This window comes from Phaseolus vulgaris, chromosome 5, assembly GCF_000499845.2.
Source record: "Phaseolus vulgaris cultivar G19833 chromosome 5, P. vulgaris v2.0, whole genome shotgun sequence".
NCBI classification, from domain to species: domain Eukaryota; kingdom Viridiplantae; phylum Streptophyta; class Magnoliopsida; order Fabales; family Fabaceae; genus Phaseolus; species Phaseolus vulgaris.
Window position 1 is genome coordinate 37,687,829 of NC_023755.2, and position 72,089 is coordinate 37,759,917.

The window sequence follows — 72,089 nt, forward strand, 5'->3', positions numbered from 1 at the left end:
ATATATATATATATATATATGTAGGTATAGGCATGTGTGACAGAGATATAGGAGCAACTTCCGATGTAGTACACCACAAACCTCGAAAACTGTTACAATTTTAAAGTACATTTATTAAGTATACAAGTTACTTTCAAACGGTTTTAGGAAAAAAAAAATAACATTTATTTGAAGCTAAAATATATAAAGTTTTCATATATCCACGCATACAGCTATAATAATTTTAATTTTAATAAATATTATTTAATTTAAAACTTTGGATATATTAGATTTTAGAAAAATAGGTTTCTCAAAAACCTATTCTACATTGTAAAAAACATTTTTTTTTATTAATATACTAATGATATATTAATATGAATATTTTTTAAGCAATATACGTATAATAGATGATGGGTCTATTTGTTTTTGTGAATGTTAGAGAAAAAAATAAAGAATATCAACTATTTGAATTCAGTAAGAAAAAATAAAATAAAATATATTTTTAAATCGTAAATATCTTTTTTTAATAAAGAAAGGAGAGAATAAGTCACATCATTTCTAAATTTATCATTTATTCTATTGTTATAATATTTCTTATTTTTTATTATTTTAATATTAAAAATTATTATTATTTATTTATATAAGATGTGATTTATTTTTGTTTTTATAATATATGTTTTATATTATAAGATGTGATTTATTTTTATTTTTATAATATATATTTAATATTTTAAGAAATTATTTATTTAATTTATTGTTGTGTTTATATTAATATATTTTTATGTATAATTATTATGTTTATGAGTTATAATTTATTTGATTATATTTTTTATGGAATTCTTTTTTATTTTTAATTAAGATATATTTTTGTTGTTGTACTTTTTATTACTAGAAGTTTTTAATATTAAATAATATTTTCTTATTTATATAAGATCTGATTAATTTTTTAATTTTATAAGACATGTTTAATATTTTAAAAAATTATTTGAAGTTTTGTTTTTATTTAATTTATTTAATATATATATATTTTTTAAATTATACCTATTTATATTTAATATATATTTATTTTTTAATTATAATTTTTAAATTTACTCAGTGAAAGTTATTTATTTCTAAAAAAATAACTCAATTTTACTATTATATTTTTTTAATAGATAAGGGTAATTTTGTAAAATAATATTTTACATCTTTAAGAATATTCAAAATTCTTTGAAAATCATCAAATCACTCACAAATTTTCATAAATTTTACTGACACAACTACTTTAGCATATCTTAATGACTTTTAACATACCTCAATCTAAATATTCTCACTTTTTCATACTTTTTTCTCATATTCTCACATTTTGTCTTTTTTTTTTCAGTGTTGTTACATTTTAAATTAAGTGGTATTATTTAAAAAAAAATACTTTTATACAAATTTATTTTTAGGAATATAAAATAAAATTTTAATTGTTATATATATTTTTATAATCAGTTTCTAAATGTGACTTATTTATTGTAGATTTCTTTTGGTAATTGCTTCTCTAATCTTGATATAATTATTGATGTGTTTAAGAATTAGAAGTAACAAAGAATAATTCTTTAAATATATATGGTGATTTTTTATAGTTATAATTATATTAAATATTTTTTTTTTCTAATAGTCACAATGATATAATTAAATGAGATATATATATATATATATATATATATATATATATATATTATTCTGACTCTTCCAAAATAATTTAGAAACAATTATTTTCTTTAAAGTTTCTATAATTAAATGAGATTTAGTATGTGGGTTTCACACTGGTTCTAGATAACTTTCTATATATGACATAGTTTGGTATAAAAAAGAAGAGATATAGAAAATCCTCCTTAAGGATGCTTCTCATTGTCATCGCCTCTTTAACAATATTTATCTCTCCCTTCAGTTCCACTACGTTGCTTCTTCATCTCCTCCTTCTTCAATGAACTCCAACACCTCCATCTTAAACACCACACTGTTCCAGACCTCCATTTCAGTGGAGAAACCAGATTGATCACTAAAAAGGAGAATCACATCGTTGACTGTGAAAGTAAGAAATTCTAAACATAAAGTGTTGGAAATCTTCATAATTCATCTCTTTGATAAGAATGTTGATTCGAAAGTCTTGGAATTATAATCTTTTAAAAAATTATGAAACTAATGAAGATAATTTATTTTCAAATATCTTTAAAATATGACAGAATAAATATTGTAATATTATTTTTATAGTAAAAACTCTGTCGAAATTGAATCTAGTGAATTTTTACCTTTTTAAGATTTTTTTCACATTAAATTTTTTAATATCATTATTTTTTTTATATTTCTTCTATCGGTTTATTGTTTATATATATTTTTTTATTCATTTATTGTTTATATATTTTCTTTTATCCGTTTATTGTTTATGCCAAAACCTATTTTATATTTATATAAAGGTGGGAATACTGATTCCGATTTTACCAAAACATGTAAAATATGTAAATGTTATACTAATTTTTTTATCCTAGAAATTTATACTGAATTTTTAATCATGCTATTCATATTATTAAAAATGACACAGAAAATACTTTCTTTATTAGTTAAAACTAAAATAATATAAAAAAATATTTTATATGTGGATTCAAATTAGAATCAATATAAAAAACTTTCAAATTTATAATTATGTCGTTGTCTTGAAAGTTAAAAATTGTTGACATTATTAGATGTCTCCTTCTTGCATGGGATAGTGGATTTCTCGTATTCTTTTACGTGAGATGGAAAATTGCAGCATTCTTTCCACTTTCAGAGGATTTTATTATTATCATATTCATGAACTTTATGCTTAAAGGTTTTAGACATCTTTATATAGAATGAGATGTTATTATTACACATGTACTTTAAAAGGGAACTTATTCTCTTATCTCTTATTCAGTCAAAATACGGAAACCCCTTTATTTTTTGGACTTTCCTCTAACTTCTTATTTTGATTATCTCATTTTAAAATATAGTTTTAGCCTATAATTTTTTCTTTATTTTCCATCAGATAAATGTGAAGGAAATATATTAATTTTCTTCTAATTTTTTTTATTCTTTATTATATTTAATTTTATATTTTAATAATTATTAACTTAGATGACGTGGGTTATAAAATACATTGAAAATCATCCTAATTTAATTCTCAATTATTATATTCATAGAATTTTTTTAAAAAAAACTGGGTCTCGCCCCTGGTTATAATTAAATGATAAAATCATATTGCACTTTTAATTGTAACTCAGAAGAGTTAGTTTCATGTATATCCATGTACGTATATTTTTGCATTTTCTACACTCGTAAGGGAGAAAACAATGTTACTTTCGGAAGCAACAATGCTCTGCAAACAACTTTTTTTTCCTTGTTCAAATATTGAGAGTTTTCACTGAAGTCTGTCATTAATTATAGAAAAAAACTAAAAAACGAAAGTTATTCCACTGCAAGAGAAACTCTAGTCCTAAGTTATTATCAATTACGATAATATAAAACTGTACATTGAAGTCTGGTGCACATGTACACTGAAGTAAAATCCTATATAATGACAATTCACAATCAGTTCTGGCAATTCCCTTAGCCTAGTTCACAGTACGATTTCATAGTCCTTCTTGTGTCACGCTGAAGAACCACGCTGCTGCTCTGATAAAGCTAGCCATCTTCTTCTCCATCTAGAAAACTCCAAAACAATTGAACTTCCACTCATCACAACACCAAAGCCAGCAAATGTAGCAAGAAGGATCGACAAAACCGCATGCTTACCAACCTGAAGTTGAGAGAGTAATCCAATGGAATTAGTTTACATGCTTGATATTCTTCATGTAGGATCAAGTTTGAAACATCTTGTCCTACACTTGTCTAAGTGCTAAAAGTTCTTGATTTGACTATTTTCCTTTTGGTAATAAAAAATTCAGGTGAATAGGTGGTTTCATTCTATCATCATGATTCAGGACATGTCACAAGCTTGAGAGCTTACAATCCATCTAAACAGTATTTGAACCAACCCTCAATGGCTGATCCCTTTAACAACTTATTTCTCAAAATAATGTCACCAATTTTGTTGTCCTGTGAAAATTTACCAGAGAATTTAGCTCGATCAAAATCTTACCAGGGGGTAAAATATATGGGCGAATATGACCACCGAAAGAAATTGGACAGATGCATATAACCAGATGAACTTGCTCGTCACTGGGAAAACAAAATTTAAGTTAGGATTTGCATATTAGTGAAACACAACCACGCAGTAGCAAAATTTGCCAAACAAAATGTATCATGTAATATGTAATAAACCAATCAGCAATTGTCATATCATTTTAAACCCTGCAATATTCTGAAAAGAGTGTTGATATGTTGAGAATCCAAAGATAATGTTTACCATTTTCAATTTGTAAACTAAAATAGGTCAATGATGAACCTACCCATGGTTGTTGACGTCACGGAGGAGAGTAGGCCTAGTACACATGAAAATGGAAGAGAGACGAAAATTGCCTTGGTTCCCATTTTTCCAACCTGCAGAGAGTTCAATGACTTAGGCTATAGAAAAATGTATAACTTAGATAGTGCTAAATCATGTGGACTTCTATTCTTACCAACAGCTGCTCAAGGAAACAGAAATAGGCAAGCATGCTGACAATGACAAGCACTGGGAGTTCCTGCCAAACCCTGTCAAATTGAACAGACGAATTAAGAATCGTTCTGTGTAACGGTTTATAGTGAAAGACACAGCAAGAAGAGTCCATTCCATCTGTAACTTGTACGACTCAACACTAGCATTGGCTGCAGAACTCCAAGGAAAACATTGATTGCAAAATAATATTCTAAAAACTTCTTGAGCACGAGAGTTGCTATTTGAACTAGAGATTGCTATGAACGCCTACAACTAAGACACAGCAATTCAGGGATCTGAATCTGATCGCTATTAAAGTATAACTGTAAAATAGATTATTCATTCAACGAAGTTATCATTGGATGTCACGAAAAGTTCTGAGATGGCATCCAAGTTTATTACTTCAACATATTTAGTATGATTCTATAGCAGGTTGGCTATAGCATTCTATGGTATCCATTTAGCTCACAATTGAAACGTTCTTGCATGGCTCAATCATGGTACACTAGTAGTGGTCTTTGCATAAGAAAATAAAAGCACATGCCTGTATTCATCTCCCTGCTCGGACCTTGCTCCAGTATTCTGGGTTTGAACACTTCGGATCCGTAAGAGAGTGACAGGGAGGTTCTGAACTTCCTCCTTGCACACATCACAGGTCTTGTTACCCTTGATACTAAACCATTTAACAGCACATTCTTGGTGAGCCAGAGCCAGTTCACCTTTGCAGCTGCATTCCATCTTTAATGTCTCACCTCCTTCACATAGATCAACCAGACAAATTCTGCACACCGCTTCCTCTTCACCAATATCTTCACCACCACCATTTTCTAAGCCTATAAACACTTTCAAGTTACAAGTGCATGTAGGTTTGGAAACAGTTCGTTCAAGATTTAGAAATGAAAGTAAGATGAATCGAAAAATAATGTGATTCTTTTAAAAAGGAAAACAATTTAAGCTATTTTTAAGTGCCCAGTTGACGAAAGACACCACTCCATAAAAGAAAATTAGTTTAAACAGGAATTTTAAGGAAAGATAGAGATAATTATATGCAATGTAACATGAAATGTAATGTAAATTTTTTTATATCCAAATAATGGATATGCTAACAAGAAGACATAGAATTACAATATAATGTTAATATTTTTCGTAGGTAATAATATTTGACAATGGCATGCCATAACTGTGTCAATCCAGAGAATCTTGTTAGAGTTTTAACATGAAAAAGTTATTATTTGTTATGAATACTTATTGAAGTGCGTATAACAAGATACCAGTATCCTTAGTTGATTCATTCACTTCATGTACTTGAGGAGTGGAAGGAATGATGCGGAAAACTGAATCCATTCTCCTGATGCCTTTTTCTTTGCTATTGACAGGCACTGAACGAGATCGAGCTATCATCCCCTGAGTTTCTCTTCCCTGCAAAAGGACCACACAGAGTAAAGCACATTATAAGCCACAATTTTATATCAGAAACAAGTGACAGTAGAAAAAGGGGATAAATTATTACTCGTACACCATGTCCCAGTCAACATGGTTAAGAATGGAGTTTTATTAATTCTTCATTATATAGTATAAATATTTCTTACATGTTATGCAAAAATTGACCTAGACTATAACGACGATTTCAGCCCGTATAATCATTTATCAGAAAAAGGAAAAATAAAAAGTAGAAGAAGCACCGACCTCATAACAAAAAAAGAGTTTAAAACTTATGTGTTCATCATTCCTATTTTTCTATCTGTACAGTTTAAATCTAAAAAAAAATACCCTGATTATAACAATAATTTTAATTTCAGTGGAAGAAATCTAGCAAATAATGAAATCCTCATGTCAAATTCTGCGATTAAAAAGACATGGTGTCCATTAAATAAATTGTGATTTTAAAACTTAAATGCTATAGGGTTGGAATCTTACGCATGGAGAAGCACCAAGATTTCCACCCAGAGCAGATTCTGCGTTTGCACGCCCAATTTCTTCTACCGGTAACGAAGACGTTCTGTTAATCTTATGAGTGAATATCTTGGTGAGAGACACTGATCTGGAGATTGAGGACTTTTCTTGATGACCTGAAAAAGAAGCTTCTGAAACTGCGGTAACAGCCTTTTCAACATCAAGCGATTGACGATTCTTGAAGCCGAATCTTGGTAAGATGTTCCTCATGGATGATTTGCCTCTGGGAGCCGAAGAAGAAGAAGGTCTAGGAGCATCAACAGAGCGAGAAGTGACAAGAAAATTCACTCTCTTATGACTGGGAGTTGGACTTGGCGTCAGTGGCATCCTTATTCCAACAAAATCCCAACAAGAGTCTTCCGATGTTCTGGTCGGTATTTCGAACTGAATTTTCTCTGGCTTCCACTCATTGTTTACATGCGAGGTTTCATCGGTTGCACCCATCGTATCATCCACCTACAAACACAACAACACGGAATTGAATTGAATGTTGGGTGTTCCTAAAATACAAAGGAACAAGAAGTTAAAGGCAAAACATAGTATGTATGTAGCATGTGAAGTGGAAGAGAAACCGTTCGATTGGACGAAAGCGTGTCATGTTTTTCCGTTTCTTTTTGTTGAGCACTCATTTCGTGGTGACAAAGCAAAGCAACAAGTTGGAACTAATCACAATATATACTACTATTAGTAGTAGTATCACTTTGTTATTGCTTAGTGCGCGTGTTCCTGAATTGAGAATGGAAAAAACAGAAGAAATTGAAACATTTATGAACAAAGTAGGAGTATGTCCTGCTCTCACTCCCACACACACTTCTTTTTTCTCCACTATGCTCTCACCATATGCATCAACGCCTACAAATCATCCATGCCCGGAGAATATCGTGTTTTCATTGCTCTTTCCATATTTAAAACTAATTCATATATATAACCTTTAAATCGTGTTCAAATTTTACACTTTCAAAATCTTCCTTCATGTTTCAAAATCTCAAATTTATCAAAGCATAAGAACAATTTATGCATACAAATAGAAGAAGCTCACAAAAATACAAAGAAAACATATATAATATTATACTACATACTCCTGCAAGAATATATTAAGAAACTTTTATAAAACGACAAAGAAGTTGTAATTAAAGCTAAGAATCAATTTTATATTTCTCAAAAATTCTATGAACATATTATTTATTACATTTATTACCATTTACAATCTGTGTGACGGTTTTCAATAAATTTTAACTCAAAATATAAGAACATCTTATAAGTGTATTTCTAAAACTTCTATCTGTCTATGTATATACGCAATAACCATAAATGCATATAGTTACCGATTTAAATATGAATTAGGTAAAAATTGTTATGAAATGAAAATTAGGTGGTGAGAATTAACATCAAATTATTTTCTTTAATTTAGTTGGAGAAGTAAAGTTGTTTCTTTTCAGATGAATTAAGCAAAGTTCATTTTATCAAACTCACTTAATTTTTTTTAATTAAAGTTTATTAAATTTATTACGTCACTCACTATCACTTAAAATCTTTATAATTAAAGTTTATTAAATTTATTATCTCACTCGTTATCAGACTAATAAATATACAATAAAAGTTGTGATCCTGTGTTGGAAGGAAAAGAAGAAAATGGAGAAAGGAGGAAAGAAGAAAAGAATGAAGGGTGGTTGTCCACTTGAAACGTGGGATGACGAGGAATGGCGGTGTAGAAGGTAGCTGAGTTATGCACTTTCCCATAGTTTGAGCTTGTTTTGGGGATCATTAACCACTTCCTTTCTATTCACGCATTTCCTATGAATTTTCTCACACCAAACTCTGGCCACTCTTTGTTCTTTTCTCAGAGAGCAAGGCTTCTTTTCATCTTTTTACTCAAAACGACTAAGGAACACATCATTAAACCCAATCTTCATCAACTCCTCCTACATGCTTATACATCATCCTAGTATGCTTATATCTCATTGTTTGTTTGCTTCTATGGATTTACTGTTCACAAAAAAAGAAAGTGAGATGATATCAATGGTTTGAATCCAGGGTTTTGCAGAAAAGAAGAAGAGAGTATATACTTGTGAACCGTAAATATCTTCTCCCCTCAAAATGAAGAGATGTAACATACGTGTAGATGATGATTTTGAAAAAGATGTAGAAGAAAAATCACATGTGTAGGTGGCGATTTGAAAAAAAAAATGAGTAATTTTTTCCGAAATCTCAATTGAGATTAGAAGTCATGATTCAAATATCAAATTTTAAATTTTTCTTTATAAATTGTACTAAAGTCGAAATTGTGCTTGGAATGATTTTTAATTTTTTTTACACAGAGGCTGTGTTTGATTTTATTTAATTTTATTATATTTTTTATGTATTTAGTTATTTGGTATTTCTTTTAATTTTTCTTTAAATTATATATTTAATTATTTGTAAGGGAATGTAATTCAGATAATTTACTATTATAATTTAAATTAATTAAGTTGATTATATTGGATATTTTTTAATTATAAAAAATTACTTATAATGAAATTAACTGGATAAAATTTCAATCAATGTGACTAATTTTTAATTTTTAAAAAATATCTAATCTTAAAAATTGTGCATGAAATCACTTTTTTTTTTAAAGTAAACATCTAAACAGTTGGTTGCATAACCTTTAACGTCATAAAAACAACTTTAAATTTAACTTAAAACTTAATTTATAACATGGGTTTTCATTAACTTATAAAATGTTTTAATCTTTAATAAATGTAAGATCTTCAGTATATTAATCTTAATCAATATTATTGATCTTATTTACACCACATAAAATCAAAATGGAGTACTTAAAAAATAATCAAGTTCCAAAGTTTTATATTCAATTGCAATTTATTGGTTCTTATATTTGGAAGGGATGATATTCTTAAGTATTTTGAATATTATCTATATATGTGATGATGATTAATTTACGTGGTGGTAATTAAAATGGCAACTCTGGAGAACAGGACAAAAGTACTTGTATTTAATGACTCTAGAGCTTTCTTCTGGCATCAATATGGTAGGACTGGAAGATGAGCTTTAACACCACTTATTTTGGTACTCTTTCCCTACCAATTCCGTTTCAAGAGAAAAAACTTTAATCTCAAATATTCCTAAAGAAAACCCTCAAATACATTTGCATCTGTCCTACATGGTTACATCAATGAGATACACCAACACTTCTTTGATTTAATTATGCCATTTTTTATTTTTATTATTTTAAAGTTTTTTTTCTATTTTAATTTATATAGGTTTTGAAAATTCAATTTTGTATTTCTTTATAAATTTTTAAACGAATAGTCAATAATCGAAGGTACACTAATTTATAATTAATTTATTTTTTCTTATTTGATAAATATAATTTATTTTAATAAGAGAAAAAATATGAGAAAAAATATATATGTATATTTTTGTTGTATTTTTACTTGTAAGAATCTAAAAAATAATTTTAATGTAAAAGTGATATACTTTGAATAATATATGAATATTTTATTATTAAAGTGAAAATAATATATATATAAAAAAATCATCTATTTATGTTTCATTTTAAAAGAATTATCGATTTTTTTTTTAAAAAAAAAATTGTTTTTTTTTATTTTCTTAACATCTTTGTCATCAAAATGATGATAAGAATTTGTCATTGAGTTTCTGATAGTGAGTACTACAAGATTGTTCGATCATAGTTTTGGATAAAGTAAGTTCTTTTTTCTTTCTTCTTCTTTTAATCAATTTTGAATTAGTTAGATTTTTATTAGTATAGGCTTTGCATGTGATGTTTAGAGTTTCATAATTAGTTCATGTTAGTTCATAAACCTGGTTATATGTTTGGATCATTGATTACAACTCTATGATGCAGGTTAATCTACCTTTGAGTTGTGTAGGATTAGAGCTCTTTGTGAGCACAATTGCTCAAAGTCAAGTAAGAAAAACTAGTTTTATTTTCAATAGAACCCTAATTAGAAGATCTAGATGTGAGGGTGATGTGGTCATAGTCACCAATCTCAAATCTTCTTGTAGGGATGTTTGATTTTGAATAAAGTGGTATTTTGATTAAAATTAAACTTTGACTAGTTGATTATGCGTATTTAGAATTTGTATAGGTTGATTTTGTTGTGAATGAGTGCTTGAATATGTTTTGTTTGAGATTATAAAACTTAGTATGGTTGTATGAATGATTTGAGGTGTATTATAATCCATTTGAAATGTAAAAATTGTTCTCGGGACATTTTTAAATTAGGTTTTATGCAAAATTCGTTCTATATCTTGCTTAAATAAGTCCTCTTCAGTTAAGGTAGTTTGAGAGATAAAGTTTCATACTTATTTTTGTAAGAGAATTATTTATAGCTAAAACCTTGGTAGCTAATTAAATATTAATTTAAAAATTATTTATTAATAATAGAAATTAATTTACATACTAATAATTTTGTTAGTTTTTAAAATGTTATCTAATTTAATTAATATAACAAATAATTATTTATTATGTCTAAACTTAATTTCTATTTGATGAATTTATTGTAGTAAAAATAGCATCCTAACAAATCAACTAAAACTAATAAAATTTATACTAAACTTAATGATCAACATAAATCCAATAAAATCATTAATTAAATACACTTGTATACAATTCCATCCCATCATTAAAAAATATTACTGATAATACACTTCTCATTTCGCCACCAAAATCTAATAATTCAAATACCACAATAATATAATTAAATTCACAAGTGTTTATATTAGGGTTTGAGCTCTTCAAAGTTTCATCCTTATCATTTTCAATACTTTCTAAATAAGTTTGATTCCCTTCTTTTTAAGGAATGGATAAAAAGTTAAAAAAAGTTTTAACTTACTCCTTAGAAATTTGATTCACAAATACAGATATATAGCCTAACAAAGATTCTTCTATTTGGTTCAAATTTCACGTGTGATAAGAAAACTCTCACATGCAAACAAATTGAAATCTAAAGAAAAAAAAAATGTACTAAAAAAAGGATTTGATGGAGCTAAAAATTAGAAACAGCTTCATAAATATAAAAAAAAGATGTTTTATATTTTAGAGATACAATATATTGGATAAATAAACAATACATCAATAATTTTATATAAATTTTATAAATAGTAAAATATTTATTTTCTATTTAGGTTAAGTTTTCTTTATCACTGGTTTAATGTATTTTACTTCATAAATTTAAATAACATTTATGTTGATCTTATTGAAGAAAATGTTGTGTGTGGCAGAGGGTGCGTTTGTCTATGAACACACACAATTTGATTAAAATTAGAAAGCATTTTCAGAAATTTATATGAAAACACCTTTTACATTAACATTCACATTAAAAAAATCAGTAAGTAATAACTAAATTTTAAAATTAAAAATAATTAATTATTTTATTGACTAAATTAGATACTAACTTAGAGGTTAAAAATTATTGATATAAATATGATTTTTATTATTAATAAAATATTATAAAATAATTTCTAAATTGGTATCTAAATTAGTTACTAAAAATTTAACTACTAATATTTTGTATTCTAAATTAGTTTCTAAAAGATTAATAAAAATTAATTTAGAATATAAATAGTTAGTAACTAAAAAGTTGGTAGTTAATAGTTAAACACTATTTAAAAAAATATTTTTATCAATTTTTATTAATATAATAAATTATTATAGATATCAACATTTTTTTTAATTTACTAATTTAATTAATACAATAATTAATTAGATTGGTTTCTAAAATTAATTTTTATTTAATAATTTTTTTTATAATATGACAACGAGTATACGAAAAAGTTTAAATAATATAAAACTAATAATAAAGCGTTTTAATAACTTCTTTTATCATTTGTATTAAATTGATTCTATACAATTCTTTTATAGTATAAATGATTTAGAAAATTTTAAATAATTTTTTATAAACAATTTAAGAATTTCAAGCAAGAAAGAATATTTTTTTAAAGATTTTCTCGGAGAAAAGAATACGAAGAAGGAATACGTGCGTCGTGCGCCTCGTCGTGTCGCTGCAGCCACCAGCGAGTGGTTCGTCCTTTTGCGGCTGTCCCGTCGCGTGTCGCAGCTGGTCCACCCATCGTGCGCCGCGCTGGTTCTCTCCACCAAGAATGTGAAAAAGTGGTGCCCTAATTCCTCAAATCGGAACCTCACCGATCAACACCTTCGCAGTCCAGCACAAAGGTGATTGGTTGAAACGAGACTTCAATTGCCGGAGCTCCAAGCACCGCCAGCAAAACCTTAATTTGAAGATTTGGGGGTTTTAGGGTTTTGCGGAAGTTTTTGGCGGCAACTTGTTAGCCTTTTAAAATGGTGGAGGGCTCTGCGGGTTTCCTCATTCCATGGACTTGTTTGATCGATCGAAAAGTTTGTCCTGATAATAAAGTATATTCCATGTCCGGTCAAAGGAAGACTTTTGCTCAGGCTTTGGGAAATACATGTGATATTCCTTTGTCCCAACTACCTATCCCTTGTATTAAGGGTGACTTGATTGTTGTCCAGATTAATGAGGCAGATTATTTGGCTGGTCTTGAGGATTGCAAAACCCATCTCCATGGTCGGGTTATTCTATCTAAGGGGGATAAACCTCTCACACACCTGGATTTAACTAAAAAGTTGCAACTGGTGTGGAAAGCTCTTGGACCATGGAAAGCAATTCCTCTTGGAAAGGGTTTATATGAGTTTGAGTTCGCTTCTATAGAAGACATGAGATGGGCCCTCGAAATGGGTTCCCTCAAGTTATCTCCTGGTTTATTGAGATTGTTTGCCTGGACAAAAGACTTTGTCCCAGCTACCATGAAGAATACGAAAACTCAGACATGGGTTAGAATCTACCATTTGCCTTTGGAGTATTGGAAACCAAATACAATATATTCCATCGTTAGAGGCCTTGGTACTCCTTTGTCTTTGGATGAGCATACTATGAGAAAGAATAGGGGTATGTTTGCTAGAGTGTTGGTGGATATTGATCTTCTGTCCCCTCTCTCCGATCAACTTTTGGTTGAACGTCCAGACTTTGCTTTTGTAGCTGGTGTGGAATATGAATGGCTCCCTCCTTTTTGCTCTCATTGTAAGATGATTGGGCACGAGCTTGCTCAGTGTCGGGCGATCCATGACCAGGGTCGTGTTCTTGGGCCTCAACATAAACCTTCTCAGAAGGCATCTTCTGATGAACGGGACCAAGGGAGGACCGTGATTCCTAAACAACGTAAAGAATATAGGAAAAAAGATCCGGAGACAAAACTCGTGGAAGGCCTCATTGATAAGTTGAAAGTTGATGAAACAGGTGGAGGGGAGGATGTTTTTGCAGTTATGCCTCCTCTTGAGGATGCTTCAGATCATGATAGGTCCTCACCCAAGCAGGGGTTGTCCACTCCCACTTTGGACTCACTTGCTGTTATGCAAGCTAAGGACTCAGAGTCAAAATCAACAACTTTTATTGATGATCATCATGTGGAGGTATCTGTTCCTGTGATTGTACCATCTCCGTTGCGTACTACCTCTCCTCAAAGGGTTAAATCACATGCGGATACTAATGCTCCAGTTCCTAATGTGGAGGTCTCTGCTATTGTGACTGTACCATCTCAGTCGCCTCATCCCTCCCCTCGGAAAGGCTAAATATCTTGGGGATGTTAAAGCAATATCGTTGGTCCTTCAAAATCACTTTTCTTCTCTTGATGGTTTGGAAACTACAGATGTGGGAGTTGATTCTCATATTGGAGCGTCAACTATTTCGCCTACCATTGTTGGAATTAATTCTGATCATATTGAAAATCAGGTTGTTTCAAAATTTTGGACTGACTCTAATGACATGGAGGAGGATGACAGTGATAATGGGGAGGAAACAGTTCGCACTAAAAGAAAACCAGGGAGACCACCTAAGGGATTGGTAAATCCAGGAAAACTGCTAAGGCAGTTCTCTCTACAACGTCGTAATGAAGGTCTCTTCATTTTTTTGGAAAGTCAGAGGATTGGGGAACCACAAAACTGTGGAGATGTTGCTTAGTTTACTTAAACTACATAAACCTCTCCTGGTTTTTCTTGCTGAACCCATGATGTCGTACACTAATGCTTTCGACGTCCTTTTCAAATCTGTTAATATGCATTTGGTGGCTACGTCTCCTATTGTTAATAAAGTTGCTAAGCTTTGGTGTTTGTCGGTTCCTAATCTTGTCCAAAATTTCTTGGTTAATGATCAATTTATCTCTGTAACTTGTCGTCTGGAGGATAAGAGTTTTAGCTTTGCAGGTGTTTATGGTGCTACCACATACTTGTCTAGACGATTTTTATGGAGGGATCTTAGTTTCTTCACAGGGCCTTGGTGTATTCTGGGAGATTTTAATGTTGTGCTCTCGGCGGATGACTGTAAAGGGGGGGTGGCTCCTAATCAGGTTTCTTGTAATGAATTTCTGAACTGGATTAATACTAATGATCTTTCTTGTATGCCTTTTACTGGATCTTGTTATACTTGGTGTAACGGAAGGAGAGGGTTGCATAGAATTCACAGAAGACTGGATAGGGCTTTATGTAATGGAGTGTGTCTGGATGAATGGGAATCTTGTTCTTATCAGGTTCTTGTTAAAAATTGTTCTAATCATTCCCCTATTATTGCTAGTCTTGCTAGTAATTCTTTGCGGAAGGTTAACAATTTTCGTTTCTTTTCGATGTGGCTTCAGGACACTTCGTGTCTAAAGCTTATTCATGATTCTTGGGCTAATCAGGTTGTTGGTTGTCCTATGTTTATCTTGCAACTTAAGTTAAAAATGTTGAAACTTGAGCTCCGAGACTGGAATAAAAATTCTTTTGGTAATGTTCATAATGGAGTTCTTCTTAAGCAGGACATCCTTCTTGGTATTCAAAAAAGCTTAGAGACTGCTAGTTTGTCTGATAGTGACAGACTTTTCTGTCAAGAAAAGATTGCTAAGGAGGAGCTTGATCATGCTCTTCACTGTCAATATTTGTTTTGGAAAGAAAGGGCTAGGATGTTATGGTTCAAGGATGGAGATCGAAATACTGCTTTTTTCCATGCGGTGGTCAAAAGGAGATATAATTCTAGTGGGATTCATCGTCTACGGATTGATAATGAGGTTACGGAGGATCCTAAAATCATTGAGGATCATATTTTGGACTTTTATAAAAATCTTTATGCTGAGTCTATTTCTAATGTTCTGGATACTGATAATATGGAAGATTTTATTGGTACTTATATTCCTGCGATGGTTTCCTCTGAGGAGAATATGATGTTGATTAAGTGTCCAGATTTCTCTGAAATTAAAAATGTTGTTTTAATCTTAACAGTAATAGTGCTCCTGGTCCTGATGGTTTTGGTGGTGTTTTCTATCATTCTTGCTGGGAAATTATTGGGACAGATGTTTGCAATGCTGTTCAACAGATTTTTAAACAAAACTGGGTTCTCCCTGGAATGAATAGTAATGTGGTATCTCTTATTCCAAAGGTTCAGGGTGCTGATTCCATTAAAGATTACAAGCCAATTGTTGTTGCTAATTTCAAGTTTAAGATTATTTCCAAGATACTGGCGGATAGGCTTGCACTTGTGGCTGCTAGAATCATTTCTCCTAATCAATATGGATTTGTGCAGGGTAGACAAATTCAGGATTGCTTTGGTATTGCTTTTGAAGCTATTAACCTGCTTTCTAAAAAGGTTAGAGGAGGTAATGTGGCTTACAAAGTTGATATTCATAAAGCTTTTGACACTCTAAGTTGGAAGTTCTTATTATTAGTTTTAAAACGCTTTGGTTTTCACCCCTCATTTGTCGGTTGGATTAGTACAATTCTCCGTTCAGCTATGCTTTCTATAAGAATAAGTGGTAGTTTGGTGGGTTTTTTTCCTTGCAGTCGAGGGGTAAGACAAGGTGATCCATTGTCTCCTTTACTTTTCTGTCTTGCAGAGGAAGTTCTTAGTAGAGGTCTCTCTAAGCTTGTGAATGATAAGAAGATTTTAAATATGGCCAGTCCGCACGGTTATCTCACTCCCTCTCATATTTTGTATGCTGATGACATATTTATTTTTTGTAGGGGGGATATTAAGTCTCTTAGAAATTTGAGTTCTTTTCTTAAAACATATGGTGTTTTTTCTGGTCAATATATTAATAACTCTAAAAGTAGTTTCTTCACCATGGATAATTCTCCAAGATTTGTCACCAAAATTCAAAATATTCTTTCCTGTAGTCATGGTTGTTTGCCTTTCCATTATTTAGGAGTGCCTATCTTTGTTGGTGCTCCAAAGTGTCGGTTTCTTCAACCTTTGGCTTATAAAGTTAAATTGAAGCTAGCATCTTGGAAAGGTAAATCTCTTAGCATGATGAGTCGAATTCAGCTGGTCAATACAGTGATTACTGGATCTCTAGCTTATAGTTTTAATATGTATAAGTGGCCTGTTTCACTTATTAAGCAAGTTGAGCAGTGGTGTCGGAATTTTATTTGGACTGGTGATATTCTGAAAAAAGGTATTGCTACCGTTAATTGGGGGAAAATTTGTTCACCTCTTGAGGATGGAGGCTTGAATATCATTAATCTTCATCATGAAAATAATGCATATCTTCTTAAGTTTGCTTGGAACTTTGCTTATAGCGACAAACCTTGGTCTTTACTCTTGAAAGCTAGGGTTCTTAAATCAAAATATGAATTTCGAACGGTTTATAGATCTTCCTCTCTCTGGCCTGGAATTAAACAATTTTATTCTACCATACTTGACTATACTTATTGGACTGTTGGTACAGGTTCTTTTATTAATTTCTGGAATGATAAATGGTGCTCTACTACTTCTTTAGCAAATATTGCAGGGTTATCTGGTGGTGTTAGCATTCCGGATACAGTCTCTCAATTTTGGACAGGTTGTGATTGGAATATTCCCTTCTCTTTACAGCAGATGCCTCTTTTTTTTAATCATATCATGATTAGAGAGGAACAGGATATTCCTAATTGGATTCTAAATGAGTCTGGTCGTTTCACTCTTTAATCGGCTAGGACTTTTTTCTTGGAACCAGGAGTTCCAGGTGGTTGGGGTAAATTCATTTGGTCTTCATCTATTCCGCCTTCCAAAACTCTAGTACTCTGGAAAAATTTTCATGGGCGATTTCCTACAGATCAACATATTCAGAATAAGGGTTTGCATATATGTTCTATGTGTTCGCTTTGTGAAAAAGCAAGAGGAATCTATTCAACATCTATTTTTTGAATGTTCTAACGCATTGCATATTTTGAGTTGGGTACGACAAATTTTTCTTACTTCTCATTTCTCTAATAAGGATGATCTACTTTCTTTTATTAAGAGTGATGGTAGTCCTTTGGTTAAATTGATTAAGCTTGCGGTGATAACCTTTTCTATATGGATGATATGGCGTATGAGGAATTATGCTAGATTTCAGGATAAGATTGGGGTTTCTAAGGCTATTTCGATAATTAAAGATTTAACTTGTCTAGTGGGAAATTCGTCTAAAGCTTCAATGAAGAATGATATGTTGGACTTCAACGTGATTAAGTTTTTCGGTATTAAGACTCATAGTGGTAAAGTTCTTCGTCCTCTTCCTATTAGATGGGAATTTCCTTCACCAGGCTGGGTCAAAATTAATACTGATGGGGCTGCGAGGGGGTATCCTGGTCTTGCTACTTGTGGAGGTGTTTTTCGTGGGAGTATGGGAGAATTTATTGGTGCTTTTTCAGCGTTTCTTGAAGTTCAAACTGCTTTGGTTGCTGAGTTTTATGGAGTTATACATGCTATGGAGGAAGCTCAAAAAATGGGACTTACTAATGTCTGGCTTGAATGTGATTCTGCCTTGGTTTGTGCTGCGTTTACTGCTAGGACTAATGTTCCGTGGATGCTTCAGAATCGATGGAATACTTGTCTTAATTTTTGTGGGACAATCAGGTTTAGGGTAACTCATATTTTTCGTGAAGGGAATGCGTGTGCTGATAAGTTGGCTAATTTAGGATTTATTCATAGAGAATCTTTTCATTGGTATAATAGACTCCCAGCTAGTCTGTTCTTAGAATTCTTTATGAATAGGTATAATCTACCTATGTATCGTTTGTGTTAACATATGGGTTTTGGTCTAGTCCCCCCATATTTTTGTATTTTATTTCTTTTTTCTTTTTTTAATAATATTTTTTTTCATGTGATGGCAGATGATTGTTGTTACTTGAAGTGTCAGCTTAGCTGAGATGTCAAGTTGCATAGTGATGCCTAACACGAAAATTTTATAAAAAAAAAAAAATTTAGAAATGTTACATTAACTCCCTAAATAATTCTGATTTATTTATTGTTTATTGCTAATAAAAAACAAATTTAAAGTAAACATAAACAAACGTCTATATCAAATAATATAAAATTATTTTACATTATTATTACACACCCTATTCTGAGTCAAAGGAAAGGTTTAATGGTGAAGCCATTATGGATTAGGATTTATTCTTGGATTGTTTGCATGTATTGAATTAAAAGTAACTTATAAAACAGGGAAGTGGACATAAGCATTGTTGAGTTGTTGTTTTCCCAAGAATACTTGTGGTTTTGAAGCAACCATAATAAAACAATTCAAGACTATACCCTTAACTTTCTTCCACTTCCAATGTCACCTTAGTTATTATACCCACCAACTACTACTTTCCATAATGCTCACATTAGATCATATATTTAATCATATAATTTAAATTTATGATTTAAAAAAAAATTATTAGATATGGATGTTAAGCTGTTGATAAAAGATGATGTTGTACCCATTTATATATCACGAAATATTTTAATTTTTAATTAATGTAAAATTTTCAATATCCTCATGTCAAAATCTGTCAATTCGTGTGTGAACATTTATGACAACTCGTGTGTGAACATTTATGAATAATCCAATAACAATATGACCACATAATAAAATTTATTAAAATAAATTTTAAACATTTTCATCAAATACACCCAACCATTAAATAAGTAAAAATGAAACATTATTGTTGTCTTAAAAAAATTCTTTTAAGAAATTTCTTTTACTAGAATGGAAGTTTTTTATATTAAAGTAAACATTATAATAAAATCTTAAAAGTGATATGAGATTAAGAAAAAAATTTAAAATTTTGTGTTGTAAGAGCATAACCTTGAATTTATAATTTGTTTAATATTTTTGTTGTGATGTGATTTTAAATTAAATTGAGGGTGGAGAAAGAAAATGCAGGAAAGGAAAGGCCACAATCACCGACTTAATTCATTTACAGTAGATGACAGGGAAGGAACAGGATATAATAACTCCACATCTCATGCCACATTTATTGCTTCTCTTTTTAATTTCGTAAAACAACTTTTTAATTACTATTCTTCATTCCCAATTTTAATTGGATCACCTATTTTACTTCTTCATTCGTCAAACCTCGTAAATTACCATCATTAATGGAAAATTTAAATCAAATTGTGCTGCTTCTCGAATATTACACAAATTATCATCGGTTAGAGGACATAGAAGATTAGGAGGGTTTTCAATTCAAGTTTATTCAGATAATATTGTTAATAAAAAATGTTTTGAAAGAAAAATTATATTTCAACAACTCTTAAATGATGTAAGAGTATTGAAAATAAAAGGTTTTTAGATGTTTATGTTAGAACATATCTATTTTTAGTTCAAGTGTTATTGAAATACTTGCCGGTTTTATTTAATCAAGACGGATTAGGATTTTTTAAACTAAATATATAGTTACTTTATAAAAGATTTATCAAAATTTAATTATAGCACTAGTTTGTTAATTAATAATTATGATTATGCATTCACAACTTTCATTTTTTAAAAGAAAAAAAAAAAATTCCTATGACAGGTGTTGGCAACAACTACCACCTAACTTACACCATTAATAGAGTCGCTGATAGAAGCAAAATATTAATCACGTGAGCAAAAAGAAAGAGAATTAAGAAAAGAAAACACCTTTTACATAGAAACTAATTTGTTTTTTAATTAATAAAAAATAAATTAAATATCAATCACTTTAAGAATGGTCTAACTTTTATACAAAATTTATCAAACCTCACAAACTAATTCTAGAATTACTTGGCAAAATAATTCATCACGTAATTAACCTCGTATAGACCAAAGGATCAAGACACCGGTTATAATAAGAGAAAAAACAAACAATGACTTAAAAGTAACCCAAGACCAAAACTTTAATTGAATCATAACAAACAATTCTAAATCGTCAACCACACCCCCTTTGAAAATGACATTATTATTGTGCTTCCAAATCTCACTAACTACTGCAATCCAAACCGCTCTCCAAACATCATTAACTAAATCAGAAGCTTACACAACCTAAATTGAAAAAAGTTTAAGAGTGGTTCATTATGACACATTGACTTCACACCAAGCCAAGCAAAACATTGACACCATACTGACCAAGCTATTATGCACTCAAAAACCAAGTGGCGACAATTCTCTTCCTCCATCCCACAAAGACTACAAAAAAGGCTTTTGACTGTGATCTCACGCCTTTCTAAATTGACCATAGTAACAATCTTATTTTCTAGCACCCTCCAAGTAGAGACAAGTGCAGAGGGCACAACTTTACTCCTCCAAAACTTTTTATACGCAGAAACATTCTCCCCTTCTCGTGCCCTCCTTAAACAATTATAAGCACTTTTTATCGTATAAATTCTCATCTTTCCAAATCCAACTATCCACCTCTTCCAAGTCAAAGCTCAACCCTTGAAACTCCGAGAAAAAAAGGCTCACCAAAGGCTTTTCCCATTAAAAAAAAAACTCCTCCTCCATGCCAGTTGTCACTCCCAAACACCATTAGTCCATATCCCAAGCTCGACCACCTTAGTAGCTTTGCAAGAGGTCAGGGAGAACAACCTCGGGTAGATATTCTTTAAAGCCCTACTACCCGCCCAACAATCCTCCCAAAAGGAAATTTCCTCTCCATTGCCAATCTTCCACTTGAAAGCATTTTCAAAATTCCTTTCCCATCCCTCCAAACTCCAAACCTCCTTCTAATCTTTCCACCAGAGAGACCCTACTATTTTTCACGCCCTCTCTCAGGCTTCTTCAGCCTCCATATTTGGGTTCAAGAACCTCCTTCCACAAACCGTCCTTATCCGTCCTCAACCGCCAAATCCATTTCCCTAATAAAGTCGTGTTAAATACCCTTAAGTCTAGTATACCGAGACCACCAACCTTGCGTGACTCACAAACCTTACTCCAAGAAGCCCAGACGACCTTTCTTTTGTCAGCACCCCACCCCCATAAGAAATTCCTTTGAATCCTCATTATCTCATTTGCCACCATGAAGGGCATTTTGATTAAAGACAGATAAAATAATGGAATAGAGGAAAGTACATACTTAATCAGACAAATCCTCTCGACCAAAGACAAAAATATGCATTTCCATCTACACAGTCTAGCCTTCAATCTTTCTATCACTCCACTCCAAAACGCACATCTCTTATGACACCCCCTACCAACATACCCAAGTAAACAAAAGGGATTACCATCACGTCGCAATTAAAAATCGCTGCAAAATGCTGGAGCGATAATTGGTCAATCCCCAGCTCGTCAATCCTGCTCTTCAAAAAATTCACCTTAAGCCCATAACAGAGTTCAAAAGAGTTCAGATCCACCTTGATATTAAAAACGCTTTTAGTGTTAGTTTCGCAAAAGAATAAGGTATCATCAGCGTATTGTAACATGTTTACTTTCACTTTCTTCCTTCTAATGTCCAAGCTATCAATCAAGTTTTTCTCAACTACCATCCTTGACACAACTGTCAAGCCCTCTACCGCAATAAGAAACAAAAAAAGAGCTAACGGATCACCTTGGTGGCCTTCTTAGGAAGAAACTCCTTAGTTGGACTACCATTCACAATCACTGACATTGAAGCTGATTCTAAGCAACACTTAATCCAATGAATCCATTTGTCACAAAAACCAACTCTTTTTCAACATATATAATATAAACCTCTAATTGAAAGAGTCATATGCCTTCTCATAATCAACCTTAAAGAAAACGCAACTTCTCTTCTTTCTCTTCATTTCATCCAAAACTTTATTAGCCCCTAGTACATTATCCAACAAATTGCTCCCTATACTAGATAGAAGTATTAAATATAAACTAATTTAAAAATTATTTATTAATAATATAAGTTACTTTAAATATCAATTATTATTTTAATTTTTAAAATAATATGAATAATTACTTTTTTTTCTAAAATTAATTTATATTTAATAGTTTTTATTCTTGTGAATCGATAGAGATTCAGTTTTATTCGTAAGGTTTTCTTTATAAAACTATTAACCTAACTCATGAAAACAAAAATCCAAAAAAAAGGGTTATAGATTTGAGAGTAGAAGAAAAAATTACTTTTCATAAATTTTCCAATTAAATAAAGATGTTACACTCTCAACTACCCTCGATTAGACAATGTTGGTTTAGAAAAGGATTAGATTGGTTTCAAAAATAAAAGAAAATACAGATAAAAAATAATTATAGAAATATGCTAATTTTATGAAAATAATAATTAAATTTATAATTAACTTAAAATGAAATTAAATCATTATTATTTTAACCATCTCACATAAAATTAGTAAAATCACATTCTTACAAAATAAGTTATTTTTTTCCATAAATATTCATAAGCTTACTAATTTAAAAATTAAACTCCTCAACATAATGTGATTATAGTTCACATTAGTTTTTAGATATTGGCAAGAAATTAAGTAGTTTAGTTGGTGAAAAAAGAGAGAGAGTATTATTAGCTCAAATCCCTCCTCAATCACTTTTATAATTTCTCAAACCATAACTTTGGTGGGAATCACAGTGTATACTTTTTAGAGAAAAACTAAAATAGATTGGAAATCAGGATTAAAAGTACATTATTTAACTATTAAATGTCATGTTAATGCTAAGTTGTGGTAAACTTAACAATTTTAACTATGAACGAAAAAACATTTGACTAAAAGTACAGATTTTACGAAATTGTGAAATTAAATTTAGGGAATAAAAAAATCATATATTGAAAACTATAAAAGAACTAAAAGCTTAATTTAGCACTTATATATAACTATTAAATAATCTTTATTTTAAAATGAAAAAAATATAAAATAATTAATGCACATTAAAAATTATTTCATTAAAATAATTAATAATATCAAAATTTTAAAATATACTGGTTTTCAACTTTATACTATATTTTACGGACTCCATCTGATTAAATTATTTTGTAGGACTAAAACTATATGAGTGTTTATTTCTTCAACCTTATATATTTTGAAATATTCAAATTATTTTTATAGTTTTGGATAATTTAGAAATGTGAATGTTATGTAAATCGGAATAGAAAATCTGAAAGAAAAAAAATTAATCCAAAATATCTTAAATATATATTTTTTTATTTTTAAAATGATAAATTCGAAATTTATTAAATATTTCTGTCGGAGATCCTACATCGACTAGAGATTAGAGTCTTTCATTGTATATAAGTGGGTGCAAACCTCAACCTCATGAGCCGGTTTTATGGGGTTGAGTTAGGCTTAAAATCCACTTCGTAATAATTTCCAAAAAATATATTTAGAAAAAATAATTAAAAAATCATTTAAAAAAAAGATAAAATAGTTTTTTTCAAAAATAATGGGGTGTAGGAGAAAATTGTTGGGTTCACTAAATCAAATTCAACCATAATAAGTCATTTTGGTAATCAAAGATTAATTAAAAGGAAATAATATTGAAGAGTTATACCAAATATAATAACAATTATAGCATGCATTTCTATGTTGAAGTGAGTCCATTTAGAAACAGTCATACCACAAGGTGGCTTACATGGCAGGTACACAATCATACTGATAGAACTTGTATCAGAACAGTGAAAAAGAACTGGTTCTTATTGAATGAAACTTTTGAGAAAGCCCATAGGAACCAATACATTTCAATTTTCTTTTGTTTCTGACATAAACCCTTGTATTTCTTGGACTAAACCAACCTAACTAACTAATGGGAATCTATCACATACTGTACCAACTGAAACATCAATCAATTAATCACCAAACTATAAAAAGCAGAACAAGAAGGTGGAAGATAAAAGGATGGTTGAAGATTCCACATCCACAATTTTATTATATATAAGTGGGTGCAAATTTCATATCATTCGTATTGTGGTATCAGAGTCATTTAAAACCTATTTTATAGAGTGTTTGTTGGGTCTATCGTGTTACCCGTAAACAAAATAATCACACAAGAAAGAACAGCAAAGAACCGTTTACTGGTCAAGCAAAGGATTAGATAAGAAAACTTTCAAATCAATTTTACAAAATGTGTATTTTTTTTTTTAACACTGAAATCTATTTAAAGGATTATTACAAAATAGAACGAAGAAGAACAAAATGGAACATAGATTAACAAAAGAGTAAACTGAAGACAAAAGATATGAGAATAAATATTTCTTCTTTCTTATTATTCAAATCAAAACAAATGGTCTCAATATATACAAGTAGTACACTCATTCTAAGGTTTCATTAAACAAGGAAAGAATCAATAATTAAATACTAGAATCATAAGATATAAAGATAAAATAAAGGTTATTCCTTTTATAAAGAGAAGCAATTGATAATTAGAAAAGAGAATGAGTTATGAAAAGACCATATCTAAAGGATATGAGTCATAAATATCATATAAAACTTCATGCTAGCACCCTTTAACTCAACCTTCAAGACACTGTTTGTGGGTTTTGTTTTTCCTTACAACCTTCTCATTTATTAATACTTTGAACTCATGCTTGCATGAAACTTTTGATGACAAAACTATACATGAATCATAGATACACACAACATGGAGACGATTAAACTAGAACCGAATTCTTTAACCAAAATAAATCAATTTGGATGCAATCATCCAATGCCATGTTAGAACTTAATTTTTAAAAGGATGTTTTTTTACTGTTCATGGTGTTAATAAAACTTTTATCTTTTTAAAAACTAACGAACAATGCATGAGACTTCAGATTGATTAAGTGGCGTGTTTTGAAAGAAAAATTGAAAATCCAAGATTTTACAGGAACATTTAAATTAAATTCATAATTTGTATGAATCCAAGGTGAGAAGTATTATAAAGTGAACTTTAAGCCTAACCCAACCCCATAAAACCGGCTCATAGGGTTGAGGTTTGCACCCACTTATATACAATGAAAGGCTCTAATCTCTAGTCGATGTGAGATCTCTAACACACCCCTCACGCCGAGAGTGATAGATAGAAGCTCGTGGAACTATATATTATGGGTGGTCCGATAGCGGCCCGATAGCGGGTGGCCTGATAAGCCCAACAAATACTCGCTAGGATAGGCTCGAAATGGCTCTGATACCATACTACAGTAAATGAAGATGATGAATATTCCTTTCCTGATGTGATGCTTTAATGTAGTGTAACTAATTGTACGTAATCGTAATGAAAAAAAAGGTTTTGATAAACCCTACTTGTAAAGAAAACTAAATATAAAATAAACTTTTATTCACTTGTATATTAAAGAGTAAAATACATGGTGTATATATAAGAGAAAGATTAAGACCTAACTAAAATAGAAAAGGAAAGTTGGGCCAAAGAAACAAAGCCCAATAATTTACAATAGAAAATTAAATAGGTTAACAAGAAGGGAAAAAAAAGAAATAAATTTATAATTAAATGATATAAAAAATATTAAAATTATAGTATTGAGAGTTGTAACGTAAATATATAAAAATTGGGATTCTCAATGTATATTATCTTAAATTAAATTTACTTTAACTCAATAAAATAATATTTTAATTATATTTATTTTATTTTGTAATTTAAATTATTTATAATGAGTTGTAAAATAAATATTTTTACTTTTTCATTTCAGATGTTCAAAAGTATTTTTTTTCTATAAAATAACCTTGTTCGTAGTTACTCACTTATTATACACATTTTTATTCTCTTGTCTTGTAACTTTGGAAATTCCTATGAATTACCGAATAAATAGTTACTGTTGAAAGTTGACTTGTCCTTTATTCACACTCAAAAAGAAAACCACGTACATTTGACAATCAATTTAATAATATAATAATATTTTAAATTTTTAAAAAATAATAATTAAAATAATAATTTATGGGATTTTAAATGTATGTATTTTACTGTGTTAAAAAGTATAACCACATATATTTTACAATCCATTATAATAATATAATAATATTTTAAATTAAAAAATAAAATAAATATAGTTAAAATAATAATTTATGGGGTTGTTAAATGTATATTTTACTGTTTAAGTGTTAAAGTATATCCTTAGTATTTACCAGGGATGGTGGAGTAATATTAGCTAATTCTTCATCTTAATTTTTATTCTATTGTCTTGGTCCAAAGAATTGGGCTTCTTACTTTTGGGCCAACCCTAGTTCTTACAAAAGGCAATTGCTTCCTGCATCATATCATTGCACTCAATCACAGGAGAAATACCGAAAATACCCTTAAGAAAATGGAGTACATATAAATTTACATTCTGGACCTCCTTTTCCAGAACACAATAATCTCTTCCGGATAATTTTTTTCGGAATGTATTATTTTCAGTTCTGGATTTTTTTATCCGAAATGAAATTTTGATTTTTTTTTTCTGGATTTTTATATCCGAAACACAAAAACCTCTTCTGGATTTTTTTTTCTGGAATGCATTATTTTCAATTCTGGATTTTTATTTCCGGAATAAAGGGTATTTTTGAAAATTTTGAAATTATCGTGGGTGCAGGTTCAAAAGTGTTGGGTGCAGGGAGCATTTGCCCTTACAAAATAGTCCGTTAGCAAAAGGAACACAGTGAAGGAAGTAATACAACAAAAAGACTGTTTCTTCCTACACCTCCATATCTTCTTCTCTCACATCCATAAATTTTCGAATTTCCAAAAATATCTCTATAATATTTCGGATTACGTAATCCAGAAGTCATTTTTCAATTTTTTTTCAAATGCATGATTATTTTATGGATTACACAATCCAAAAGTCTTATTTAGCTTCCAGATTATGTAATCCGAAAATCTTTTTTCAAATGAGTTTCTGGATTACATAATCCGGAAACTACTCTATGGGGATGACACAAAAAGGATAAAAATGTATTTTCATGTTGGATATGGAGGTGACAGAAGAAGATATGGAAGTGCATGAATAAACAGTAAAAAAAAACAGAAAAAGAAAGAGTTAGTAATCGATAAACAGTAAAACAGCCTTTCATAATGTTCTTAAGAATTAAAGAGTGACTCTCTTAATTCGTTAAGACAGTTATATAAAACCAACAGCTTAAGGATTTAAAAACAAAACAGTAATTTTTTTTTTATCAGCAACAAAAAGTAATGTTATAGAAGAAAAAACATTAACAGTGTTTTGATAAATGTTTTCGATCCATATTTTCTAACAAAGTCACATTCAATAACTTCAAATCATGCACAAGTATTAGTTGGTTCAAGTGAATCCACATCTGACACATGAAACATCGATCCAAACATGCACTAAGTTTTCATTCTTACATGATTGATAAAGTGTGTTTGAAAACAAGTTCAACCTATCAAATAATAAAACCATACCAAATACAAAAAAATTGTTTCAAGGTGATAATTTGTTGTTTTGATGAACGCATAACTAAACAAATGGATTTAAGTGATTGGATTAATCTATATTCATTGTAACAAAATCCGTTGAGTAAATTGTCACAATCTGGATTTGTAATGAATTCTATCATTCATTCATAACTTTATCAAATAGAGTTATTGCATGATCAGCTGATGTGATTGTTTCTCTAGCAAGATTGTATGACGAAAAGTATACTAACAAAAGCTCCTCCTTGCATCTTAGCTCATTTTTTTTTTTAACTTTGTCTATTGGATTTGCTAGTTTATCTAAAGCTTAGTATACAAAAGTTCTTGATTCATCGGAATCCTAACTTTACTTTTTTTATAACCTAAAATAGAATCAAATAAAGAAAATAATAGTTAAATCTAACAAAAATAAAACAGATAATCTCTTTTACTTTAATACTTGTCCCTTGAAAATAAAAGGAATTGGATTATGATATATGGAGTAAGTTGCATCGTGATTTTATAGAACAAGATTCCAAATCACTTACTGGGAACAGTTAGCAATTTATTCACAAACGCAGAGTTGTCCAATAGAAAACTGGCTACACGAATAGGCCTTGTTGAAAAAGTTTGGGTGGAGGGAAATTTTAGTTCTTACAGTAAAAGTGAGCAGATTCCATTCTGAAACAATAATAATAATTAAAATGAATCCCATTCTCTAACTCACTGCTGTCTTACAGTGTGAATGAAAATAAAATAATGAGTTAAGAACATGTCATTGGAGTAAAAGAAAAGTATAGCATAACTAAAAATGTTACTGAATGAGTTAAAATAAGCCTGCAATATGCATGTGCAACTATGATTAATCAATAAATAAAGTGGGCATTGCAGTGAGGGTTGCTTCATGATTCACACAATCACGTAGTTGATTGGCGGGGAAAGAGGTCAAACCATGTATTCATCTCAACATCAAATTGATGATGAAGTGTACACGATGTACTAAGGAGTGTGAAGCATTAAATGATGGGTTACAAACGCAGAGGACAAAGGAATCAAACAGAGTAATGAAGCATGGTCCCAATTAATCTTCCAAGGCTTTAAGAAGAGAAATCATTTTAAGGTCACATTGTTGATTAAGTGTATGCCACATAAATAGGAAGAAGAAAACTAGACCTTAATTCAGGAAGTACAGCTGGACGGATAAACAAGGAGCACGAACACATTATAGACCTGAGGGGACCTCGTTTTCATGTTACACATAAAGGTAGCACCAAGAAAATGATTTCAAAATAGTTGGTAACTGTTTTCACCTATGCTTCAAATGTAATGTAACATTAAAATTTTGAGCCAAATGTGGTGATAGATTGGTGAGCAAAGCATTAGCAGCGGTCTCTCTCATTTGACCTTTTCTGAGCACCTTGGCTACAGCCCACAGTCCCAGAGAAACTAAACTCTTAAAACTCTAGTCAGACAAAACAATTTGACAACCCCTTCCCCTACAACATACTAGATTTCTCTAATCATGAACAACGGGCATAGATTGTGACAAACATACTATATCTATACAACATGATTGAAGCAGCAAGCAATGAACATTAAACAATGAAAATCTTTCATTTATTGGTTTACATATTTGGCTAAAAAAGATAACAGAACATATCTATGTAAGCCTACTCAGTAATCTGAAAAGCAATTTAGAATTATGGACCAGGAATGTGAGAAATACATCCAAAGAAACCATGTTAAAAGAAAGAAACCAAATTCGGAAAGCTATCCCTGCAACAATTAACTCAGTAAATGAGATGATTGAACATGGAGGCACCCTTCGAGGCTAAGTCAGATTGTGGATAACAGCATCCTCTGTTGAGTCAATCTAAAATTACCTCAACAACCCATAACAGCACAATTATACACGAACACCCCGACGTTTTCCTTCACACCAAGTACCTGCCAATCTATGGTGCCATTCCTGACCCCGGACTTAGGACACCACGAACTCAACACAATTGCTTCACCTTCCGGACCCCTTTGTCCACCCACAACCAAAAGTTGCTCTCCACAAGCCTTGAAAGCTAACCCCCAACCATTAGATGAATCTGCCCGGACAGGAAGCCTCCCCAACTCATTCCAGGTGTTCTTTTCCTTGTCATATTTCTTCACCATGTTAGTTACATGCTCAACTGCATATAGCTGATTATCCACAACTGCCACAAGGGGCGGTGCCTGAACACCCTCGTTAACATATGGATACATACCCTCTATTTTCCGCCAATTCCTTGTCTTAAGATCATATTCCTCTCCACAAGTTAATGAAACGGTTATACTTGACATTCCACCAATCACGTAGAATTTGTCATCCATAAAAAAACCCGAACACAATCTACGTGGAGTGTGCATGCTCGGTAGAAGTTCCCACATACCTGATGAAGAGTCATACAACTCAGCTGATTTTAGAACATTCCCATACTTATCACTTCCTCCGGCAATAATAGCAATTGAACCAAGACTACTAGATCCAAACAAACAGCGAGGTTGGTTCATCCCCTGGCACTTCACCCAGCCACGGCAAACCATGCTATACTTCCAAATGGCAAACTCCATCATTTCCCGACCAAAGACTAACAGTTCGCAGCCCACGGCCAAGGATTCCTTGTCTGCATGGTTAAAGCACTCATCACAAGGTATCTTAGGTAATGACATCCACTTGTTTACTTTGGGGTCAAATGCCACCCATCCTCTTGGATCACAAACCATATACACGAAATGTTCCACAGCCCCCAATTGTTTCCTCAACCCATATAGATACCCACTATTGATCAATTTATTGAACCTTTTATTAATACAAGATAATGAGGTGTAATCGGATCCACTAACCCAAGCAAGACAATTCAACGCAACATCATCAATTAGACCAGGGAGAAGCGAATCATTTGGTCCAGGTCCAGAAAAACCATCATTCACTCCTTCCCCCCTAACCATTTCCAAAAAGTTATTCACTTTCTGCCCATCCTCTTCCGCCTGCAAACAACAACCCAAACGTAATTTCTTTGTCATGACAAGGAATCCTCAGCACACCCCAATACAACCATAGCAGATGGAAAATCAACCATGAAAGGCAGAAGAAGCAAAGACCATCATTATGATTATTACTAACCCAACAATCCCTTCAATTCATATACCGCCTTTACCCATAAAAACAAAAATTCATCACACAATCAACATGCACCAATCTTCAATCAATTCACCCACTCCGTAATTGCCTTACAGTAAAAAAACAAACCACCCCTGTAGAAACGAAACAACCACAACCCTGGAGAAAATAGAGAGAGAAAAACGTGAGGGCAATACCGAATGAATCACGTGAGGATTCGAAATTGAAACTCCCCCAGCAAAATCTCCTGCCTGATTCCAAGCTAAGGAGAGAGAACCATCTGCAAAATTCACGAGAATAGTAAATGAAACAAGCCCGACTGAAACGGTAAAGGCGTGATGGAAAAAAAATTGAAATTTGAGGAAAAGGGTGTGGTCTGATCCAATTGAAGGAGCGGCGACCAGATTCGGATCGAAATAAAAAAATAATTTTGAAAAGGAAAATGATTGATTTTGAGAAGGTGGGAAGAGAGGAAATAGAAATGTGGAAGAAGGGTACCTGAGGATGAGAAGGTTTGGATCTCAGAAATGGAGGAATTGGTGTGTGGGGCGTGAAGGCATGGTGTTGCCGGAAAGAGAAGAGAAGAGAAAAGGAGCGAAAGAGAGTTAAACAGAAAGTGGGCTTTGGTTTGGCTTAGATAACTTGCAACTTTGGACACGGAATGGAATGAGTGAGGTACTATGTGTGAGTTACCAGCTATAACTTATAAATAAATAAATATAATAACTCTAACACTACACATTTCTTCTTCTTTCCTCTTCTAACCCCACTTTTTCCTCTATTTCCATTTTCTCCCTCTTTTTTTCCTTATTCCTTTTCTTCTTCTTCTTCCTTTTTCTTTTGCTCTAATAACAATAAATATTACAATTCAATATAATATATCATCAATACAATATTTATATAAATATTTATTATTAAAATATATTTATTTAATATAATATGTCACTAATATTATACCTTCACTATTATGCATTTAAAAGACACATACTAATAGTATTTGCTATGTATATATAATATTGATTATATATTGTATTTAATGTGTCCATTTACTATATAATATATATTATACACTACATTTAGTTAGTAAATTAATGTTATTAATATAGTATTTAGACAGAAAAACTAAATAATTTTGTTTATTGTATTTATTAAAGATAATATAATAATTTCATCTATAATGATGGCATTTTAAGATTTTTCACATAGAATGAACAAATTTTCATACAGATTTTTTATGGATGTATTATTTATTGAATTTTTTTATTAAAATAATGTAGTCTCTTGATAAATATATTGTTTGTATGTTACAAACAAATAAGGAACTAGTTTATTTAAGGGTAAATTTAAAATAAAATTATTAATTTACATTGAACATTAAAAGCATAATTTAGTTTAATCTTTTAAAAAAACTACTAAAACTACCGTTACTTTTTTATGGAGATACTCCCTCCCTTTCAAAGTTATACTACCTCCACTTTTATTTATCAGAAAAAATAAACATTTTCTTGTTCTACAAATTTTAATTATTTTATTTATTTTATTTACTTGATGATGTTTTTCCTTAAAATATCTTAACTTTAATTAATGTACATTTTTATTTTTGACTGCCATAATATGTATTTTTTTTTCACTATAAGAGTACTAATATGTACAATATGTTGCTTGAACAATATCTAGGTGTAAAATCTTAAGAAACAAATACCAAAAACTCTTAAAATCCTCAAATCTTCATAGCTTTGAGTTATTAGTCATAGCTTAAGCGAGTAGTTTTCACACAAGAGAGGATGACCATTATTTCTCACTTGCTCAAGGAAGCTTATTGTAAAGTTTATGATAATCTTAAAACATGTAAGTGTTTAGGTGTATATGTTTTTCTTCTACATGTAACATCATGTGTTCTCGTACTAAGTACGATTATAACAAATTACACCTATACAATAATAAATTAAATTAAATTAATCATCATACAACATGATATAAATAACACATACATATATCAATCACATCACATTCTGACACTAAAGTATACAAAACAAATTACAACTAAATAACTTTCAATTAAGAATACAGGACTTCTCAAGTGCATCTCAATAAAATAGTCTAATTTGTTAAACTTAAAACATTTTGGAAGACTTGTATTAAGTATGTTCTAATAGATACTAACATTTGACCCATCGAAATATCATTGATAAAAATCAATCTTAATTTTTTATGTCAAGGTGATTCTTTGTATTTGTTAACAGAACCTTCTTCAGTGTAATGAGTTTTGTGCTTGATATTATGACCATTGAAGTCATAATACCATCCCCAATATCCTCACCAAAAACAACCATAAAGAGCAACACACCTACAAGGGATAACACACTCATTAGGGTCACATCCATGAAGAACAACATATAATGTATATATTACATACAATTTGCAACATAATGTATGTCATACACATGTGTGCATCTCATTAATAATCATACCATACATGCATATCAATATATCAATCACATATATATCATCACCATCACATAAGTATCATTTAAGCAAAATCATTTTACTTGAGTGACAGTGCTTCTTCAAATTGAGAAAGACCTTCTTGTTTGAGTGATTTCATCACTTCAAGTCATCTCTTGAACTATAATTTCTAATTTCTATCGATTAAGCATTCGTGTTGAAGCTTGAATGATAAAGTGGTGCAAACATTATCATTTAAGCAGTAGTCCACTACTTTAAACGATATAAACCCAAAGAACATATTTCACAAGTAAAACATACAAAATATTAACTACATCAATTACAAAACATCCATTTTCGCTTACCATCACCTCTACCATCATCCATGAATTTCACATAAACACATTTTATTTCTCAATCATCCTACACATAATATACAATCTATTTTCCATACCAATACCACAAACATTCGCACATCTAAAAGTAATCAAAGTATCAAACGATATACTACCAACATAATAATAAAATATATTAAATCCTTAGCATGAAATAAACTACTTATCCAAATTAAAAATCTAATCAATTAAATTTGATACTCACATTAGTACCTCCCAAAATCATAATCAGTAGAGTACACTATCTAACCTTTAATCTTAAAAAGAGTTAATATATAATAGAATTTGAAAATAAAAAAATTCTAAGAAAATAAATAAAGAATGTATATAAATTATTTATAAACTTTCTATTATTTATCTATTTAAAATTTATCTCTAATAAAATCCAACTTTATCTCAATAATGTACAAGTTTTGTACAACATTGCACAAAATAAACTATATTTTATGGTAGAAATTTTATTAGTTTTTAGACATACATTATTTAGGTTTCAGTATTAAGAACACTAGTTAAAAAAACAAGTTTTATGACACGTACATATATAATATAAGACTTGAATTTAAAAGTATTGACTAAATTAGAAGATTATTATGTAGTTCGTTTAGGATATGTAGGTGTTTTTAAGTCAAATACTGTTATCGGTATGAAATAAGTGATTATGCTAACCAATTTGCTAACCAATTTGCACCATTGGTAGTTTTAACTATATTTTTTTAAAATTGAGTGATTTTGGTAGATACATGATGAATGATACCTTAAACTAACTTGATTGATTAAAATTGAAGCGAGCAAATTGGGTTGACGTATTTGGGTATTTTTGACCTCATAACTTTTTCAAGTGCCCAAAACTTGACGAGGTCAACAGTTGAAAACAGTTGAAGTTGTTGAATGAAATTAATGGGTTGGGTTCAATTTTCAAAGCTTCTGTCGTTCATCAATAACATCAAATTCTTCCATTTCTATTAACATTTCTCCTTTCACCAACGTTACATCTTTGCTACTTCCAACATCCTACCACGCCATTATAAAATTAAATGTGTTATTTAATACAATTTCCAAACACTATACACTCCACGTGTTGTTTATTTTTATCTTCCATCATGATTTTAACCGGTTATCTTTAATTATATTTTTTTATTTATTATGCTAAAAAGTTGGTATGTCACCTAATGTACTGTTGGAATTATAATCTTAAAGATTTAAAAAATAAAATACATGTTAAATTTATTTTCTTTAATACTAATAAAAAGTTAATATTTGAATTTAATCTGGATTAAGTTGTTAATTATATTCTACATCCTCAAATTAGATTTCTCTACTCAAATTAACTTTATAAAAAAATAATATATATTTTTTCATTTTCCTTTGATTCCCTAGGTGGAACGAATCAAGTTTTTTAATATCTTTTTCATCGGTAAGCTGGTTGTGCAGACCCAAAAAAAAACTTGTTGACTATTTTGCCATTTCAATGTTAAGCAGGGATTCTTATGTTTTATCTCTTATCAATAAAATTCAAAGTTGGACTATCTTAAACCTTATCATTATACACAAAAAAAAACCTCTTCAAATACATCTATATATTTTAAAAAAAATAAAATTACTCTAATTTGATTCGAGATTAATTCTATTAATTAGATAGTTTATATAGACATTAATTTAGAAATAAATTTTGTAAGATTAAATTAAATTTAAATTTTATTTTTTAAAATATTATCATAATTATTTAGAGTTTATAATAAAAATTTATTAGAATTATCGGTCAGACTATAAAAATATTTAATTTTATTTAATAATAATGTTAATATGAGACATATTAATAAAAAATAATTTATAATATATAAATAAATACAAATTTTAATTTATAAATATTTGCAGTTAAACTCTACTTTTTAAAAAAAAAAATTAATATTGAATAAATTTATCATGAAAGACAAATTTTGATCATTGAAACAATCTATGAGGCGTATTAAAGGGCATTGTAGTAGTAGAGGTTCAGAAGATAATAACGTAAATGAATTGAATTTTTGAGATAAAAGAAAGAAGGTTTGGTTTGGCACGGTAGTTTGGGAGAAGAAAACAATGAAAAGTATGGCGAAATAGTGTAACACATGGGATTGGTGTTAAAAAAACACTTATTTTATAATTATTATAAAATTGGAATGAGACAACATGCGGAAAAAAAAATTAAGATTGAGAGATTGGAAATTGGCACCAAAGTTTTGACTAGTCGTCTCAGAGATTGAGTTTCCATTGCTTTGGAAAACCAAAGTCTATACTAAAAAAATCATTTCCCAAATCTCATTTTCTTTTCGATAAATTGGAAAACAACATACGTCTGGCTGCGTGAAATGATTCCCAACTTGTCACATTTTCATATCTATATATATATATTTTGACATGCTTATTTAACACTTTCATTAAAAAATAATTAAATAATAAAAAATTATTATTATTATTATTATTTTAACTAAATTATATCATTTTAAAAATAAAAAAGTAATTTTTATTATTAATTAAAAATTATAAAATAGTCTCTAGTATCTAAATTAACTACTAAAATTTTATCTATTAATATTTTAGATTCTAAATTAATCTCTAAAAGTTACTAATTTAAAATATAAAACAGTAAGTAATTAAAACTGGATAACTAGTAGTTAGATATCAATTTTAAAATTATTTTATAATATATTAAAGTAAAATTATTTCAAAATAATATAATTTTTATATTTTAAAGTAAAATTATTTCAAAATAATATGATTTTTAATTTAAACAGATGATATTGAATTTTTCTCACTTATTTTTTTTCACAATGAAATAGCATCAGATTGTTACAGACCTTTTTATATTTATAATTTTCTAAAAATAAATCGTTTTTAGTAACAATGAGTAAAAATTGTCCATTTCATAAAATTTCCATTTTAAACACTAATTAAATGCAGATGTACTTGATAAATAATTTAAAATGCAATTAGTTAACTGTCCAACTTCTTTTTAATATTTGTATTATACTAAAATAAATGCGTTGAACTTAATGATTCTTTGTATAATAGTTTTATAGTTCCTAAGAAATGTTATTTTATTTTATTTTATTTTTCTGGTAATCTCATGTTAGAAGAAAAGGCAAATCTAGCAACATATCGAACAAATATTTTTAAATATCTATTACGTTAGACAATTTTTTTCCCGAATGACATGAAATATTATTCAACATATTGCATGGGAGACTTTTAGGAATAAAATATATTTTAGAATCTATTTCAATTGTGATGTATAGAACCAAATATTAAGAAAACATATAATAAAAAATATTTAAATCATTTTAGAGCCATGAGAACAAAAGTATTATTAAATTTTTTATAAACTTATCCCATTAAATAAGAGCAGGCGTGATATTTTAGATTGTGTTGGGAATGTCATGCCTTCAATTATTATTATTATTATTTTTGAAAATTTAAATTTGACTTCAAATATTAGGGAAAAAGAGAAAATAATCGTGCAAAAAAAATAATCTGAAAATTTGTAGGGAAAAAGGTAGTTTTTTCTTTGTAATTTATGGAATATATATAAACTGAAGAAACCATTTTTCTTTTTAATTTTTTCAAGTAGGTCTGTCAAATGTTGTTCTATTTAATAACTTTTATTTATTTATTTATGCATATAATATTTTAAAATGTAAGTAAATATTCAAAACAAGTAATATAACTATATAAACTTATATATACATAGTTGATTATATGTACATGATTAATTTTTATCGTGGAACAAAGTTTATAAAAAATTGAACTTGATGTTAACTGATAATTTAATATAATTTATAAATAAATCAAGATAAGTATGAAGTTGATATGTTAAAAACGGCAAGGTTTATGAATAGCAACTCTGATTATAAGTTCATTTATAAGTTTTTAATGAGAAGGATCTACGAAGTATTAAATTAAATATAATCTATTATTATTATTTTTTGTCAAGATATTGACATTTCTTTTCTGCATTTTTTACATACTTGAACATTAAATGCAAATAGAAAACAAAACAAAAAATATAATAAAAAATTTATTTAAATTGAACGGTACAAGAAAATTATTAAATAATAACTAAATTTAAATATAAAAATAATTAGTTACTATATTGACTAAATTAAATATTAATTTAGAAATTAAAAAATTAAATATTAATTTAGAAATTAAAAAATTATTGGTATCTAATATAATTTCTATTATTAATAAAAATTTATAAAGTAGTTTCTAAATTAATATCTAACTATTAGCTACAAAATTTTATTTACTAACTATCTATGTTCTAAATAATTTTCATTAAGATTTAGAACTCATCTCCAATAAACTAGGATTAATGAATTTTTTGTGTGAATGTTGGATTTATGCGATAGATATATTGGTTAGAAAATGTCCATTGAGTTAAGTTCATGAAATCCAACTCTAATGAATTTTTGACATGATCAAATAATATAATTTTAAGTTGGTAACTTTAATATTTTAAATTTATAATTAGCTTAGGTCTTAATATATGCTTTTAAACCTTTAGTTAAAATTAATAAGAATTCATATTGACTAAACTCATGTAAATTTCTTGAAAAATGATATTTGAATTTTTTTTATTTAATTACTGGTATGATTTAGTACACTTATTGAGAAGTTAATAAATAATATCTACTAACATGTAACATCCTTAAAAATGAGATATTATAAACATAAATACCTCAAAAAAAAACTTAAAGTTATTACAAACTTATTATATATATATAACTTTATAATATCTTTATTATTTATTATCACTTTTAAATATGTTTATTCTGATATCAATGTGATGGTAGTGAAATCAAAATATTAACTCAGAAAAACTTTATTAATTAATATAATGACTAATTATATATTTTTAAAATTAATTTTTATTTAATAATTTCTATTCTACTTAACTTTTCTCTAACTCTAAACATCTCAATTAAATACATGAATTGAAAGTTTCATTCTCTTAGTGATAGGATTTTCACTTCACTGAACATCTTTCTAAAAAGAAAATTGCGTGACAAAAAGTGCCAAATCACAATTTAAAATATAATTCCTGTAAAAGTAAAAAAATAGCAAAATGAAAATATTTAGAAATGACAAATTTTGCAAACTAATAATTCTAATTAGGTCTCACGATCTCATATAATATTATCAAATATTAATTAAGCAATATTAAAACTCGCTTAATTTTTATTTACCGTTATATTTTATTTTATTATATTCCAACTTAAACATAAAAAAGATGCAACTAATTATTTAATGTATAAAGATCAAATATATCCTTAATTTTTTTCATAATTGTGTATAGTTTCCCCCCCTTCTACTTTCTATAGTACCAATTTTTATTTATTTTTAACTTTTTCTCATTTCATTTTCTTTAACAAAATAAAATAAAAACCTTCAACCTTCTATTTATTCTCTTCCATTCCTTTTTTTTTTTTTTATAAAGTTGTCGTGTTAGGCATCACTATGCAACTTGACATCTCAGCAAAGCTGACACCTCAAGTAACAACAATCATCTGCCATCACATGAAAAAATATTATTAAAAAAAGAAAAAAGAAAGAAAATACAAAAATATGGGGAGACATTCCTTCTTTTTCTTTTATTATCTTTCTTAAAAACTAAATAAAAGTGTACCATCACTAAAAAAAAAAAAATCATGAAATAAAAACCAATTTTAGAGATAAAAAATAATTAGTTGTTACAATGACTAAATTAGAGACCATTTTAGAGAATACAAACTTTTTTGTTTTCTACAATAATTTCTATTATTTTTAAATGGTTATCTATTTAGCAAACCAAAATTTTTCTATCAAATTTAAAATCTAAATAATTGATAGTTAAAACTTTGGTAGCTAATTAGATATTAATTTAGAAACTATTTAACAATAATAGTTAATCTTTAAAATATCTCTAATTTAATCATTATACCTACTAATTAATTTTGGTATCTAAATTTAGTTTTTATTTCATTTCATGATTTTATTGTGTATTTTCGCATAGCAGAGAATGTATTTACATGATTAGATAGAAAATAGTTTGGTAAAAAGCATGGGAAAATAGGAAGGGAGGAATCAGTAAAAGCAAGAGGAACAGGAGAAGCTGGAAGAGAATCTAATACGTTTTCTTTATTCGAGAATGTGAAAGAAAAATGAAAAATGAAAAATGAAAAAAAGAAAATAGAGTAATAAAGAAGGAGGCATGATTGTGCCATTTGTCGACCTCGAAAAGCCTTGTTGCTTTTTGGCAATTCATTCTGAAAACGCAAAAGAAAAGTGAAAAATGGAAAAAAAGTTAGAAAGTATTTATATTTTGAAGGAGAACTTAACATTTTATTGATTAATAGAATACATAGCAACAGAGTTGAGCCAAGAAAGCGATACAACAACTGACATAATTATTTTTAGGAAAAGATGTTCACTCATTCAACATTGTCTTCTGTCTCTGCTCCTGTCGGACCTCTAATTTTCTTCAAATTATATCTAATCAATTTAATCTTAACACTTTTTATTTTTTATTTTTACTCTCTAATTAACTTTCTCACTTTCAAAACTATGTATCAATTTTTTGTAAAAGAATTTATATGGGCTCGTAATTTGTTGGATTAGTTCTTCAGAGTTTATTTTAACAATCTTCTTATGAAACTTATTAAATAATTTGTTTAACTCATTAGGGTAAACTTTGTGGGTAGATCTATAACATTGTTTTTTTATGCAACTCTTAAATGAAATATCTCACTACAAAATAATTAAATAAAAATTCATTTTAAAAATAATAAATAATTAGTTATATTGATTAATTTAGATATTGTTGATATTTAAAATAGTTTATGTTATTAATAAAATTTAAAAATTATTTTTAAATTGATATAATTAATACCAATGTTTTAGGAGTAACTTTAAAATCTAAAATATTGGTAACTATCAATTTAAAAACTAGTTTATAATTTTTATTAATAATAAAAATTATTTTAGATATTAATAATTTTATTATATTTAATTTAATCAATATAGTAATCAATTATTATTTGTCTCTAGAATTAATTTTTATTTAATAATTTTTTTAGTGTTTTTTTTAATATTTTATCTTTAACAGATAATATTATGAATAAATTTTAATTCATTTGCAATATGCGAAGTAAGCTGTAAACAATATTTAAACTAAGTGTAAATGCTGTTAATATTTTATAAATAATGAATAGAAAATCTAATTTTTCATATAGTCACTACTTGTAATTTGTTTTGATAGTTTGTTCAGTACCTTCATTTGTTAAAATAAATCATCAAATAACCAATATAAAATACTGATTAAAAAATTTATTTTAAAATTGATCTACTACTTTTTAATTCATCTTATTATTGGTTTTGAAAGTCTTTAATTTTTGAAATGGAATACAAATTCAAAACGCTAAAAAGGTAGAAGGGAGATATAATTAAATGTTATAAAATAATAAAATACTAATTTGGATATAGATAAAAATAGTCATTATTATTGGAGTAAACTTGGATATTTCAAGGTGCTTTTGGTATAGTTATACTTTTAGATAAAAATTTAAATAACACTAAAAACACTTAAAAAACATATAGTTTTTTCTCCATTTTTATATCGATGGCTTATTATATTTTAAAAAAAGTCTGTTCCTAACAAATAAATATTTTAGATGCATTAAGTGATTGAAAAGTCTCAAGGGATTGCGTAATTAACATAAATACCAAACAATGTGGGTAAGTACCTTGTATGAGAAATAAACTATTTTGTTTAGGAAAAGAAGTTAAAAGAGAGAAAGTGAAATGAATTAAATGAAAGAAAAAAGTTAAATTGTTTTATTTAATTATATGAAAAGTAAAAGAAAAAAATTAGTACATAAAATGGCATAAACATTTTTAATAAAAATATGTAAAAATAATGATAATTTACTCCTTTACTGTATAAAGCAATTCTCTTTCTCTCTCTCTTTCTTTTTCAGATTTTGAACAGATTGCAAACAAATGTGAGTCTCACCTTTTTTTTTCTTTTTTAATCATTCCTGCTTCCTTGCAGAGGATTCAAACAGCAGAAAAACTATTAATATTACCACTTTCCATCTTGTGTAGTTTCTTCCTCATTCACTCATTCTAAACAAACCCTAAAGGCAAAAATAAGCTTGAATATAATTTATTTTATTAACTCTCAGTTATAATAAAAAAGATCATTTATTTATTTACTTTGTATGTAAAAAATATGATAAAACTCATATGTTGTGTGAGAAAATTGAAAAAAAGTGATGCATGTGTGATATCTGGCAGTTGGATAGAAGAAGGTTTAGTTTGAGAATTGTAGAAAACTAAATGAAAGCATATTATAGTGACAGACATGCATGGTTGTAGAAAAATGATCCATAAAGTTAGATGGTAGTAGCGTGCGTGAAATACTTAGTTGCTAATATGATCTTAAAAACAAAAAACCTTATCACTTGTTGTGCTAATCTAATCAGAACATCATAGGCCACATGTTTGATATCCCCTTCATTTTGTTCAACTTTCGTTTTCATGTCAACATCATTCCACCATCCAACAACTTTATTCTTTCCAATTAACAAATTCGAAAACTCACTATTCTTCCTTCCTTCCTCTGCACCAATCTCTACTCATTATCTTATGTCATCACTCATACTAGAATACAACTCTAACTGTAACTGCTGTAACTGTAACTGTAACTCATTCTACTTCTACCTCCCTTTTTGCTAACCATTTTTTACCAGTAACAAAATATTGTATTGTTCATATACCTTTTCTGCCATCCAAATAAATCATAATATCAAGCTGGAATATACTTTTCATGTTTCACGTTAAATGCACGTTCAGCGTGTTTCAACGTTGATTTAAGAGGGTCTTGGTCAATGATGGCTTTTATCTATATGCACATAGATCACTGCTCTTTATAAACTTGCAATTTTTTGTCACAATTATTTAACATTTTCTCTTCTGAAATTCTTTTACGTGGGTGATTGTAAGGATTGGTTATGGTAAAAAAGAACGTTGTTGATGATTTTTGAATTTGTTAGTAGATTTATAATTTGTTTAGGTTTACTAAAATTGAAATAAAAATTAGGATGCATTTGTATGTAGAGAATGTTGATTCGGCTGACAGAGGTCTCATCAATCAGTCTCAGATTGACGTGGTTCGTTCTTTATTTTATTCATCTACTTTCACCTTATCTCAACAACATCATCATATACGTTTATTTATTTAGTTATTCTCAACGGCTCTTATTTAATCCATCCCTTCAATTCTTTTATTCGTTACACCTCTTTTTCTAAAACAAAAAGGAATAAGTACACATAAATTAATGGATTCTAAATAGCTATTTTGAAGTGAAGTTCATATGCAACTTGTATATATACTGTTGGTGCCGTATGAAAGTATATGATTCTGTTGAAAGGATACCAGTTTGCTCCTCCATGCACTGGCTGAGGTTAGAATGAGAGTCGTAGAGAATGGGAGTTGCAGTTATCGTTGAAGATCTTTAAAATGCAAGTCAAATGGTAAAAATCCTAAATATAAAAACAAAGGCTAAGGAGGGTGGTGACGACAATAGAGCCAAAGATTGGCTCTACTTTTGTTTGTTTGCGTGGATGAAGACTTTTGTTGAAGAGTACCACGCGTTTACGACAACCAGAACCGAACTTATGCAACGAATAACAACTTTATCCCATTACAATAATACTTGCAATACCTTTTAAGTTGGAACTTCTCACTTCTCATCTAAAAGCAGATTAAAAGTAAATACAATACAATACAATGTGAGTTGCTACTCCGGGAGGGTTTGGCAAGAATCCACTGTCTGTCAGACAAAGACCTTATGATAGGAGTGGAGTTTCATAAATTTGACAATCAAAGCCTAAATTCAAGCTTAGCGTGGATCGTTGAATAATCAAATTCTTTGAATCTTAAACCAAACCATGTATGTAAGCAAACACTCCAAGGAATGTAATATATAATATATAGAATATGAAGTGAACACAATTGGGCACGTGTTTGAGAAAAAAACTCATTGTATGCGAAAGAGCCGTATACAAGACCTCTATGTCCGCATGCACCAAATGCTTCTTTATAACAAAAAAATAAACATGATTTAGTTGGCTACTTATCGTCGACAACATGAGCTGTATTTGCTTAAATTCCAAGGATCCTTTGGAGACTCCCTTTAATCATAACATCCCTCCGTGGGGTCCAAGTAATGGGCCTTTTCACACTGTACATAACAAATCTAACTTAAAAACCAGTATGGATCAAGCAAGTGTATTGCTCCCATCAAAATCTTCAGCAACCAGGCTCTTGCGTTTGCACCAACATAAGTACCCAGGAATTGGCCCATCATTTCCAATAACCCACACATGCTCGGCAACATCGCCCAATGTCATCCTTTGGTCTGGGTCTGCATAACACAGGTCAGTTGGGAACCATAAAATGATCCCAAAATAAAAATTAGGATGATGATAAAATTATGTCAGCAAATTGAGATGGAATATATACAGTTACGTCTGTGAAAACTTGAATGCCACGTACCTTTGCACAGTAATCCTTCTATCAAGTTCTTCAACTGGGGGTTAATGTCATCTGGCAGAAGTAAAGGATCATTGACTATCTGGACAGGGAAGAAAACAACAAGCTCAGAGTTTGGTGAAAGGTTAAAAACATGAACTCTACGTAATAATATCAGAGGTTAAGTTAATATATGTCATACTTTGTCATATGTATCTTGAAGTGTATCTCCAAGAAATGGGTATTCACCCAATATCATACAGTACAAAGTAACTCCTACGGCCCACGTGTCAGAAGCTTTACCCCGATAAGTAAGACCTAAATAGTATCAACAAATAACTCCAGTGAGAACATGTACTTTTCATATAGTCCACGGAGAAGTGTCTAGCATGCTTGAAAGCAAACCTCTAACCTAAACAACATTCTGGTGCAGTGAAAACAGGAGTGCCAGGTGATCGACGAAGTTCATCCTGGCCATCCTGCAAAATGAAATCAAGGTATTGATTCCTTATTAGTTGAGGTTATATCTACACATGTAATGTCATCAATATATTACAGGAATGTGCTACGAGATGTCAAACATATTAATTAGAAAACAAAAATCTCTCCCTGATTAATAACCATTTTCAACTTCCTAGCTCCTGCCCCATCCTAAGATTAGATCAATTCTTATAGGTATCGCCAAGAAAGAAAATTAAGTGCCAAAAAAACAACTGCTTTGGACCTATTACCGTGATAATTGCAAGAGTGGAGTCAGAATCCTATAGATTTGCAGAGACGTGTGCTATCCGCACAATGAAGTAAAAAAAATCAACTTATATTATGTAATTGACATGTTAATGATTTTCATCTTTCAAGGACAAATTAGCAAGGTACATTCACCAGCTTTCCTTCAACCAATCAAATTTCGAACTCACTCATAAAACAATGTCTTTTCAAATATCAAATTTCGAAAACACAAGAAAATAATATCAGAAACCTGGAGTAAATAATCCGCTTTCACATTTTTTCAAGAATTTTTTAGTTCAGTAATTACATCACCTCAAAAGCCTGGCTGACACTGAAATCCCCAATCTTTACTGTGCCATGACGAGTAATCAACAGATTATCAGGTTTTATATCCCCATGCACTATATTCTGCATTAGAACAAATACTGAATGACCATAGTAACATAGTCAAACTATTTTGAAGCATATAACATCAATGAGCCTGAGCATGTTAGTTATGAAGTTTTTAAGCAGGCATATCTAATATACGCATTTCCAGTGATATGCAAAAATATACTTCAACCAACTATAGACAAATAAATATTTACAGCTTCAAGTAGACAGACAAAACTGACTTTTAAGTGTAAGAAGGATTGCATAAATTAGAATACATATTGCCCAAACAAAAAATAGAAGCAGTAGTGTCTATTTGTAATTCAATTCTCATAAATGTTTTTTTTCTACAAAAAAAAAATCATAGAAATGTGAAAAACATAAAATAAAACAACTATAAAAACTTCAGGCATATAATTGAAGGTCAAAGTGTGCATTTGTGATAGAGGGGGGCGTTAGTCATCATCAACCACAATAAGATTTGGTTGAGAGATAATACATGAGCATGGAGATATGTTAATCCTGAGACTATATCACGCATGTATTTCCTAGCAGTCTCTTCGCCTAATGCAGAGGAACGACCTGTACCCTCACACACCCATTTGCTTTCCACATATTCAAGTACTGTAAAAGTAAAAAAACAGCAGTTAAACAAAGTAGTTATTAGTAATTCTTATTAAAACTTCAGGTTCAAATACATAAGGACAATTTACAGGAACAGTCTTCTCTAAATTAAGAAACCAAGACACTAGTATTGAGTACCCATGTAGAAGTCGTCTGATTCCGAGTCATCAATTACTTCAATGAGATTGACTATATTAGGATGTTCCACCATTTTCATAATCAGTACCTGAAATAACGCACATGTCTATTAAAATACTGCAGGGGAAGTAAAGAACATCCCAAAAATTGAGTTAAAAACATTATTATAAATCATAAAATGAACAAAATAGGAAGCAAAATATAAAAGTGAAATCTTGGCAAAAGATTAAAAATATTGAAATTTATTGGAAAAACCAATTTGCACATGACTAGAGAGAGTGCTTGAGAAGTAAACATAAGCAGGGTACTCTAAACTCCTGTGCTAGCTTTTGAGGTTGAATTAGGTTAAGATTCAAATTTTAAGAACATATAAGAGCCTGCCCTAAATCCGACATCATTTACCATATTATCCACACCAAGCCCAATAAATAGTAGGCGTGAGATGGAGTATTAGGAAAAACTCAAGTCACACATTAACTAGAAATAAGTGTCTAAATAGAATATATAAATGGGGATCAATCCTCACCTTATGAGGGGTTGTGTTAGGCCCTAAGCTAAATTTATAAGAAAATGGAACACAACATTTGCACCAGAAAAAAAGGTCTCCATTTTCCAAAACTGATCTATATGCATGCTATGGTATAAAAAAATCACAGACGACAACATATTCCATAAGAACAGAAAAGCAGCAAATTTAGAAGTAGTTTCCATATACTGTTAGTGAAGTTAAAGAGCCATATGAAGCAGTTGGTGGCTAGCCACTAGCTGCCAACCATTGTGTTATCAAGTTCAATGAATATTTACACTTGGACGACATTTCTACCACAAATCATGATTGAAGATTAAAAAGAAAAGGCCAATGCTCCCACCATGAAATGAGGACTCCCTACCCTATATTGTTCATAGAAAGATACTAAAAGGATATATATACATACCTCCCTTAGAACATCAGTCATGGCAGTCTCAGAGGGTGCAACACGAAGCTTTTGTAAATGAGACTTGTGAAAGGCCTACAGTTCAAAAAAGTTAACCTCAATAAATGACTATTTTGCCCTTGTCACGATAATGACATTTCACACATGCATGTTGCCATGAGGAAGTGAGCTTTTTATTAGAGTTCGTATGTTCTTTTCAGTCTCTTAAAGTAATACAGTCTGCAATTTCTCAGTCACACTAGCTAGCCCAACAATCTACCAGCGTCACACTTCCCTACTCAGGAGCAGTGACTAAGGACCTGTTAAAAACCTGCTATTATAAAATAGTCTGCATGTTCACAACAAAAAGTGTCCATACCTTAATTGCATAATGCTTTCCGTCAAAGCAACCTCGATAAAGAGCCTGAAATTTGAAGAAGGGAAGGGACTCAGGACAGTGGATCCAATGAGAATAAAGGAAACACAATTTCTCAAAAACTAAGCTTACCACTTTGCCATAGCTTCCAGAACCAATTTTGTACTCTCGGACATATTCATTTATCATCTTGTTCCCATTTTCATCCTGAAGGAATGAAGACATTAAAATAAAGACCATGAAAAAGAAGAAGATATTCATCAAAGTACAGACGTTTTGCCTGAATACAGTTCACACCTGTCAGGTAAGAGGATAGACACACTAAAAAGACACAAAATTCAAGACCAAGATTACCGTGTAGAATGTAAAGTAATCTCTCTATATTTATGGTTACAACTTGCAAGTGCAGGAAAGTAGGACAAAGCAGCAACTAGGCAGAAAAAAATTTACACCAAACATTTCAAAGTTTAGTCTTAATTCAATGTCATATCACCAATATTCAGGCAAAAGTTTGGATACCATAAAGGGAAAAAAACACCGAATTCAATATTCACTAATAATGATCCCACTCACATATCAAAACTAGTCAAGCTAGTTTTGACGTTTTACTGAAAGCAACTTTATAGAAAAAACTAAAAAGCTATCTCCACATATACCTCTGTGCGAACAAGTTCAAAAGTCTCCTTGACAGGAAATGGCCTACAAACCATGCCATTCTCAGCTCTAAAGTTCAAAATATCCTCGGAACGGTTCCGTACAGCTTGAACCTCATTATCATCTCCACTGGTGGCGTTACTAGTAACATCACCACTACACGACTCATCACATTCAGTTTCTCCATAATATAATAGGCCATGGGAGAGAAAATTGTTGGTGCTACGTTTAGCCCGACGCCGTCTAGGTTTTTTCACAAATCCGAAGCAACCACAGCAGCCCATCATTTTGGAAAATGAAAAACTCTTATAATCTCCCATCACAGCAGTAACTCACCTCAAACGGGCAAAGCCAATATCCTAATAACTAACTTGTCTCTGCTGACCCTGCAAATTGCTTTCACAATAGGAATCTCAGCAAATGGGTGGGTTACCTCCACACAGCTGCAAGGATTAAGCACAATCACAAAACAAGATTTTACTTATCCCTTAAGGGGAAGATGATTACCTGATATGAGAGGAAGAGAAGGGCCTCAAGCCCCGTTTAACATTACTATTCTAAAGGATGCCATTCAGCTAGGTGGAGAAAACGGCTACAGAAATTAAAGCCACAGCGATTCACACCCAACATTGCGATAGCTCCAGTTTATAGTAACGGTTGCAGGCTCAGCCCACAACTCACCACCAATAATTCGTTGACCTTTTACACAAACAGGAACAGGAATTTTTTTTAAAAAGAAGATGATAAAAAATAAAAACTACATATTGATAAAATAATATTGGGAAAATAGAAATAAGAAGAATACAAAAGTTTTGGACGCCATCAAAGAGAAACGTCAACGGCTGAGTCTATTATTATAATTATAATTATAATTATAATTAATGAAAAGTTCAATAATTTACCCCTCTCTCTTTTCCTCCAGGAGGGAAATTACAAAACGGAAGAACCCTATCCCTGTGGCTCCGAAAGCCTAAAAATCCAGCACGAATCGACGGCCTTCAGAGTAAGACTCGGAACCCTAAATCCAAAATTGAATGGAGAGAGTTGCAATTAGCACAGAAGGAAACCGAAGGAAACGAAAACCCTATTGCAATTGCCGTTGTGAATGGGAAGGAGAAAAATTGGAATGGGAAATCGGAATGCGGAAAAACCCTAGGCGGAGGAAATCGATCCGTCGGGAAGAAAGAGAGTGAAGAAAAAATGAATAAATACAGGGTATTGTGAAAAGTGCGAAGCTAAAAAGAGGGGCAATATAGCAATTAAAAATTTTGTTCAATTTTTAGGAGGAATCCAACAACGGTAACAGGTTGGCCACATTCGGCATCACTCATTTTTTCAGACTATAAATACAATTTATAACTGTTTCTTGCATCCCATAAATGCATAAACGCTTTTTTATACTTTAATACTTCATCACAATTAGAATTAAAATCTAACTTCTTCAACTATTAAATTTTTTTAACAATAACTTATTTCCATTTATATCACTTTCTGCCAAGTTACCTTTTAGAGCTCCAAATTTTAATCTTTTTAGAAGTCAAATTTTTAGGGAGAATAGGTTTCTTTAAACTCAAATATATATGATATTATTTTTCTGTGTAGTTTCTACCAAAAAATGTAAGTAATGTTATACTTTGTTATAAACGTCTCTATTATTTTTCTAAAAATATATCAATTGAAAACTAAATACATTTCATTTCATACTTTAAAAATATAAATCACATTTTATATTTATCATACAAGGGAAGTAATGCAGGTTTTTTTGGAATCTCTTATTCCTGCTGCTTCAAACTTTTCATTACCAATTGTTATGCCTTAATCATGATGAACCTTAAATTCATTCAAGTTGTGGAAACTCAAATTCGGAGAAGGGTTTTTTTTCTTGTTGCAAGTACAACGCATTGGGTTGATTTCTACTGATCCAACTTGTGAATTTCAAAAGCTCTACACATCCTTTTACATTTCAGTAAATTTTATCATACAATTTGTCTCACGAGAAGAACTTCATGCTCCTAATTTCAACATTTTACTGTTCGCTTTCCTCACACCAATCATGAGAACAACTTGTCTTGCAAGTTGGGAAATTAGTCATCCTTTTCAGTAAAAGCATAAATAAAAAAAATACCATTTGTGGCGTATCTTGCATAAGCCAAGACTTTTTTTCTTTTATTGCACGTGAGACTAGACAGTTTTAGTTGACAAATTTTCATGGATGTTCCTAGATTGCAAATCTACTGTGTGGCTTATTAGTAGGAATCATCTTGAGACAATTGGGGAGTGTTCTTGTAACAACATGTCTCTGTCTATGCACAAGTAGCTTCAACAGCTAAACTCTTTGCCACTCCTCTACAAGGATCTCCAAATGTATTGATTGACACTCCAACACTACAACTGCTTGATCCAATGCAGGCCTGTTTAAAATCATTTGATGAGTCATTCTAGACCAAAGCGAAAAGATATCAATGTAAAAAGAGAAAGAGGAAGCTAAATAACACCTTCTGCACTATAGGCAAAGCCTTGTTGCTGCTGCAGCGTCCATGGTAGAAGTTCCCACAAGTCCCCAGGGGGGTTCCGTAGCTTGCAAATTTAATGGAAGAGATGACCTGATTATTCTGAGGGCATGTGAGTGATAGTACAGGACCTACTTCTCTTCCTGATTCTGTATATGAGTTCCACAATTCTACTGGTGGTGGGTGAGAATCAGATACATGTGCACACAAACTTTCTATCTGTTTTGTGACAAAAGATATTTGTGTTGGATCACCTCCCTTCTCCTCAAACAAAACAAGGGTGTTGCCACTTGGTTTCAACCACGATCGTGGTACATGATACCTGCAGGATTAATGCCTCAGTGATATTATCAACCAAAGACTAACTTCATTTTTCAATTTCACTCATTTATGATATCCCACACTTACAGTGTCTGTGATGGTTTTCCACAATTTCTGCGGCATTTGGATGCAGTGTAAGGTCCTCTATAATTGCAAGAGTCTGTGCAACCAGCATCTGAAGCTACATATGTAGGCCAGTATCGGCCAATGCTTTGCCCATTCACCCAAGCCTCACCTTTACTCATTCCCGTGAAGTCAATTGCAACTGGACTCGTGCCGGATGGAGCAGCAAAGGTTGTCTAATGCAACATGAACTACATTAGTTAGTAGCAGAAGTATTTTTCCCATAGAGCATTCCCTTCATTTCAATTATTGTATGCTAATGCAAGTTGAACATAACAGTTGTAGACATTGCTGGTAAAACTATACAAAGATATGGGAGTTCTAAAAGAAGTGGGTGGTGGCCAGGAGGATGGGAATCTTTAAATTGTCTACAAGCCTGGGATGAGTAATAATTCTAATTCCCTTACTCCTGATCAGTAAAACAAGGAAATGAAAATCAGATTACCTTGTACCAAGTCAAAGGTTGGTTCTTAGGGAAGGTAGACTGTGAATTCCATTGTTCAGAATTTCCACTAGACAGGCCTGAGTCTTCACCTTTGAGTCCAACCTGCATAAAAAAAATTAAGACTGCATTCTATGATTTTAACCAAAACGGAAATAGGGAATCCAACTGACTTCAGTTTTATATCTTTTAGGATCTTGAACTAAAAAATAGCACTTTACATCTTCTATCATGAACTTATTGATCTATGAAATTCATTGGCGGGAATAGAGAAAATAACTGAAACATACAAGTAAACTTTATGGATAGGTTTAAGTATTACATGAATCTCACAAATGTTTACTTGATTAAGTTATATACAAAGGAGACAGAATAGAGTTTAACCAAATGCAAAAACTGACTTGATATGTCCACTTCTGGGAGGAGAGATCAAGTGTATTGGCATTCGCCAAACCTTTCAATATCACTGGACCAGTGATCCCCGCTCCTGATGTGTCAAAAAATGCTCCATAGTTCTGATGTGTATAAGGTTTAATTAGTCAATGTTGTAGCAATCATCGATATAAATGACTGGACGAGTAAGCAAGATAATGTGTAACAGAAACTAACAAGCCAATACATAATTGCATACTATAAAACCATAATTTCATATCTTGTAAATTTGTGTGTATAGTATGGTGTGGAAAATTGAACCTGAAGTCCCACGGTTAAACTCAAGAGGTCAATTGTGTTCTTTCCAGCCACTAGGGTGACAGGGATGTCCACAGTGAACTTAGCTTTGCCACTGTTGCCTGCTTGACTCCCTAAGAAGTTTTCAATAATATTGCAGATAATTAAAATTAATTCAAGAACTTAATTGAAGGAATAAAATCTGAACATTTTAGGAAGGAGAAACTGCTCTTACGTCCTTGCTTGATTTTAAATTAAGCTTTGATTTTATTTTCCCAACATCTTTAAAGGGATTCGAATTTTGCATAACAACAAAGACTCAAAATTTAAAATTTGGTGGATCCTCTTCTACACATAAATTAAATAGAGATTTCGGTTCCTGTACAACAGACCAGTACTTAATGTTTCGTATGATTCAACTGATTTGATTTTCATTTGGGTTAGATACATTATAATGTTGTAAGGTCATATAACTAGGTGAAATTTGATTTAAATTGATTTTATCCATTAGCTAAGAATTTAAGTTGTGTTCAGGTTTCTGATCAATAACTGACCAAACATGTCTGCTATTTTCAATTCTGACTACATACAATGGTTGCCCCCTCCACTGGATTCAAATTAGATGCACAATACCACTCAAACTCTTCAAAAATTCCTCTCTACAATGAAATTTATACCTATCTAAGTCTCTCATCATTTAGCAACAATTTCAAGAGGTGCTGCAGTTACTAAAATGATACCAAGGATCTACATAACCAACAATTAAATATGAATCTCAATCATATAAAACAAAAACATAAGAATATTTAGGAAGAAAGAGTGTAGAGATTCACAGTTATCCCAATATAACATCAGTTGTAGTAACTGTTTTACTTTTATTTACCTGCAAGCTTCCCGTTGATGAAAGCATGAAGGCCATGACCAAGTGATTGAATTTGAAGGAAAGTTTGAGAACCAGCAGCATCCTTATAATCAATGCTTTAAGAAAAACACAAGAACAATGTTAACAAAGCGGAAAGAATTATAGGTCAGGGGAAATGTCTTGCAACATGGAGGCCTATTATCTACCTTAATGAGTACCACAAGTAATCACTTTTATCAGCTGTTGTATTTATTTGCTCCAGTAATCCAGTTTGTGAGAATGAATTGGCCTTTGAAATACCCACTGGTTCACTTATCCAACTCCATCCAGTACTAGAAGTTTCTAAAGAACCAATATCTTCTTCTGAAGGTTCATTTGTGAAGCTTGAAATTGAAGAAGCAGAATTAATCTGCCATGAAAAATATTATTTTTATCATATGCTACTTGCTTCTTGGAGTAGAAAATAACAACTTTTTTTTACTATAGAAGCATTAATCACAAAATGACCATACTCATTACAATTTCATAGTAACTCGAGTCAATTAAACTAGTTATAAGATTGGGAAAATCAACCAACAACACATTTAATGTTAGGGAGCCACTCATTAGTGAAGCCACATTTACATGAAAAAGAAGTTAATGAGGCGAACCTTTGCAGTGTTAAGCACTACATTCTTGCAGTCTGGTAAGATGCTCACAGACCATGCAGGCAAGTGATATGAGTTGCCACTGAAATTTACAGTTACATCAGATGTGGTGCCTACATTAGCAAGGAAGGCCGAACATACAGATTCTGTCTTGTAAACTGCAGCCTGTGGTTTAGATAGTAAAAAATACATTATGGAGAGACTGATTTTTCATAAAGCATATAAGTAGTAATGCAGAAAAAAAAAAAAAACATCAGCATGCAATAGCATTATTGCAAGAGGAAGGAACCAGTGTAACCTATGACAGCGAGCCAGTGTACCAATTTATAAGTTAGCATTCCACTATCACGGGGCATTTCAAGGGAAATAAACTAACGAAAATTTTATAAATAAGGAGAATTACAAATAAGTTTATCAAAGAAATTCCATCCCAAGACATGAAGAACACGTTTAATGGACCAAATTTTTTAACATAAACCATTCATACCTCTAGGTTTGGACCAAGGGATACAATTGATGGATCAGTAGCTATCAATGCTTCTTCACAAAGCTTTATGGCCTTATGAACATCTTTAAGGTGGCCCCACTTAGGCTGTCTAACAATTCCTGAAGCATATGGTAGAGATATGTTTAAAAACCCACACAAATTTGTCAGTGTAATTTGTCTTACATAAATAATTAATAAATTGTGCATGCAATACTGTTTATCCAACTTCTTCAATGCATATGGAAGTTAAGCTGCCCTCAACTGACAGTTGCTAGCACAATTGTGATGTCTGCAATATCAACCAAAGATATGCAATATGAAGGAAGAATGAGTGCATACCATACTCATCAATTGGTGCATCATAATCATAACTTGTAGCAATGAAAGGTCCACCAGAAGTTCGGTCAAAGTTGGTCCCTCCATGGTACTGTTTCAAAGCAAGCAATATATTTCCTCTTCGCATCAAATTCTTTCTTGAAGTATCATATCAAATGAAATGCAGCCACCACATTTAAAGTTGCATTACCATATAGTAATTTTGAAATGTTCCTCCTCGCTGAAAAAAGCGTGCCACAGCAAATGCAAGATCTTCCACAGGTCTGGAAGGAACAGCACCACCAAATGAAAGAAACCTACCATTCCAAAGAGTTTAAAACAACAAAAACAAAACCTTGTTCCAAAGAAGTTCAAAAGATTAAAAAACATTAAGAAAAAAATAGACTCTAATATAAGGTACAAAAACTAATCAGATGACATTTCAAGGGATATATTTCATTGAAATAACTAACTGATTTAAATAGAAAAAGATGCTAACCATCCACTCCAATTCTCAGTCCACATTTTTGGTTTTGTGTTAGAGTTTGGTGTAAATTGATCGCAGTAAAATCCATTGCATGTATTAATCTGCGGGTTGTTACAGTATCAATAAAGTAAAGAGAATGTAGACAGAACACCCTGATTTCTCCTTCCAGGAAGACAAACAATCTAGTAAAAAACATAAACCACCAACCCTTGATGTTGAAAAATAAACAGAAGAAAACTCACAATTGGATCAGGAGCATCAGCTTGTTGACACATGACCCAGGGAACCCCTGTATCAAGAGATGTAGCCATAGTTGCTGCCCACTTGATGTAGGATTTGCCAGCAGCACCGTAGGACGAATCAATGTTTCCATACTCATTTTCAATCTGGCATTAGAAAGTACTAATATTATTATATTGACAAATATTGTAATTTACAACCATACTTCAACATCTGGATGTTAGTAATTTCTTTTAAACAAAAAAATGTTTTTATTAAATGAGACTAATTTGTATGCACCACCAATGTAAAAAGATTGTTACCCTTGATTAGAAAGTGTTAGATATGACATGTAAGATAGTTGTTATAACTATCAATGCAATTATGATTAAATTCTCATTAAATTAAAAGAAGAAAAACCTGAGATAAAATAATAGGTCCTCCCTGTGACGCATATAGCTTCTCTTGCTTCATCATATCCACAATTTTGGCAGTGAACCGCTTCATTTCTGCCTGAGTACAAAGTGGTCGGTGAGTAAACTCGGATCCAAGGACAGCATCACAAAGCAGAAGGAGGAGAGTTACCTTGAAGGGTTCATTATCAGTTCTGAACTTGATTCCTGGAATGAAGTGCAACCAAAGGGGGAAACCACTATTGAAAAATGACATCCCTCAATTAGACATGAACACCCCCAGAAAATAGAACACAAAAGGACCAAACTTTACCCATAGTTCCATTCAGCACACACGTATGGACCAATGCGGAGATGCACATAGAGACCCGCCGCTGCCACTGTCTTCACAAATTTCACCAAGTCCTTCCTCCCATCAAAGTCATACTGCCATTTTTTCTTGTTAGTATTTTCATTCAAAACCACAGAAAGAAACTGCTAAACATTCCATGCTTCAACAAATGCAATGCTGATACCGGAAGCCATAGGAGAATGCAAAATTAAAATAAAATAAAAAATGAAAAGAGAACAGTCATAACCTGTCCTCGAACTGGTTCGTGTGCGTTCCAGAAAACATAAGTCTCAATCACATCCAATCCTCCATCTTTTGATTTTTGAATAAGGTCTGGCCACATCTGCAACATTTCCCTTCTAAGTTAAAAAAACCACGCAGAAGTCACACACACAAGCACAGAGAGAGAGAGAAAAAAAACCTCTGGAGTGCTGCGAGGGTAATGAATAGAACCGGAGATCAAGACCCTGCGTTTGCCATCGATGACCAATGCTCTGTGATCATACTGCACATTGGCACAGAACAACGCGGGAGTGTAAATGCAGAGAAACCAGAACACAACCAACACAATATGTGTTGCTCTCATGTTGTAGTTTTTTGGCACAACGGAGAGAAAGGAGCAAACCCACAAGGAAAGGAAGACGCTTTATCCAAACCAAAATGGCAACAAATAATGGGGTTGCCTTGTTTGGTAACACAATGCAAAGCGATCTTGCTTTGCTCGATGTGTTACTTGTGTCGTGCCTCACATGCGTGCGAAATGCAAATGCTAATGATGTTGCTTTGCGGAGAGATATTAATGGGAAGTAAAAGTGGTTGAAATGAAAGAGATAATAAAACTTGGAGAGAGGGAAGGGAATCAAATGGGGGGAGAAGTAGAGTGAAGAGTTAGGCTAACAAGCTATATATGTACATCTATGATTTATTTGTTATTTATCATTTATTCTGCTGTTAGAAAAGGACACTCCAGGTGTCAGATGTGTGTGTTAACAAAGAAAAAAAAGGTTGTCGGTGAGATTATCGTGTTGGTCTGTCGGCGAGTCAATGGTGAAGGGTGGAGCATAGGAAATGGGGTCTTATCGATGAGGCATTTTATGCAAAGGGGTCAAAAATTGGTAGTGAAAAAGGAAAATGGTGATATTGCTGATGTTAAGATTTGTGTCGAAAGCTGAAGGGTGTGGTTTAGGTGGGGAGACACAAACACAGGGCATGGCAGCTGTAACCAGTAATGACCAAACGGTTTCAGACGATATTTATTCCCCCTAGTTTTTTGTTCTTTTTATGGTATTTGGATTCAGGTGCGTTGCATGAAACAGAGTTTTGTTTGTGCCTATGTTAACTTTACTTTCGTCAATCAAAAGTTGTCTTTAACACTCTCTAACGCCGAGTAAAAGCAACTCTTAATTTTAACATATGTTTCAAAATGAAATATGTTTTATTAACACCGTATGCCATAGTAAAAGCACAGATAATGTCAGAGTCTGTGGCAAAAGAGTCCTTATATAAAGCTGAATTGCTTAAGAATATAACCGCTAAAAATGGAAAAAAAAGGTTATTCTATTTAAGGAGGTGGAGGTGGACATATTTTGAAAAAATTGTAATGATATTTTGACACCTGTTCAGTTTACATTTATAATAAAATATTAATATTTATAATAAAAAATTTAAAAAAATAAAAAATGTCATGAAAATATAGACAAAAGAGTAAGAGTGAGAACTTTCCTAAGTAGAACTTAAAATCAAAATGAATTCTTATTCACCTTTTATTTCCTTTATGTTACACTGAAACCAAACCAACACTAAAATAATGGAACAGGACTATGTAGAAATAGTTAGTATAAAAATAAAATATAATTTGTCTTACAATTAATTAGGGTAATTATTTTTTTCGCTTTACGAAGACTGTATATCAAGTATAAGATAGCACATTTAGTTTTCTTGTGATGTTAGATAACATCTTATTAAAAAAATTGTTGTTTTCAATCACAACTAAATCATAATACCTGATCATATCAGAAAAATAAGATCTGGAAATACTTATTTCTATTTTTTTTTATCAATAGAGCACATTAGACGAGAGTTTGCACTAGATAACTAAAAAATATGATCCTTCAAAAATGTTATTCTCTAGTCCATAATAGAAATGGTTGATTGAGAAAAAAAATCATTTTGAGTGAGCAAGAGAAATTGTTTAACTTGATTATCTTTATTTCTTACTTAATTAGCGAATCTAAGTTTATCAATAGATTGAATGATGTCACTATTCTTAAATATTTTAACATACATGATCATGTGAAAAAGTTTTGGGTTTGTAGATTTCAACATTGATGATAATATACATAGTACTATCCCTTGTGGTAGGATTTTTTATAATAAGTGTTGAAAAATTTATTAGTGTTTTTTTTTCTATTTATTTTTAAAAGTTGAGTTACTAGATAATATTTTGGTTATTGAATTATTTGGAGGATGACCTCACTTTTTGAATGTGATCTTTCTTTCATGGTTGATGTTTTCAAGATTCCATATATATAGAGAGAGGGAGAAGAAAATAATGTGTTGATAGGTGGTGTCAGCGATGAATTACACCTTCAATACTAACAAGTTTCCAGTGATTATGACATGAAAGTTATCGACAACGAGTCTAAGGTGCAAGGCGATGAGGATCGATGACAGGGAAGGATTGTTAGTGTCGATGTATTGTCACACATGGTGAGAGCAATGCAAGTGGTTGACAAAGTGTCAAGCATTCGTGACGAAGAAGAAGAAGAATGGATGGTGTTTGAGTATTTATGGAACATGGTGTTGATCTCATTGACACATTACTTAAAGATGAGTATGTAATTGCTTATCTGAAATTTTGATATATGGAGTTACTTGTTTTAATATTTTTTTTGAAGAAAAGAGAATATACTGTTTTGAAGTAAATATACTCCAAGACTTAAAATAAATAATATGAAGAAGAGAAAAATAAAAATTATTATAAAAAGAAAGAGTTAATATAAGTGTTATAATCGTATCTCAATAAGTCTTTTAAGTATAAGACACTTGGGTAGTTATGTGTATTAAAAAAAGTTATAATTTTATCCCGATAAAAATTGTATTAGAGAACTTGTAATTTTATCATAATAAAAATTGTATGTTAAAGTAAAAATACTTTTATTAAATATTTATGAATGTAGAACTTGAAATAGAAATAACATTAAATTTATTTATGATCTCTCTCTTATTTATAAGTGTGATTCTATCTAGGTTATTTATAAGCGTGATTCCACTAAACGATTATTATTTTCTATTGCATGATTCCTAACACCACACATGCAATCGCTATTTCAACAAAACACAACAAAATTCCATGCCAATTCTACCTTTTCATCCACCAAAACCTAATGCAGAGGTCACAAATCTCCACCACCAAAACTACAAAATAAAAAATCATAAAATAAAAACTAATTTTAAAAACTAAAAATAATTAATTATTACAATGACTAAATTAAATATCATTTTAAAAACTATTTTTTTTTATAAATTAGTTTCTATTAAATAATTTTTAAATTGGTATTTAATTAACTATGAAGATTTTAACTACCAATTATTTAGATTCTAAATTTGGTAGAAAAATCTTGATAACTAATTAAATATCAATTTAAAAACCATTTAACAATAATAGAAACTAATTTAAAAATAAATTATTTTTTAATCTTTAAAATGGTTTGTAATTTAGTCGCTATAATAATTAATTTTTTTTATCTAAAATTGGTTTAATTCATTATTTGTTGGAGATCCCACATCAACTAGAGATTAGAGCCTTTCATTATATATAAGTGGATGCAAACCTCAACTCTATGAGCCGGTTTTATGGGATTGAGTTAGACTTAAATCCACTTCATAATATGATATCAGAGCAATTTTCGAGCCTATCGTGCCACCTTCATGGCAATGAAGGTCATAAAGAAATAGAGTAATTATTTGATAAAATAAAAGTAGACACTAACTACTTTTTATATATATATATATATATTAAAAAGAATTAATATTTCAAAATTAAAGGTAAAAGTAAATAAATATATTAAAAGTTTTACATTTATAAAAATATACAATTAATAATTAACGTGGAATTTAAAATTTCTGCATAAAAAATTCGTACTAACAGAATTCAAGGGTTGATCACTTACTTCAATTTGATTCATCTACTACCACACCTAAATGACAATGATCTCTTCCTTATCTTTATATACACACTTCACTTCACCTAATTAAATTAAAAATCGAGAGCGTGGGACCATGAAATGAAAGCCACACAAATTGCAGAACACTTAGCCATACCATGCATTTTCAACAACTATTCTTTGCGATTAATAAAACATACAAAAGTTGTTTGTAAAATTGGCACAAAGTTGAGTGCAATGGCATTTGCAATTACCCATTTGATTTATATAAAAAAAATAAATAGAGGTGTATCTATAAAAAAAATAATACATGAGCATCTTGACCATGGAACACTCAACTCCTAATTTTCTTAGAGAATGGATTTTAAGTGGTGTATAAAAACTTTAATTTTCTCTGCATTTATCTTAGATTTTGCTCCACAATCAAATAAAGGATGATACTATAAAGTGATAAATATATACTTATTTTCATATTCTGTCTAACTAATTCAAATATTTTCCATCAACGAAATTTACTATGACTTTTTATTATTAATCATTACTAATTTTTTTTCTTTTGTTTAATATATAACCATTAAAGTTAATTGTGGTTGGTTAATCTGATAAATTCATTGGTAGTCGGCAAGTATGATGGTTAGTGATTCGTGTGTATCTTAATTACAAGTGATTTAAAAACATCTTGTATAAATTAACTTGAGTTACAAAGTGATGTGTAGTTTTGATTGTAATTGTATTTTTTGGAATAATTAGTTATTACTTACTTTGAGATCAAATTCGTGCTTTTAGAATAATGGATTTCATGTTACATCAATTTGAACTTACTTCATTAGGTAATATCTTTTTCATTAATTGCTTTCAATTTTTATATAAAGATATTTTTTTTCAGGAGTACGCTTACCTATTCTACCAAATACAGATACACCTCCATGAGCTTTAGCATGTTATTGATCAATTTCATAATAAATACAATTTTATACATTCTAGCTCCACCAGAAAGTTCTATTTATATGAGTATGTACAAGAGACCTAAATTATCCATCGACTCTCCCTAAACACATTTTAAAATTTGTCCTAAAACCCACTAGTGATAAAGGCCGTAAAGACTAGTATAATTACATACAAGCAATTAGAAAAAAAAGAAGTATAATAATAATTTGATTCTTCGTTGTTGTACTAAACAGTAGAGAAAATAGAAATTATTTCTTCATTTTAAAAAAAAAGTAATTAATTGTGACGTGTTTACTAAAAATTTTATTTTGTAACGAATTATTTACCTTTATGATGTGTTAACAATTTAATAATTATCTTTGTAGTTATAGAATGTTTCAGGGTTATCTGATATCTAAAAATTAAATTTTTTGTATTAAATTTATAGTGTGGATACTTTGTTTTAACTCTAATTCTAACTCTCATTACCTAATACTACTATATTGCTCTAGAATAGAAGGAGAATGACTGATTTTATTTTGTCTAAACAAGACTCTTATAATGAATGGGTTAAAGGGTGAATGAAGGAAGTGTTGGTGTGGGATAGTCTTGTGTTTTGACTTCCACATTGAAGATAATCTAGGTCACACTTTTTTGGAGTGAAACAAAATGTTTCTTTAATTTTGATTTTATTTCTTTTGTGTAGTGAATTAGGCTCCAAAATCATAAAAAACATTTCGATGGCAAAGGATGAAATAGGGCATTAAAATACAACATGCCCAAACATTGAAAAATTAAACTAAATAAATGAGTGTTTGAATACAACGCCTTGTCATAACATGGTAATGCATTTAGGAGCACACGAAATGATAACTAATTGGCGTAAAATATTAACAAAATTGAATTTTTTATCCAAATCTTTTCATTTTTATGTTTCATTGGATCTTGTAATTTTGAAACTTTTCTAAACAAAGTATGGAGTTCCTTCAACTTTATAAATCCCTTAAATTCTTTCGGATATTAATGATAAGATTTAAATTATAAAATCTTAATCATAAATTTATTTTAAAAATTACAATTCCTACGTAATACCTAAAACTACAATATATTTTTATATCAAAATATTTTTAAAATACACGCTTTAGATTTTAATTTAATGCATACATAAGTGCAATGTTAATTTGCATGGATGGATCTACAAGACAAATAACAATATACTAATGGAAATTTGGATAATTACCAAATGCAGGGACAAAAGATTAATCAATGATATTCAAATTTTACGTTGATGAAACACTATTAGAAAATAATTAAATAAAAATTACTTTTAGAGATTAAAAATAATTAGTCGTTATATTAACTAAATTAATTAAATTTTATTTTAAATATTAAAAAAGTTATTGATTTTTAAATTAGTTTATATTATTGATAAATATTTTATAAATTGATATTTAATTAGTTATCAAGGTTTTAACTACCAATTATTTATATTATAAATTTGGTAGCAAAAATCTTAAACACCAATATAGACACTATTAATTTAAAAATTAATAATTTTTTTAATATTTAAAATAAAATCTAATTAATTTAGTCAATATAACAATTAATTATTTTTAATCTTTAAAATTGATTTTTATTTAATTATTTTCTTGCATTGAAAACACTATTAACATAATTTTTACTATTTTTCTTAAGAGAATGTTATGCTATAACAAAACTATTTAATATTTAAGAAATTAAAATAATGAAATAAGATAAAAAGAGATAATTTTTCTCTCATTTAATATTTAAGAAATTAAAATAATGAAATAAGATAAAAAAGAGATAATTTTTCTCTCATTTCATACCAATTGAATTCTTTCATTCTTTGTATGCATCCCTCTTTCCATTTCTTTATAAATATTTTTTTTGTTTAACTGTTATTTTTAAAGTTTAAAATAACACTAAATTTTCATTTATATTCTTACCATTTATCTTATTTTTAATTAGTTTCATCTTATAAATATTTTATCAAATAACTAAAAAAATTATTATACTGCTTGATTATTTTATAAAATTTTAAACTGACATTTAATAAAAAGAAAGATAGGGTGGATATGAAAACAAACTAATAACATAAAAGTATGAATTCTTAAATGCATTTTATTAACTTAAATGTTATTATTTCATTAAAGAAGAAAGTCATTCTCTTACCTACAAACCAACAATTATAGCTGATACTTTTTCTTCTTCTTTAATTTTATACTGTATTCTATTTTAGAAGTGCCAAATTTTAAATATATCATAATTTTAATAAGAAATTGTGGTATGTACACTAGCTATATACATAGATAATGTCTCATATTTTAAGTTAGGTATGAGACAAGAATATGTATGTATATATTTATCTAGTTATTATACTAGTATGTGTTTATAATAAACAAAATACCATTAATTTATTAAAAAATCTAAAAAACTTGTTATTTTTTTATATTTTTTTAATTTGAATAAATCTTCTTTTGTTACATAAATTTTTTTTAATTATTTATTTAATTTTTTCATAATCATTTATTTCAATTATTCGACTTATTTCATATGTATAAGTTTACATAGACCTGTTTCATCTTAAATTCAATTATATATTTTTATTTTGGTGATTCAAAGATGCATTGCATTTAAGACAATGTAAACTTCAATTATATTTAATTAATTATTTATTCGACATATTTATGAACATTTTTGTTTTGTTTTAAAATCTTTATTTACCGTTGCTTTTTCTATTACTTGAAAATATTTGACTATAAATTTTAAATATTCAATCAAACATTTAGTTTAGTTTATCTTTTCTCTTTGGTTATTAACTCTTCGGTCACACAAGTTTTATATTCACCAAGTTTATTGCTACTTTCCTTTTCAACATTTGGAAAAAATAAAAAATGTCATATTTGTCAAAAATTTCAATTACATGTATTTATTATTAAATACTAAAACTATTGACACAAATGAGAACAACCGGAAATACATATATATAACAAAAATGAGAATAAGAATACATGTGAATTTGTTATATAAAGATAATTATACACGAATGATATGCATTATACAATAATGTTTTGACATTATAAAGAAATAAATTTGTTTTTCAAAAGACTCGTTGTTTTCCCTCAATCCTAGGGGATTAGTGTACTATGTGAGTACTTGAGATCCTCATCTTAACATATCAATATCTCGAAAACACATTTGACAATCAAGATTAGAGTTTAATCACATAATTAGCAAATATGACACAACAAATAATTAATAAACTGTGATTAAGAAAACACTAAAACCTACTTAGGTCTACTTTAGTCATTTGTGCATGAAGGAACCCAACACGATTGGTATAAACAGATAAACATCCTAAAGTAAAAAATAACTAATCTTTAACGATTATTATATACTCTTTATTTTGTCCGATAACTGACTCGAACGTTAAATTATAATTACATGTATCTCCGACAAAACCAAAAACTGAAGATCCGAAACTAAGAACTCAAAACTGCGAACCAAAAACTTAGAGCAACGTGCAATGACTAAATATGTTCTATAATTCGATTCAATCCAACAAAATAATTACAATTTCTATCCAATTAAAAAACGCAAAATGTAATAATAGATTATATTCGAAGTAAATATTTTAAAAGGTATTTATTCTAAAACAAGAATTATAATTGATTATAGATATTTTTATTATTATAAAATAATAATAAATAATTTAAATATAATATTAAAAAATTAATAAAAAATAAAAATTATATAATTCTTCCTTATCTAATATCAATATTACATATAGACAGTGCCTTAAGTTGCACGCTGTATTTACAGTGCAGAAACTGTAAACCTGAAACATGATATCGTGTTCCATGGAGCACCCAAATTCTGTTGGCTATTAAATAACCACAAAAAGTTCATTTTAGTTTCAGATGGTTTTATTTAATATACAAATATCTCAGAGCAATTCAATTTTTTATCTAATTGACTGGGACCCAGACTTTTGGCCACCAATTGAAGTTGATAGAATGCTTTATTTCTTTTAAGTAATTTATGGTGTAAGCAATAAGCAACTGAAGTAGGCATGTCACATGACAAAACCCTCTTTCAATGTTTTCTATTTTGATTCATAAAAGAATAATGCTTCTCTGCTTTGTAAACTATTTATTTTCATTGGTTGAAATAAAAAACTGTGGCACAACTTTTGAAAGATATACTGAAAAACTTAACACTTATTTTCACTGAATGTGGAATTTAAACCTGTTCTGTAATTCTAAAGCATATTTACATAGCTATGGACTCATCATTCTTATTGAAGCAGCTTCAGCAACTTATTAGGCTTTGATTGCATATTCCAACCACATTTTCAAACCTTAATTGCCTTGTGCACCAAATTGAAGATTTTTAGAGTCACCATAATGCATATTTTAAAGAACAGTTGAGTACATGACCCATGTACACACAAGCTGAAGCCATTTACTGAATCTCATTTTATATGAACCCCTTTCCAATTAAAATGGAGTGCAGGTGAAGAGTGATCCCTCTTTTTCATCTCTCTAGCAAAGTGGGATTGAGATCATCATTTCCTGTTCCTATATAATGAGATATGATTCCTTTCTGCAGAGATACATTTTTTTATCTGATAAATCATATATCTGATAATGATAAGTGCTTACATTACCTGATAAAATCTAGCCTTTTTTGTTTCCTCTTCAATATTGTTATTTAAGAATATGAGATTTAAATTGGCCAACTAAGGAATTGATTTCCTTAGTTGAATGGTGAAGATCAAGTCGAAATGAGTATTTGTAGTGTTAGTTTTAGGTATGAATGCAAATAGCAGTTGCTAATTTTAGATATAAGTTGTCAAGCTTTCAAACCTCACTAAACTTTGTCTCATTGGTTTATGGCGATGATGTGAAAGTATCAATAGTAGATCACATGATGCAATAAAAAGAAAAGTTGCAGAGAGAAGGGGTAAATTTAGTACCACTTCCTTCTTTGTGTGCATAGGACAATGAGAAAATTTCATGAGCTAAAGCAAAGATGGCAATGATATAGATGACCCACAGGCATTGAACACCGAGCAAGTAGCAATGCACCGTAGGTTAGAGGTTACCATCCAACCAAATCATCATCAAACTTACTCAGATTGAAAATAAATAAATAAGGGACTTGTTCCTTAAGATATCAGCAAGCACTTGATTCTCTTACCTATTTCAGAACAATTTTCAACTTACAAGCCAACGCAAAGCAATCATGATCATCTTTTTTTGCCCCCACTTGAGATTCCACTGTTTTTCCTGCCTTCCCAAGCAAAATCCAAGTGGCTACTAGCCTACTACAGTGCTATTACCTCTCCATTGACACACACACACCACCTTTCAATAATCTCCAACTTCATACTCTAACAGCTAAGCTTTGCTAATTGCTAACCAAACATTCCACCTAATTTCAACTTCATATCCTTATGAAGCCCCCAATAAATTCCACACTCCTTCCCTCACTCCCACACCAAGGACCACTCTTCCATTCACCGATTCTCATAACACAAAAGATGGTGATGAAGAAACACCCTTTCCTCTCTCTCTCACTTTTCCTAATGGTTATGTGCTACACCACCACCATTTCAGCTCAAACCCCAGCACCATCACCATCCTCATCCCCCACAGATATCATCAGGATCCTCAAAAAAGCAGGAGGCTTCACCACTCTAATCCGTCTTCTCACCACAACACAGGTCTCAACCCAGATCAACGCCCAACTCCTCAACTCAAACAACGGCTTAACAGTGTTTGCACCAAACGACAATGCCTTCCAAAGCCTCAAACCTGGCTTCCTCAACTCCCTAAACGACCAGCAGAAGAACGAGCTCATCCAATTCCACGTGCTGCCCACGTTTGTTTCCATCTCAAACTTCGACACTCTGAGCAACCCCGTGAGAACACAGGCTGGTGATGACCCTGATAGGTTGGCATTGAACATCACAAGTTCGGGGAACCAGGTGAACATGACAACAGGTGTTGTTAACACCACAGTTGGTGGCAGTGTGTACTCTGATCACCAGCTTGCGATTTATCAAGTGGATAAGGTTCTTCTTCCGAGGGACTTCTTTATTCCTAAGCCTCCACCACCTGCTCCTGCACCTGCAAAGGCTAAGGCTTCTTCTGCAAAGAAATCTGCAGATGGTCCTGCTTCAGCTAACGACTCTGCTGCTATCAGTTTGAAACTCAAGAACGGAATGTGGGTGTCCCTTGCAGTTGCAGCAGCAGTAGTATTCTCATTGTGACCATGAATCAACCACGTTACTTGGGGTCCAATGTTGTTGTGCTTTGTTAATTTCCACCTGCTTTTTTGTGATTGGTTGGATTCAAGGGGAATCGTGAACTTTTTGTAGCACTTTTCAATCATTTTCTTCTTTTTCATTTTTTTTTTGTTTTTTTTTGTGGTGAAATATGTATTCGATTTTGAAGGTATATTTCTTCTTCTTTACTCGTTCTCGTCTCATGTTATAGGGATTTGTGTACTCTTGTAAGCTGCCAACAAAGATTTTTCCAAGTTTCAACAGAAAATGGAACATAAGTTTCTTTAGGTTAATTTATTCTTTGTGTATTTATGAACCTCCTACACCCATAGTGAATTTGTGTCGGACACACGTATTGGACACGATACTTTTAAAATACTCGTAGGATACTTATCATTAAATTGTGAAATTCAAAAAATATTGTTGGATTTCTAACAATTTTTGCATGATTCTTAACAATTTTTTAAAAAATATATTAATTTTCTAAAGACTCAAACTTATTGAATAAATTATTATTATGATTATAAAAATAAGGAATAAATCCTTTTGAACCGACCATAAAAAAAACATTTTTCTGCTAAAAAAACTAAAACATACTTGTACACATAAATCTTCATTTTTAATTTATATAATTAATAATTATATAATATACATCCGTGTCCCGTGTCTTACATTTTAGAAATTATACGTATCTTCGTATGTGTGTCCATGTTGTATTGGTGTCCATGTACGTCTGTGTTAAATAAATATATTTGTTTTCTTCTTTGGTGTTTTCAACCTACAAGAGATTATACATTTTACTCAATACAGAATCAGATATTAAACGTAAGTGTTTCAAATAAAGAAATTGAACTGAAAATGAGCAGAAAAACTAGTCCTTCTAGAGAATTTAATCCCGTAGAGTTTCTTTATCTTTTAAATATTCTCCATATACGAAGTGATCATGTTCAAATACTTAAGCACCAAGTATGACTGTCTCAATGAAAACTAGAATCATTACTGTTTTCCACTTTACAGAAAACTAACTCTTTCTGAAAAACATCACACTGTTGGGTTCTCTTATCACGAGTTAGGATATTTTCACAATCAATTTATTTCGTACAATCTCTCTACTATCAATTTAAATTTTAAATAGCATTTGTTTTAGTAATATGTTCATTAACTAACTTAAATGTAATATTTTATTATTAGAAAGGAGATATGAAGTTGTTAGTAAAACCATGATTAGAAAAGATAATTTTCCTATTACAACTACATTTTTTTGTCTCTGCATTTTCGATCCTTTTAGCAGAAAGGGGAGGTTAGGGGGAGGGGCTACTAATACTATTTTTGTTGGAAAGGAGAACAATGTTAACAAGTTTTCTAAGATAGTACACTATATTTATTAATCGTTCAAAAAAATCCTTAGTTTGAGAAAATATTCTCTGTTTTTTATAAATTGTAATTTATGTTTTGAATGTATATCTCCTTTTTCCTATTACGAATGATTTTTATAAGTGTATAAGATGTTTGACTGAAATTTGATTTTATACTTCAATCTCGTAATTGAAGTGGTGAGTAATCAAATATATACAATTAATCAATAAAATATTTCATTAAATATATACAATTTGTTAAGATAATATAGGTAGACACATGATTATTATTTTAATTTAAAAAATAATATATATATATATAATATTATATTTAAATTTTATTAAAAAAAATTAAGGTCTCATATTTAAAATTCAATGAATATTGAAACTTAAACAATGTATGCATTTCAGAAAGATAAAAAATATTATTAAATATTAAAAAATATTTATCGAATTTTGTGAATGTACATGTGTTATGAATTAAGGATTGATAGTAGTTTCTTTTTCACTTCCATGTTTTTCTTCTTGCACCCTGTACTTCAGAAAATACTCAAATTACCCTGTGACATTTTTCATCAAATATTTTTTCTTTAATTCCAGAATATGGAATTCAAAGACTTCTCAAATTATAAAATTTGAAAGTTAAAATTTTGTTTTCGGATTGTACAATATTTTAAATTGTACAATCCATAATACAAATTTGTATTTCAGATTATAAAATTTAGAATAAATAATTTTAAAAAATTTTAGAATATGAGACTAGAAAAAGAAATTGTGGGGATGCATAATTTTTTTTAAATGTGTGGATCAACTCGTGTCGTTCTGTACTTGACCCGTGTAGGTTGTGAGTTATGTAGAATGAATCTAAACGGATTAGGAGAGCCGGGAGAGCCGGTATCGTCCACTCTGCTATCCAAATGATACAGTTTCAAATGAATTTTAAGATTTTTTTTATGAATCATTGATTTTTGTGTGTATTTTTACTGAAGTGTATCTTCATGTCTTTCTAATGGCCGATCGTGTCAAATTAATCGCGTGCGTAATATTATAGAACAGTTATTTGTTACCAAGATGTATGAGGGCTCCACTGTAACCTCTATTTTTGTTTCCTTTCTTTCTTTGCACAATTTGATCAACAAAAGTGTTATGTGTCTTTCAGCAGCTCACCACATCTGAGTTTGATGTTTTATTCAGAGTTACATACTGCAATCTAATGCATCCACTAAGATTTGATAAAGGTTGGTGACAACATATTAAAGTAAAGATCCTTAGTGTCTTTGATACATCACACAATCCACAAAACAAACCACAATTACATTTATTTGTATCCCATGTAATTTATAGATCCTTCTCAAGCAAAATAAAACAAATAGAAAAGTGCTTCCTTGTTTCAATCCTCATTGACGCCCTACCTTAATCTCCTTCCAACAATGAATCCAACTCTTCTCACATCTTATTCACATATTCATCTCATATGATCCAACACCTTAATTATATCCCAACACAACAACACAACTCACAGTTAACCAAGCCATTTACCTGCTACTCCTTATCAACAATCCACACTATATAAACCCCCTCATTTCATCTCTCCAACACATCAACCAACCAACCAACCAAACACTCATCATTACAACCGCCAAACTAACACCCTCACAACCTTAGTTTCTCAAAAATGACAAAACACCCTCCTTTACCCATCTCATTTGCACTTCTGTTTTCCCTCTTGCATGCAACCGCTCTAACACCTCTATCTCCGACCACCGCGCCGGCCGCCGCCCCAACAAAACCCTTGACTCCCACCCTACCCCAGCCGCCTCCCACCGACAACACTCCCGGCGCTACCGACATAGCATCAGTCCTAAGACAAACGAACTCCTTCAACATCTTCCTCCGCCTCATGAAAACCACGCAACTGATCAACCAACTCAACTCCCAACTCATTACCATAAAATCCGGTGGCTTAACCATTCTCGCACCCGAAGACGGCGCCTTCTCGGAGCTCCCACCGGGCTTCCTCAACACGCTCTCCGACGGCCAGAAACTCAAGCTCGTCCAGTTCCACGTCCTCCCCGACTTCATCTCCAGCGCCAGCTTCGACACCCTCACCAACCCCGTACGAACCCTCGCCGGAAACAAGCCCGGGAAGGTGGAACTCGATGTCATAAGTTACGGCGGCAGCGTTAACATCTCCACGGGACAAGTTAACACCACCATCAATGGGATCGTATACATGGATAAGCATCTTGCTGTTTACAAGGTGGGTAAGGTGCTTCTTCCTTCCGAGTTTTTCGCTACTAAGAAGAAGACAATCGTTGCTGCACCAACTCTTGCGCCGGCGCCGGTTAATGAAACGGTGAAGACGCCTGAACCGGCAAAGGTGAAGCCGCCGTCCTCTGAGGAATCTTCGGCTTCGTCGACGCAGGTTGTTCCTACTGTGACCTCAGGAGGTATGAGAATTGGTGTAAGTGGAACGTGGGTGCTGCCCCTTGTTCTTGTTCTTGGTGTTGTCTTTGTGGAGTTTTTGGATATGTAGGAAGGTGATGTGTCTATATGCCAACAGATTCAAGAAGTTACTGCTATAACTATATTGTTACTCCACCTCTTTCTATCTCTTTATGTATTTGAATCTTTCTGAATTCATAACTGTTGAAATAAAATCATTATTGTTTATTCTACTTTCCTATTTCTAAAGGTTTGTCTTCTTACTAGCCAAAACAAAAGTTACACAATCAGATGTATATTTCATCATTTTAATAAATAAATTTAGCACTTGAAAATTGTTTCACTCTAAACACTTCAAAATTAACTTATTATTGAACTAGTCTAAAATAATAATTTGTTTAAAAATAAATAAATTATTCATAAAGCTTAAAACATTGATTTCAATTTAACACTTGAATAAACTTATATTAACTAAATACATAAGAAAAATTTAACGTCTAAAATATTCCCAGAGTGAAAAGAAACCGATATATTTGTACGTAACCATTCTCCTCCATAAGAACACAAAGTGTTGATCCTCAACAATGCGTTTTCTT

General features: G+C 30.5%; 7 protein-coding genes across 8 annotated transcripts; 3 read left to right on the forward strand and 4 right to left on the reverse strand.

Moving 5' to 3' along the window:
* Nucleotides 1–3,450: 3,450 nt before the first annotated feature.
* LOC137835736 (uncharacterized) lies at nt 3,451–7,816 on the reverse strand. The gene is made up of 8 exons (XM_068644370.1): nt 7,126–7,816; nt 6,518–7,009; nt 5,872–6,019; nt 5,145–5,433; nt 4,584–4,656; nt 4,413–4,503; nt 4,103–4,182; nt 3,451–3,760 (listed from the first exon to the last, which is right to left on the reverse strand). The coding sequence occupies exons 1-8, from the start codon at nt 7,180–7,182 to the stop codon at nt 3,611–3,613; spliced, it is 1,380 nt and encodes a 459-aa protein (XP_068500471.1). The 5' UTR covers nt 7,183–7,816; the 3' UTR covers nt 3,451–3,610.
* A 6,801-nt stretch (nt 7,817–14,617) lies between these two features.
* LOC137834416 (uncharacterized) lies at nt 14,618–16,610 on the forward strand. Its single transcript, XM_068642472.1, has 4 exons — nt 14,618–15,512; nt 15,753–15,804; nt 15,861–16,224; nt 16,599–16,610. The coding sequence occupies exons 1-4, from the start codon at nt 14,618–14,620 to the stop codon at nt 16,608–16,610; spliced, it is 1,323 nt and encodes a 440-aa protein (XP_068498573.1).
* A 13,090-nt stretch (nt 16,611–29,700) lies between these two features.
* On the reverse strand, nt 29,701–31,984 carry LOC137835737 (F-box/kelch-repeat protein At5g60570). The gene is made up of 3 exons (XM_068644371.1): nt 31,761–31,984; nt 31,460–31,542; nt 29,701–31,129 (listed from the first exon to the last, which is right to left on the reverse strand). Exon 3 carries the CDS (start codon nt 31,088–31,090, stop codon nt 29,996–29,998), a length of 1,095 nt encoding a protein of 364 aa, XP_068500472.1. The 5' UTR covers nt 31,091–31,129; nt 31,460–31,542; nt 31,761–31,984; the 3' UTR covers nt 29,701–29,995.
* Nucleotides 31,985–44,078: 12,094 nt separating this feature from the next.
* Nucleotides 44,079–49,966, reverse strand: LOC137835738 (serine/threonine-protein kinase GRIK1-like). 2 transcript variants are annotated; one of them, XM_068644372.1, is made up of 13 exons: nt 49,364–49,966; nt 48,969–49,160; nt 48,464–48,847; nt 47,940–48,014; nt 47,811–47,855; nt 47,453–47,527; nt 46,518–46,605; nt 46,255–46,379; nt 45,696–45,791; nt 45,067–45,133; nt 44,857–44,972; nt 44,679–44,757; nt 44,079–44,547 (listed from the first exon to the last, which is right to left on the reverse strand). In XM_068644372.1, exons 3-13 carry the CDS (start codon nt 48,779–48,781, stop codon nt 44,402–44,404), a joined length of 1,230 nt encoding a protein of 409 aa, XP_068500473.1. In that variant the 5' UTR covers nt 48,782–48,847; nt 48,969–49,160; nt 49,364–49,966; the 3' UTR covers nt 44,079–44,401. The 2 variants fall into 2 exon arrangements, with proteins under 2 accessions (XP_068500473.1, XP_068500474.1); XM_068644373.1 differs by having other exon boundaries at nt 48,464–48,857; nt 49,364–49,838.
* A 401-nt stretch (nt 49,967–50,367) lies between these two features.
* Nucleotides 50,368–57,538, reverse strand: LOC137835740 (beta-galactosidase 8-like). The gene is made up of 19 exons (XM_068644374.1): nt 56,709–57,538; nt 56,535–56,630; nt 56,270–56,382; nt 56,129–56,195; nt 55,964–56,056; nt 55,567–55,710; nt 55,337–55,425; nt 55,049–55,154; nt 54,862–54,949; nt 54,523–54,641; nt 54,039–54,200; nt 53,595–53,797; nt 53,410–53,504; nt 52,551–52,660; nt 52,259–52,372; nt 51,861–51,962; nt 51,380–51,591; nt 50,957–51,293; nt 50,368–50,872 (listed from the first exon to the last, which is right to left on the reverse strand). Exons 1-19 carry the CDS (start codon nt 56,871–56,873, stop codon nt 50,765–50,767), a joined length of 2,523 nt encoding a protein of 840 aa, XP_068500475.1. The 5' UTR covers nt 56,874–57,538; the 3' UTR covers nt 50,368–50,764.
* A 9,048-nt stretch (nt 57,539–66,586) lies between these two features.
* Nucleotides 66,587–67,986, forward strand: LOC137835741 (fasciclin-like arabinogalactan protein 12). The gene has a single exon (XM_068644375.1). The coding sequence runs from the start codon at nt 66,860–66,862 to the stop codon at nt 67,676–67,678; it is 819 nt and encodes a 272-aa protein (XP_068500476.1). The 5' UTR covers nt 66,587–66,859; the 3' UTR covers nt 67,679–67,986.
* Nucleotides 67,987–70,638: 2,652 nt separating this feature from the next.
* Nucleotides 70,639–71,731, forward strand: LOC137835742 (fasciclin-like arabinogalactan protein 11). The gene has a single exon (XM_068644377.1). The coding sequence runs from the start codon at nt 70,724–70,726 to the stop codon at nt 71,582–71,584; it is 861 nt and encodes a 286-aa protein (XP_068500478.1). The 5' UTR covers nt 70,639–70,723; the 3' UTR covers nt 71,585–71,731.
* Nucleotides 71,732–72,089: the final 358 nt, after the last annotated feature.

What these genes read in the sequence shown, in the direction of transcription:
- LOC137835736 (XM_068644370.1), bottom strand. Translation starts at nt 7,182, where the DNA reads ATGAGTGCTCAACAAAAAGAAACGGAAAAACATGACACGCTTTCGTCC. An exon ending in ATCTTGGTGCTTCTCCATGC is followed by an intron (nt 6,020 to 6,517) that starts GTAAGATTCCAA and finishes GTCCTTTTGCAG; the next exon opens with GGAAGAGAAACTCAGGGGAT. An exon ending in CGTGACGTCAACAACCATGG is followed by an intron (nt 4,183 to 4,412) that starts GTAGGTTCATCA and finishes TTGTTTTCCCAG; the next exon opens with TGACGAGCAAGTTCATCTGG.
- LOC137834416 (XM_068642472.1), top strand. Translation starts at nt 14,618, where the DNA reads ATGTCGTACACTAATGCTTTCGACGTCCTTTTCAAATCTGTTAATATG. An exon ending in GCTTGATCATGCTCTTCACT is followed by an intron (nt 15,513 to 15,752) that starts GTCAATATTTGT and finishes ATAATATGGAAG; the next exon opens with ATTTTATTGGTACTTATATT. An exon ending in TCCTCTGAGGAGAATATGAT is followed by an intron (nt 15,805 to 15,860) that starts GTTGATTAAGTG and finishes TAATCTTAACAG; the next exon opens with TAATAGTGCTCCTGGTCCTG.
- LOC137835737 (XM_068644371.1), bottom strand. Translation starts at nt 31,090, where the DNA reads ATGGTTAGGGGGGAAGGAGTGAATGATGGTTTTTCTGGACCTGGACCA.
- LOC137835738 (XM_068644372.1), bottom strand. Translation starts at nt 48,781, where the DNA reads ATGGGAGATTATAAGAGTTTTTCATTTTCCAAAATGATGGGCTGCTGT. An exon ending in GAAAGCATTATGCAATTAAG is followed by an intron (nt 47,528 to 47,810) that starts GTATGGACACTT and finishes TTTGAACTGTAG; the next exon opens with GCCTTTCACAAGTCTCATTT. An exon ending in TGCACCAGAATGTTGTTTAG is followed by an intron (nt 44,973 to 45,066) that starts GTTAGAGGTTTG and finishes GATACTATTTAG; the next exon opens with GTCTTACTTATCGGGGTAAA.
- LOC137835740 (XM_068644374.1), bottom strand. Translation starts at nt 56,873, where the DNA reads ATGAGAGCAACACATATTGTGTTGGTTGTGTTCTGGTTTCTCTGCATT. An exon ending in CTGATGCTCCTGATCCAATT is followed by an intron (nt 55,426 to 55,566) that starts GTGAGTTTTCTT and finishes AACAACCCGCAG; the next exon opens with ATTAATACATGCAATGGATT. An exon ending in AACCTTTGACTTGGTACAAG is followed by an intron (nt 51,592 to 51,860) that starts GTAATCTGATTT and finishes ATGTTGCATTAG; the next exon opens with ACAACCTTTGCTGCTCCATC.
- LOC137835741 (XM_068644375.1), top strand. Translation starts at nt 66,860, where the DNA reads ATGAAGCCCCCAATAAATTCCACACTCCTTCCCTCACTCCCACACCAA.
- LOC137835742 (XM_068644377.1), top strand. Translation starts at nt 70,724, where the DNA reads ATGACAAAACACCCTCCTTTACCCATCTCATTTGCACTTCTGTTTTCC.